The sequence below is a fragment of the Staurois parvus genome, unplaced genomic scaffold, assembly GCF_062004578.1.
Source record: "Staurois parvus isolate SC_StPar_1 unplaced genomic scaffold, SC_StPar_1.0 ptg000018l, whole genome shotgun sequence".
NCBI lineage: Eukaryota > Metazoa > Chordata > Amphibia > Anura > Ranidae > Staurois > Staurois parvus.
Genome location: NW_028317814.1, coordinates 13,136,671 through 13,208,759, shown reverse-complemented (window position 1 = coordinate 13,208,759; position 72,089 = coordinate 13,136,671). Strand labels below are relative to the sequence as shown.

At 42.1% G+C, this 72,089-nt stretch overlaps 2 protein-coding genes across 2 annotated transcripts; one reads left to right on the top strand and one right to left on the bottom strand.

The window, feature by feature from the left end:
• Nucleotides 1-29,362: 29,362 nt before the first annotated feature.
• On the bottom strand, nucleotides 29,363-38,597 carry LOC149473092 (small ribosomal subunit protein mS34-like). The gene is made up of 4 exons (XM_089683828.1): nucleotides 38,481-38,597; nucleotides 38,079-38,171; nucleotides 34,344-34,386; nucleotides 29,363-29,655 (listed from the first exon to the last, which is right to left on the bottom strand). The coding sequence occupies exons 1-4, from the start codon at nucleotides 38,595-38,597 to the stop codon at nucleotides 29,363-29,365; spliced, it is 546 nt and encodes a 181-aa protein (XP_089539954.1).
• Nucleotides 38,598-47,152: 8,555 nt separating this feature from the next.
• Nucleotides 47,153-56,784, top strand: LOC149473091 (structure-specific endonuclease subunit EME2-like). Its single transcript, XM_089683819.1, has 5 exons — nucleotides 47,153-47,334; nucleotides 50,706-50,808; nucleotides 52,575-52,690; nucleotides 54,294-54,483; nucleotides 56,554-56,784. The coding sequence occupies exons 1-5, from the start codon at nucleotides 47,153-47,155 to the stop codon at nucleotides 56,782-56,784; spliced, it is 822 nt and encodes a 273-aa protein (XP_089539945.1).
• The last annotated feature ends 15,305 nt before the right edge of the window (nucleotides 56,785-72,089 follow it).

Here is a 72,089-nt window from a genome sequence, read left to right as displayed (position 1 = left end):
TTCAGTTTTGGTCAAAGCTGCTTTTTCTTATCTGCAGACATCCCTTATCTGTATAGGCTTTTTTTTCATAAAGGTGAACTGTTCCTTTAAATATGAGCTGCATCTTCTTCTTCAAAATTTAGAAAATCTGTACACGTTTATGCTCGCACAACTCTTTAATTCCCTCCAATATTTACACAATTTTGAACCCTTTTTTTATGAAATCCAATTTAAAAAACATTTATAAATAGATCCCATAGTGTCAATACGGTAAAAATATTGATTATTTGAAATTATATTAGGTGATTTTGCGATATTTGAGGTTTTCCAAAAAAATGTGATGCCTGTCAGTTTTCCAGGTTTTGTTAGTAAAAAAAGTTATTTGGTAATTGTAGTGATTTATTGTTTTTTCATGATATGCTGTGCTGTTTTTGAGGTTTTTATTTCTTTTGTTTGTTCTTTAGTTATGTTCATGGGGCCTTTCATTAGTGAAGGGTGCTCAAAGTGGAGTCTACACTTGTAATTGAACATTTGCTCTTGAAGATAACAAATTATTATTGAACAAATAACATACACATATATGGTATCGCTGCGATCGTCAAGAGCTGGAAAAGTTATTTTGGGTTGTTTTTTGGTGGTAGGTTATGGTAGTAACAAGAAACACACAGCTAAAAAATATTTTTACTATTTTGGGCCAGTTTACCTTTGATAACAAAAAAAAAATCAGGAGATATCCATTATCATTTACCACCAAATGAAAGCCCAATTTGTCCTGAAAAAAATGTGGCATAATTCACCTGGATGTACAAAGTAGCTGTGATGATATGTACGGTTTTACTAACACATGTCAATGTTGCAAAATTGTGCTTAGGCATTTAGATTTGTTTTACCCTTAAGCGAGAAGGGGTTAAAACAGTTGTAAAGGTTTGCTTTTTTTTATTAACATACATGTTAGAGTTACCTGCTGTGTGCAGTGGATTTGCATAGAACAGCCCTGCACCCCCCCTTCTGGGGTCCCCCACTAGCACTGTAGGCTCCTCCTCCCTTCTGAGTGCCCCCATAGGAAACTGCTTCCTATGAGGGCACAAATGCATGCGTGATCCAAAACTTGGCTGTGCATGTTTATTGAACAGCGCAAAGCATACTCGTCCCCACCCACCCACTTCTGCATCTTAGGTCTTTGGTGAGAGAGAGCAGCACTGCTCTTATAGTACACAGTCCTGGTTCGAAGTCTGGCTCAGGTAAGTATCAAAGATAAAAAAAAACCTTTAAACGTTACAACCCCTTTAATACTTATAATAATGCCCCAGCCCTTGTCTTTGGGTCTAGCCTTGCTATTTCTAATATTCCTGCTACTTGTCAATTTTACACTTCTGTGGCATCTGATGTACATAATTCTTGTTATAGAAAGCATGCCTGTGTTTTTTTTAGTACATTTTGGCCGATTTGCACTCTATTAAAAATATTCTGCTCCTGGCCAATTTTAATCTGATCATCTGCAGTCTCTTATTTCCTTATGAAACTTGATGGAACATTGTCCTGTCGTTGGCCAATTTCTATCAGCTAGAACAGGGACAGCCACAGAGAACTACTGGCCAATTCTATCTGCCGGTCCAAGTGGGCCTTATTGCCGTTTGATGTAAAAGCATGTATCACTGTAAAGCTACTTAAAGTTTTTTTTTTAACTTAAAGGTAAACTTCAGCAATTTAGTCACTTTTTAAAATGTGCTAGCTTATATGGGATAAGGCCAACAAAGTGCATGACACTTCACAGACTTTCCTTTAATTCTGCTGCTCCAATGCTGCACCTTCAGTTCCTGCAGATTCAGATTCATATGCAGCCTCTCTGTCAACCCCTTCGCTCTGCTGGAGCGCTATGTATTATGTGAACCCATTCAGAAAATACAAAGCCTTTTGTGAATGGACAGAAGAGCAGAGGGATGAGCAGAGAGCTATATGAGAAAGCAGGATTACTCCTGGATCTGTTAGACCCCTGATGCATTCTGTGCTTGCAGTGCCTGTAGATGGAGGGGACAAAGTCCCTGAATTGAAGTTTGCCAAGCTGCTGCCTCTGGGATTCTGAGGCCCTGAGCCCAAAAGTGCTCAGAGCTAAGCGCTTCCAGGTTTCAATCTAAGCGGAAGAGATTAGCCAGCACTCTTTCCATGTGGAACTCACCTGCAGGGATGCCAGGCACACAAAAAAGCATCATGACTACATGTCGGTAGGAGTGATCAGGTAGCTTTATATCTACATGTAAAGATATAAAAATCATCTGTATTTTCTATGTTTAGCCAATCAGATTCTGTTGGCTGTAAAGCCACAAAATCACTTCAATCTGCTGGCCCATATTTACACTGCACTTGTGTGCACTTGGGATGAGTTTTAGCAACAGTGGAGATGTTTGGAAGTGGGGCTGTGTACATATGGCATTGATCACAAGACAGTTAAACAGTAAAACAAATATAAAAAAAGAAAACAAATCAAGTAATATGCATTTTTATAACTTTATTGAGATGTTATGCTCTTGAAACAATCTGATTAATTTGTGCTCCATCAGCTTTAAAAGAAGGTAAGTGAGATGTGTCCCATTAGAAAGAAAGAATAAAAATATTTCTATCTTCTATTGGATGATTTTCCCTATAAGATATGAATAAAGTTTTAGTAAAAGTAAAACAACTTCAAAATATAAAGTTTCATCTAAGCTAAATATCTCCCCTAAAAATGTTTGAGCCTATGCTGCCCCCAAATACACACAGTAATGTCATTGCACCCATTAGGGGCACCTATGTATGAAAACTAAAAATTCTGAATGAACCCTCTACACACTGCTAAACACCCTTTCTAGCAAACGTTGCATAAAAATAGGGATTTTTAGTTCACATAGATTGCAATACATGTTTAGGCTGGTCCACTGCATCACCATAACCCCTCTCTGGCCAGTCTCTTCTCTACTCAAAATGCAAAATACTTGCTTATAGAAAACTTTAGTTGATATTGTGCCAATATGGGGCAAATAGACACAAGATGTAGAAGAGCTATAGGTTGAAGTCTGGTCACTGACCTGCACTATGCAATATAAATTAAATATACCTGTGCTCAAATCCCAACAGCTATACATTTACATGCAGCGGGCAAAATAACTATTGAACACGTCACCATTTTTTTAGGTAAATGTATTTCTAAAGTTGCAATTGACATGAACTTTTCACCACATGTCGATAAAAACCCATGCAATCAATACATACAAAGAGACCAAAACAAATATGTTCAGGAGATAAGGTATGTGTAATAAAATGGAATGACACAGGGAAGAAGTATTGAACACATGGAGAAGGGGAGATGCACAAAGGCATGGAAAGTCAAGACACCAACTGACATCTTTCAGTAATTAGAAAGCAATCCTGTCCATTGTCAGTGCAAATGAATATCAGCTGGTTCAGTCTCAACTGATGGCCTATAAAAAGGTGTCTCATTACCAAGGTGTCACACAAGAAACATCTCATGATGAGTAAAATCAATGAGCTCTCTCAAGACCTTTGCAACTTTACAGTTGCAAAACATACTAATGGCAGTGGTTACAGAAGGATTTTTAAACTTCTGAATGTTTCTGTGAGCACTGTTGGGGCCATAATCCAGAAGTAGAACATCATTTCACCATAAACCAGCCACAACCAGGTGGTGCTCACAAGATTTCTGATAGAAGAGTGAAAAGTATTTTCAAAAAGGTTGTCCAAGAGCCAAAGACCACTTGTGGAGAGCTTCAGACAGAAAGAGACATTTAAAGTTTGCTGCACAACATTTAGACAAGCCTGTGAAATACTGGGAGAATATAGTCTGGTCAGATGAGACCAAATTTGAACTCTTTGGATGCCATAATACACACCATGTTTGGAGGTCAAATGGCACTGCACGTCACTCCAAAAACACTATACCGACAGTGAAATTTGGAGGCGGGAACATCATGGTGTGGGGCTGTTTTTCAGCATACGGTACTGGCAAACTTCATGTCATTGAAGGAAGGATGAATGGAAAAATGTATCAAGACATTCCTGATAAGAATCTGCTGCCGTCTACCAGGATCATGAAGATGAAACGAGGGTGGACATTTCAGCAAGACATTGTTCCCAAACACAAAGCCAAGGAAACTCTCATTTGGTTTCAAAGAAAGAAGATAAAGCTGCTAGAATGGCCCAGTCAATCACCTGACTTGAATCCAATAGAAAATCTATGGAAAGAACTAAAGACCAGATTTCCTAGAAGGGGCCCACGGAACCTTCAAGGTATGAAGACTGTGTGGAAGAGTGGGCCAAAATCACATCTGAGGAGTACATGTGACTAGTTTCTTCATACAAGAGGTGTCTTGAAGCTGTCATTACAAAGTAAGGATTTTGAACAAAGTATTAAACTTCAGTTAATGTGTTCAATACTTTTTCCCTGTGTCATTTCATTTTATTACACATAACTTAATCTCTGAGAGAGAGAGATACACACACACACACACACACACACACACACACACACACACACACACACACACACACACACATTAGGTGTCTAAGGACTATATGTTACCAGTAAAAATACTAAATGAACCCTCTGCATGGTGCTATAGCCCCCTTCTAGTAATCTTTGCATGAACACAGCAATTTTTAGTTCACATGCATTGCAATACATGTTTAAGCTGGCCAACTGCGTCAAAGTAATCCCTCTCTGGCCAGCCCTACTCTACTCTAACTCTAGTCTACTCTAACTCTAGTCTACTCAAACTAATTTTTTTTTTTTTTTTTTTATATATATATGTATATGTATTTTATATATATATATTTGTTTATATTTGTATATGTTTTATAGTTTTTAATTTTATTACCATACTCCTAATCTTCTCTACCGTAGTTTACTCTAGTTTACATTAGTAGTAGTGGTAGTAGTAGTAGTTTACATTATTGTACTCCAACTCTACTCCACCTCTTCTCTAATTCCTGCTACTCTTCTCCTACTCTAGTCCTCTCCTGCTCCTTCTCTACTCCTCCTCCACTTTTTACATTTTTACTAGTTTACATTAGTAGTAGTAGTAGTAGTTTACATTAGTGTACTCCAACTCTACTTCACCTCTTCTCTAATTCCTGCTACTCTTCTCCTACTCTACTCCTCTCCTGCTCCTTCTCTACTCCTCCTCCACTTTTTATATTTTTACTAGTTTACATTAGTAGTAGTAGTAGTTTACATTTGTGTACTCCAACTCTACTCCAATTCCTGCTACTCTTCTACTCTACTCCTCTCCTGCTCCTTCTCTACTCCTCCTCCACTTTACTCCTCCCATATCCTGCTTCTACTCTACTCCTCTTCCTATGCTACTCCTCTCCTTCTCCTCCTCTTTCTCTACTGTACTGTATCTCTAGCCTGCTGCTGTACTCAATACTTACCTCCTCATATTTGGTATATGATTTGTTGCATAGTGAATATGAAAAATCAGTTGTTAGAAATTGGATGGTCCAACCAAAATTATGCCTATGTGGGTTTGGGTGGTTTTGGTGGTGGACGCTTGCGTTTCCTGGGAAATCGGGTAAATTTTTGATTTTCCAGGCATTGAATAAAATGTGGTCTTAGGAGCTTTATATTGTACTTACACTCTGGATTACCTCCAGGAGTCAAAAGCTCAACCATATTTGCAGCTGAATACATGACACAACTGGGATCATTTGCTGGCTGCTGCTGCACTTTTAATAATGTAATGTGTTTTAGTCGGTCTTTCAGAAGAACTCTATAGCATTGTTCAGTCTGTTTAAAGGCAGCTGATGTATAATCGATCACCAGTTGACTGTCGGCCATCACCACCCGATTACCATTATAGGCCGTTACAAAAACATGTCCTGGCAGTAGGTGTAACTGAATGGTTGGTTTTAACACTGGTATTACAATTGAGCCAACCATTCTTATGTGCATGTTCTGTGTGTGTTGAAATTGATTTTTCATTATTTTGACTACAGCCTGGACAACAGCAGAGCTGACAGACTGATCATTTTCAATGTCAGCCTTGTCCTGCATGCGGAGTCCCAATTGTGGGATCCAGGCTGCAGTAGGGTCAAGTTTTAAAACCTTCGCCTGTGGCTCGCTGTCTTTACATGGTGGCCTCTTTCTTTTCCTCTTTCCACGATCCTGCTGGCGTTCCAACGTAGGTGGGTCCTCTGTAGAGCGGCTTGTTGAAGCTGAAGAAGATAAATCATCTAACATATTATTATATGCCGTGCTACTTTGCTATATATTTATATACAGTATATATATGTGTTTTTGCGTTTTTTGCACACGTTTAAAAAATCATTTAGGGCCTAAAGATGACACAAAACTCCAAAACATTATATATATTTTCTGAAATCAGAGACCTTAGAGCAGGGGTCCTCAAACTTTTTAAACAGGTGGCCAGTTCACTGACCTTCACACTGTTGGGGGGTCAGACTATAGTTTGAAAAAATATGAACAAATTCCTTTGCACACCGCACATATCTTATTTGTAGTGCAAAAAAAACAGGAAAAAACAATACAATATTAAAAATGCACTGCACGCGGTAACGCACTGGACACCGCAATGCACTGTAACTCACTGGACACCAAAATGCACTGTACACTGTAATTCACTGGACACCAAAATGCACTGCACACTGTAATGCACTGTACACTGTAATTCACTGTACACCACAATACACTGTACACTGTAACGCACTAGACACCAACATGCACTGTACACTGTAACGCACTGGACACCAACATGCACTGTACACTGTAACGCACTGGACACCAACATGCACTGTACACTGTAACCCACTTGACACCGCATTGCACTGTACACTGTAATGCACTGGACCTGGTGCATTGTATGCTCTCCTCCTCCTCTCCTGTTGCTCCTCTGGCTGCAGAGAAATCAGCCTTAAGTCAGGGGGTGATTCTTCACCAGGCTGCCGCATGCTTGGTCCTCACAGCCGAGAACCCAGCAAGCAGCCTAGCTATTTGCTGGCGCCATATTTTTTTTTTTTTTTTTGGGTCAGGTAGATTACTTTGGCGAGCCGTATCTGGCCCACAGGCCATAGTTTGAGGACCCATTGCCCTAGAGAATAAAATAGTGGTAGTTCCAGTTTTTTTTATGTCACACGATATTATCGCAAAGGTCTATGAAATGCAAAATTTCAGTAAAAAATACACTTAAGTTAATTTTAGGGCACAAAAAGCAAAAAATTATCTATTTTTTTAGTAAAATATAAAAGACGAGGTTGCATCGAGTAAATAGATATCCAACATGTCGAACCTTAAATTTGCGCACACTTGTGTAATGGTAACAAACTTTAGTAACCCTATATTTTCTATAGGTGACACTTTTAAAGCCCCTTATAGGTCATCAGTTTAGCGTTACAGAGGATATCTCGTGCTAGAATTATTGCTCTCATTCTGGCGTGTGTTGCGATATGTAACGTGTATCGCAATCATCGCTTTCATGCGTAGACGCCCCTGCGCACGCTTTTATGTTTGTACGTGCGTACATATGTGGGGGTGGGGAGTCCTTGAAAAATTTGTTGGGGTTATATATTTGGATGTAACTTTTAATTTTTTAAAAATTAAACTTTTTTTTTTTTTTTACTTAACTTTTTTTTTCATCACACATGGGACAAAAAGTGATGATTTTTGGTGACAGATTCTCTTTTTTTAAAAACATACAGGGTCTAAAAGACCCTGCATGTCCCTCCTGTTCTCCACTGAATTTAATGCTGTGCATATCGCAACGCATTACATTTTATTCCAGCCTTGATGTCCGGTAATCTGCCGACGGGGACCCGGAAGTGACGTCACATCACTTCCAGGTCAGGACAAGAAGGGGAAGGGAACAGATGTGTTCGCTCTCCTCCCTCTGCTATACACGTTGGCAGTCACTGAAATGGTCCTGAGCCCGCAGATGGGCAAGCGGAGCCGGGGCAGAGGCTGGCAACATAGTAGGCTGTGTGGAAGCAATCGGGCGGCAGCGTTGCCACCTGAATGCTTCCACCTGACAGGTGAGCCCTGCTGCTTGCCCGCAGCAGGGCTACAGGTAACAAAAAACTACCTGACCGACGCCCGGAACTACATGTCCTCGGCGTCGGCCCATATGAATTGCACATCCCTGAGAGAGATATACAGTCATATATATAAAAGCAAAGTGAAAACCATAGATATATGTAAACCTTAACTTATAGCAGATATTCAAAGCCCAGTTCTATCCACATAAAAACACTTGTGATTGGTGCTGCTTCTCCTTTAAAATGCTCACTCATCAGACTGTATGGACCCCTTAATAATAATCAGGTCTGAATGCATGTTGGATGTAATCTCCACACTCTCCTGCTGTTATACTCCACCTTGCTCTTCTCCAACCTTGGAAGGTAAAAATATCTGTACCGCCAGTTAGCTCCTTTCCTTTAACCATCAGACTCCCAGAGTCGGTCACCAAACTGTCACTTCATAAAGCTCATGTGATGACACAGACCAGAAAGAACCCTCATCATTTTCCATCTGTATTATTTTTAACACACATATAAAAACATAAGCATATGTATTGACGTTGCCCTGTGCCTGATCCTGCACCCGGAATGACAAGCCTGCATAAGCTGTAAGGGAACCCCGCTGCTCCACTACTCACCTGGAGCCAGAGTGTGTCACAACTTAAGCAGAGGTGAGGTCACCAACTGAAGTCACAACCAGGGGCGGACTGACCCTTTGGAAACTCGGGCACTGCCCAAGGGCCCGGGGTCAGTAGGGGGCCCCATGAGATGCCCCTGGTACCTTTTTCATAGACTTTTCTGAGTTTGGGCAAGGACACAGGGGCCCCATGATCTCCTATTGCCCGGGGGACCCATGAGTTGTCAGTCCGCCCCTGGTCACAACCTACACATTTTGCAACATCCGAACGTCATCAAGCAGAGGTACGGCTGCGACATCCTCCACTCGCTAAGAACTATTTTACAATGAACCATCTGCATGTAAGTTAGCCAGCTGGGCCATGATATATTATTATAAGCAATTATTTTTTTACAAATATCATGTGGAAGAGCAGGATTACAATTAAGAACCAATAAGATCAACCAATTTGTACCCAGTAATAATAAAAATCCATAAACCGTTATCTAAGAAAATTGCCATTTAGTGATGTTGTAATACATAACCATCATCATCAAAAATGCATATACAATCTAATGTCATCTAGTGGCCATTTATGAAAAATAGTAAAATGAAAATAAAAATGAAAAAATGTGTGCTCCCCATTTATAAAATCGCTATCAACACCTATCTAGCTTAGTTTGAATGATAAAATCTCAGAAGTATGAAATATCTCCTCCTTGATACTGGAGATAAAACAATTGAGATCTTTCTCTATCTTCAAATCCTGTGGGCTCAGGGCTTCCAATTTGTAAATCCCCTGGGTTTTCTTTCTAGAATTATTCCCCAGTTGTGTTTTCTTCACTATTTTTGTTTGCATATTAGGGTCACCTACACACACACATATATATATATATATATATATACTGTATATGGCTTGTTCTTTATTCTAGGAAACTATATTCTAAAGTTGAGTGATAATTCACAGACTTATAGGTAGAGCTGCCTAGCGGGTACATCTGAAAGCAGCGGCTGGGTTCATTTGCTAGTAGCACACTAAAAAAATTAGAGCTTTCAAAAATAGACGTGTTAATAGTTTATGTAATTTCCATTTTGCTCATAAAAATAAACAGCAGAGAATCCCAAATCAAATCAATATTTGGTGTGACCACCCTGTGCCTTCAAAACAGCATGAATTCTTTAAATCTTCTAGGTACACTTGCACACAGTTTTGAAGGCACTTGACAGGTAAGTTGTTCCTAAACATCTTGGAAATAACAACAGATCTTTAGATGTAGGCTGCCTCAAATCCTTCTTTCTCCTTATGTAATCACATACAGACTGGATGATGTTGAAATCAGGGCTCTGTGGGGGCCAAGCCATTATTTTCTGGACTCCTTTTTCTTGTGTACACTGAAGATAGTTCTTAATGACATTGGCTGCATGTTTGAGTGTCGTTGTTCTGCTGCGGAATAAATTAGGGGCCAATCACACACCACAATGATGGTATGGCATGATGGATAAGTATCTGCCTGTATTTCTCAGCTTTGAGAACATCATTGATCCTGACCAAATCTCCAACTCCAAATCTTCAGCTCCATTTGCAGAAATACAGCCCCAAACTTGCAAGGAACCTCCACCATGCTTCTGTTACCTGCAGACACTCATTATTGTACTGCTCCCAAGCCCTTTGCAAACAAACTGCCTTCTACTACAACCAAATAGTTCAAATTTTGACTCATCGGCCCAGAACACCTGCTGCCATTTTTCTGCACCCCGGTTCCTATGTTTTCATGCATAAGATATGGAAACAAGGCCTAGGCGACTCAACTATGCATGAAAACTGGCGTGCAAAAAAATGACAGCAGATGCTGTGGTCCAATGAGTCAAAATATGAAATATTTGGCTGTGGCAAAAGGCAGGTAGTTTGCCAAAGGGCTGGAGTGTGGTACAATAATGAGTGTCTGCAGGCAATAATGAAGCATAGTGGAGATTCCATGCAAGTTTGGGGCTGCATTTCTGGAAGTGGAGTTGGAGATTTGCTTAAGATCAATGGAGTCCTCAATGCTGAGAGATACAGGCAGATAATTATCCATCATGCCATACCATCAGAGAGGCGTGTGATTGGCCCAAATGTATTCCTCAGCAGGAGAATGACCCCAAACATACAGCCAATGTCATTAAGAACTATCTCCAGTGTAAACAAGAACGAGAGTCTTGGTAGTGATGGTTTGGCCCCCATAGAGCCCTGATCTCAACATTATCATGTCTGTCTGTGACTACATGAAAAAACAGAAAGAGTTGCGGCAGCCTACAGCCATAGAAGATCTTTGGTTAGTTCTCCAAGATGTTTGGAACAACCTACTTGCCGGGTTCCTTCAGAAACTGTATGCAGGTGTACCTGGAAGAATTTATGCTGTTTTGAAGGCAGAGGGTGGTCACACCAAATATTGATTTGATTTGGATTCCTCTTCTGTTCAATTACTTTCCATTTTGTTCATTAATAAAAATAAATGATTAACACTTCTATTTCTGAAAGCATTCCTTATTGACAGCAATATATATATAAAATCTGTCTAAAGTTCCTCAAAGTATAGGTGGAAGAACTACTCACCCCCCTGCCTCTAGGTCAGGCTGTTCTCCACCTCCTACCCACTCCTAGCACAACCCCTTGTCTGAGCCGCCCCCTCCTTCTAGCATTGCTCTACATCTGCCTGAGCTACATGCAAACAGCCTATAGAAGTAGATGCATGTCACAATCTGGATCATCTGCACGGCCCTGTGTGCACACAATCTGCATTTGGGGCTGCGCAGCTATCACATTTTGACATGTGGCTGTGTCATTGCAGCTGCTGCATCTGCATCCGCTTCTGTAGTTTGTTTCTGCATCCACCCTGAGCTGCATGCAGGCAAAGGCAGCCTGCACACAGGACGGGGTCCAATGCCCATCTGAATGAGGCTTTAATTGCGATATTTGGCATGGATGCGCTTCATATTGTTGCGCTCTACTACTCCGTGCCTGGTGGGTGACAGAGAAGTTGAGGGCTCATGCACATAGGCCCTCTGAGCCATATAGTGTAATACCAGGCATATCTTTGCCATAGGTCTTATGTATAGTTGGCTGCCAACAGCCTGTAGAAATCAATACCAGAATGATATACGCAGCAGCTGTATTCATATTTACACATCCCAGCAGTAATTCCATACAGGGACAAATACCTACAGGGATGCAGAGCATATGTCCCTATACACATCAATCACAAAACTCCAGTACCACGGGGGATGGGCATTAATAAATGGGAACTGCTGCTGTGTGTTGCACCTTGGCATTGATTTCTACTAGCTGAATGCAAGACCTGTTATTTGCTAGCACAGGAACATGCCCAGTTTTTATACAGTACAGCTCTCAGTTCCCATGTGCATGAGCCATTAGAACACATCTTTGCATGAACGATAACCCCCACTGACTACGGGAATTATAGGCCCCTTCTAGCAACAATAGTTACCCCAGCAGGAAGAATATATACCCCAATAACAACAGTAGATGTATGAGCAACAATAAATAGCAAGAATAGTTACCCCAGCAGGAAGAATATATACCCCAACAACAACAGTAGATGTATGAGCAACAATAGATAGCAAGAATAGTTACCCCAGCAGCAAGAATATATACCCCAACAACAACAGTAGATGTATGAGCAACAATAGATAGCAAGAATAGTTACCCCAGCAGCAAGAATATATACCCCAACAACAACAGTAGATGTATGAGCAACAATAGATAGCAAGAATAGTTACCCCAGCAGCAAGAATATATACCCCAACAACAACAGTAGATGTATGAGCAACAATAGATAGCAATAATAGTTACCCCAGCAGCAAGAATTTATACCCCAACAACAACAGTAGATGTATGAGCAACAATAGATAGCAATAATAGTTACCCCAGCAGCAAGAATATATACCCCAACAACAACAGTAGGTGTATGAGCAACAATAGATAGCAAGAATAGTTACCCCAGCAGCAACAATAATTAGCCAAGCATCAAGAAAAGATAGCCCAGCAGTAACAATAGATACCCCAGCAGCAATAATGTGCCTCTTAGCAGCAACAATAGATGCCCATACTGTTCCTCAGCAGCAACAATAGATCCACATTCTCTATGTAACATGAACAATTAGTTATGGGGAAACTGTGCACTCAGCCAGGAGGAGCGAGGACACTAGGAGTGGGCACAGGCAGCAAACCTACAGGCAGCAGATCTCTCTCAGTCCCTGCAGCCTGTTCCTGGCTCCCCTGTCAAGGCATATCCCCTACCCTATACAGGGAGAGGGCAGCTTCACATAGATCTCTGCTGGAGACTGTCAGAACTGCTGCAGCCGCCGGCCAGCACTATAGAGGCAGCGTTGGCAAATGCATCCGCCTGCTTACTCTGTGGCCGGCACAGCTGCAGAGAGCTGAGAAAGTCCCACTCGTTCCCCGCGTACATCAGTGGGGGTGTCAGACCCTAGTTCAGCCAGAAGGAAAGCCCTGTGTATATATATATATCTATCTATCTCACACATGGACATGTTTTCTGTTCAGCATTAGGGAATCAAGCCTCCACATCACAAGGCCCCAATGATGAAGAGAACTGAATGACATGTCACTTGGGACACTTCAATAACATTCTAGCAAAATGTAAACAACCCCATCCACCAAAATGTGATCTAGTGAATGAATTCTACAAATTCTACATAATTAGGGGATTAAAAATGCATTGTATGACAAGTGTATTATAAGGAAAAATCTATTGTTGCTATTAGCAACCAGTCAGAATTCATTTCACAGCCTGGTGCAGCACTGACAGCTAGAGGCTGACTGGTTGCTAGGGGCAACAAGAGATTTCTGTCACAGCACACTTCTCCTACATCATCCCCAGACAGGGCTTTCAGTGATTGCTGCATAGGGATGATGGCAGGCTGTGCATAACACACAGCCCTGATACCCAAAGGGATGCTGGGACTTGTAGTCTGCACAGACTCCAGCCTCAGGCTCATCACTACATCCTATATCATGGCATATGGGAGGGGCCTGGAAACCACAGGGCAGGCCTACCACACCAAACCCCACCCACAGGGAGAATAACTAGTCCTCTAGAGGAGGGGTAGGCCTTGTAGGTGGGGCTAGCACTGTAATTGGGATTACTGGTGGGCCATTCAGATTCCTAGGGACACTGCTGGGGACAGGCCCATCAAAACAGAGAAACGGTAACCATAGCAACGGTTTAAAAAATTTATTTAATAACACTCACTTATTGTCTCTGGGCGTTCAGACGTCATCTCCGGTCTTCTCTGAAACGAAATCACTGTAAAATCGCTGTGGATGTGACTAGAAATTACCAAAGTCTCCCTGCTTCCCTCCTCTCCAATCTCTCAAAGCAGAGTGAGCTGTTAGTGTCAGAAGTGACAGGTGGAGGTCACCTGACCCTGACCGACCAATCACTGGAGACTTTCTTCATTTTCTTGCACTCCGGCTAAACTGCACGATTTGTGGCTCACAATGACTTTATATTCCTAATAAATTATATATTTTCCGAAAGCAGAGACTCTGGAGAACACATTGATGCTAGTTTCAAATTTTTATCTTACAGCATACTAGCACAGCGGTTTAATAAACCCCCTATTGTTAGTAAAAAAATGTATATAAGTTAGTTTTGATGTATACAAACACTAAAAAATTCTCATTGTTTGATGAAATATAAAAGATAAGGTTGAGCCAAGTACAAACCCAACATGTCAAGCCATAAAATTGAAATGGCAACAAACTTTGATACCCCAAATTATCCATAGGTGATGCTTTAAAGGGCTCTTTGCAGGTCATCAGTTTTGTCTTTTTAGATCTGTCCTAATAAAGAAATGGTTTTATCGGATGGCAGTCATTCCTCCATCCTTAGATCTAAGCTAGACTAGCACTTGATAGTCCTGGCAGACAAGGGTGGACCAGCCTGGAGCAGTAGTTTTGGTGTTCTTCAGTTCACAGTTAACCATGAATGATGGCCCTAGAATTGTTCTCTCATTCATATTTAATATGTGTGATACAATCAGTTTTTCTTTGGCACACTCTACATACGTGTTTACATTTGTATGTGCATGCACTTATGTAGACGGTGGGGGGCATTACCCCTTGGTGACCAAAGGTAAAACAAATGTTAATGCCTGAACACCATTTTGCAACTTTGGCAAGTGTTAGTACAACTGTACATATCGGTGCGACTACTTATTGTATCCAGGTCCATTATACCATGGTGTATTTCAGGACAAATGGGGCTTTCTTATAGTGGTAAATGGTAATGGATAGCTCCTGATTTTTATTTTTATTATCAAAGGGAAACTGATTCAAATTATTTAAAAAGAAAAGCAAAAACTTATTTTTAAAAATTTAGCTTTTGTATTTTTTGCTATTACCATGCTTTACCACCAAGAAACAACCCAAAATAATATCTCCTACTCCTGATGATCGCAGCGATACCACATATGTGTACATTATTTGTTTGTACCTGTAGTACAGCCCATAGACAACAGTGTGTATTTTGCTTTTTTTATCCTACCTAAACAGTACTAATTAATAATTTTAAAAAAAAATTTATTTTTTAAATCCTACTTAAAATATACTGTCCTTGACCTTTTACCTTTACCTTAACCCTAATGCTGACCCTGGCATTGATTTAGATCGTACCATGGTATAGCTAATTTTTTCTTTGTTTTCATTTTTTCTAATATATTTTCTTTACACACATTTGTTTATTTACTTCTTACTCTCGTGCAAGAAGAGAAAGATACAATGTATCCTCCTCCCACCTAGAGTAGGAAACACATGATCCACAATAATATAAAAATCCTGGGCACATGCTACATACGTGTTTACTTTTAAATATGCGTGGGGGTGGCGGCTTAAAACAATTTTTTTAATTCATTTTTTTCACAGGAACAGGTCTCTCCACTACGCCATTTCATTTCACTTCTTGCTCTAGTGGAAATGCTAACATTCTGCATTTTGTCGCACTTTCTGTCCCAGTGGCAGTGGTCTGCAGGATGCATAGAGAGGGTGAAGGGTGAATCTCCCCAGATGGGGACACCAATAGAAAAAAAGAAAAAGACAAAAATCGAACCCTTCCCCCAGACTATTTCAGTTTCATTCAGTAACAATGGTTGCTAAAACCAATGAAATGCAAAAAAAAAAAAAAATCCTTGCCCAGAGTAGTACAATATTACTATGGTAACATTGTATTGCTTTGGGCACCATGTGTTGAAAATGGTAATAAAATAAAAAAGTAATAAAAAAACTGAAAAAAATAATTAAATTATTATTTATTTTTACATACTGTCACCAGGTCAGTGTCCCTAATCACCACCACACCACTTATATGATAATACTGGACTGGACTGGTGACAATATGTTAAAAAAAAATATATATATATATATATATATATTTATTTACAACTTCAAAAAACTTGCCGTGCCTCTTACTAAATAACTTTGGCTGTCTATTTTCCAAAAATGGGTCATTTGGGGTTATTGGTACTGTCCTGGCATTTTTGGGCCTCAAGAATTGAGATTGGCCATCAGTACATTAGAATTGATTGATTGGTAGATATACAGTGGGGATCAAAAGTTTGGGCACCCCAGCTAAAAATTTGTATTAATGTGCATAAAGAAGCCAAGGAAAGATGGAAAAATCTCCAAAAGGCATCAAATTACAGATTAGACATTATTATAATATGTCAACAAAAGTTAGATTTTATTTCCATCATTTACACTTTCAAAATAACAGAAAACAAAAAAATGGCATCTGCAAAAGTTTGGGCACCCTGCAGAATTTATAGCATGCACTGCCCCCTTTGCAAATCTGAGACCTGCCATTGTCATGGATTGTTCTCAATCATCGTCTGGGAAGACCAGGTGATGTCAAGCTCAAAGGTTTTAAATGCCCAGACTCATCTGACCTTGCCCCAACAATCAGCACCATGGGTTCTTCTAAGCAGTTGTCTAGAAAACTGAAACTGAAAATCGTTGACGCTCACAAAGCTGGAGAAAGCTATAAGAAGATAGCAAAGCATTTTCAGATGTCAATATCCTCTGTTCGAAATGTAATTAAGAAATGGCAATCATCAGGAACAGTGGAAGTTAAAGCAACATCTGGAAGACCAAGAAAAATATCAGACAGAACACCTCACAGGATTGTGAGAAAAACAATTCAAAACCCACGTTTGACTGCACAATCCCTCCAGAAAGATCTGGCAGACACTGGAGCTGTGGTACACTATTCCACTATAAAGAGATACTTGTACAAATATGGTCTTCATGGAAGAGTCATCAGAAGAAAACCTCTTCTACGTCCTCACCACAAAAATCATCGTTTGAACTTTGCAAATGAACATATAGACAAGCCTGATGCATTTTGGAAACAAGTTCTGTGGACCGATGAGGTTAAAATTGAACTTTTTGGCCGGAATGAGCAAAGGTACGTTTGGAGAAGAAGGGGCACAGAATTTAATGAAAAGAACCTCTGTCCAACTGTTAAGCATGGGGTTGGATCAATCATGCTTTGGGGTTGTGTTGCAGCCAGTGGCACAGGGAACATCTCACGAGTAGAAGGAAAAATGGATTCAATAAAATTTCAGCAAATTTTGGATGGTAACTTGATGCCATCTGTGAAAAAGCTGAAGTTAAAGAGAGGATGGCTTCTACAAATGGATAATGATCCTAAACACACCTCAAAATCCATGGGGGATTACATCAAGAGGCGTAAACGGAAGGTTTTGCCATGGCCTTCACAATCTCCTGACCTCAACATAATTGAAAATCTATGGATAGACCTTAAAAGAGCAGTGCGTGACAGACAGCCCAGAAATCTCAAAGAACTGGAAGACTTTTGTAAGGAAGAATGGGCAAAGATACCTCAAACAAGAATTGAAAGACTCTTGGCTGGCTACTGAAGGAATCAGCCTTTCAGCATTACCATACCGCCATTTTGTCTCTTAGCCTAAGCTCTGCCATTTTAAGATAAGTATCCATTTTAAAACTTAGTACTTAAAGATGAATTTGTGTTTTAAGACTGTTTTTTACTTTCGATAAGAGCCTAAGGTTCCTCTTTTCCCTTCAGGTATAACTTCCCTTTTTCTTTTAGCTAGCACAAGACTGAAAGTCTGCGGTTGGATATATCCTGTTGCAAGATTATTAATAATTATAGCCAATGTTAAATAGGGAAATTGTCTACTTTCTATACTGAACAAAAGGTCATGTTTGACGCACTTAATAATAATTTACATAAATGCCAAATGATTGGGCATGACTGACGTATGTAATATTCTGATTGGTTTATGCATATCTGACAATTGATTGGTTCTTCTATTTCCATGCATTGTTTTAAGTTTCATATATAAGTTTAAACACGGAAGAATAAATTCAGTTCCTTCTGAGATACCACCTTGTGTCTGTGTGCATTTCCTGTGTCTCAGAGGGGGCTCCAGGCCTGAGGACAGACACTGATCAAGGCCAGGGACTGACGGGGGTCAGTGGCTCGAGAGGAACGACAGTCAATTCCTTTCAATTGGGGGCTCGTGTCCGGGATGAGATAATCACCCTTCGGTAAGTAAGATTTTTTGTCATTCTGCCAAATAAGTCTCTTGCCGTTAAGGCTCTGATAAAAATTTCATGCCCTATTGTAGCACTGGACCTCACGTCATAAGACGCCAGTGGCCAGGCGCAGAGTGCTGTGGGAAGCACTCTGGAAAGACCGGAGCAGTTTTGGGAACTGCAAGTCTCTTAAGAGAAGGGACTGAAAAGAGTTTCTTTGAGAAGAAACCAGAAAAAGTCCGGGGTTGATCAGTTCTGTCCTGCAACTCTTTGCTTTTCTTCCTATCGCATAGAAGTATAAGATAATTTGTTTGTGTGACACAAGTGTCCAGGTGGTAAGTGTATGGACCAGCGGTTACTGAAGGTATTGTCAATTTCAGTGTGACATGCCCCACCCCTTCAGCTAAACCTTATTGGTTGATGATCTGGATGGGGTGATTGCGTGGCAACACTGAGTTGGGTGCCTATGTAAATGTCTTGTTCAAATTGTGTTGTAGGCTTATTGTTAGAAAAAGTGGGAGGTAGTCAGAGTCAGGATATTATTAGAAGTATTGTATATCCAGGTTATAATCTCCACTTTTGGTCAACCACTAGAGAAAGACCCAATCAATATCTTAAGTCCAGACATTTTTATAAAGTAAATTGTCATTTGGAAGTTGACCCCTGTCTTTTGGGACAGCCTATAGGACAGATTTGTAACACAGACCTTTGTAAGTGTAAAAAATGGGAAGTGGTCGAAGTAAGGATAAACTCCCCCCCCCAAATGTTGGTGAGATATGTAAAGATTATGTAGCCCGTATCTGTGGGACAGATTACTATCTAGTTAACCCCTGGGTGGATAAATTAGCAGACTGGAGTGAATTCATGGGAAGTGTTGACCCGTTTCCCCGTGATGGGAGTAATGATACTTTTCATATGGATATGATTAGGGGTCTCTGTCTGGGGGATAAACAGGCTTTTCCATGGTATGAGGGAGATCCTGCGTGGGATCAGAAATATATGGCCAGAGGAGGACAAAATTGGTTAGAATTTGCCCCTCTCTGGTTTCATAGACAAACTGGGAAACAAAATAAAGCCAAAGCTAGAAATGTAGATGCCACTAAAAGACATGCATTAGAGTCAGAAATAGACAGACCCACACACCCTCTCATGCCATTCCCTCCCCCATATGTCCCACCTGTCCCACAGCCCACAAAACTTTATCCATCTCTAAGAAGATATTGATTTTTTAGCCAGACATTATGCAGTCCAGCACCCCACTGCACCTCCAGCACCAACACTTCCACAGACCCCTCAAATACCTAGTGCTGTTTACATTTGTACCACACAGCCTAGTACAGTTCAAACTCCCGCGCACTCCCAGGGTGTGGTTCAAATTCCTACCACACAGGGAGTGACAGGGGGAATAGCTGTTTCTTCAACTACTGAAGCAGATGACTCACTTGTTGATGATTCCGCTAGTTCAGGCTCTCTGCTGTTCAGAGCAGCTAATAGTCTAGGTATAGTGGACATGCTAAGTCCATCACACACACGCCATAATACCCAATATGGTATTGATTCCAATACACAACAGATGCCCTTCATGACAATAGGAGACAATCTATTAAAGATCCATTGAGATAGAAGACATAAATAGGATTGTCAAACATTGTCCAAGACCCACTGTTTCTTCAACGGCTACTGTGAGCTATTTGAAGAAAGCATGTAAAGGTAGAAATTACACACAAGAGGATATGCGCCTTATCCTCGATGGAATATTGGGACAAACATCCCCTTGGAATTGGGGTAATGTTGGGACCATATCCATCTTAGAAGCAGGCAACATTACTGCCACAAATTATAAATTAAACACAGAAGATGATAGGGACAATATGTGGAGAGAGGTCTCAGAAGAAATGGAATGAGCTTTCCAATCTAGATCCTCCCTCCCTACCGCAGTAGCCTGCAAGCAAAAGTCAGGAGAAACTGTGTTAGATTTTTGGAAAAGATTTAATGAGACATGGACACAAGAGGCAGGATTGACATTGCAAGACACCATGCATAGTCTACTGATTCAGACTTTCCTGTCCAATCTAAAACCCAGTGTCATGTTAACTGTAAAACAGATGATTTCTGAATGGCCCACTTGTACCAGAGAACAATTTCAATTAAAATTGACTGAGAAAGATGCTGCCGGATGTCTAGAGATACCCAAGGCGGTGGCCACTCATTTTCAGGAAGATCCTTTTCCCCACACAAACCCGCCGTACAAGAGAAGGGGGGGTTTCAATAACCGAGGCAGAGGCCGGTTTAGGGGAAGAGGGAGGAATAATAGGGGACGGGACACGGGTTGTTTCAACTGTGGGGCTGAGGATCATTGGAGAAATCAATGTCCATATGAAACTCAGGACCATGCCCAGCATAGCCCCTCCCCAGGCCAACCACAAAGGGACCTCCCACAGCAGAATGTGAGGTTTCCTATCTCTTGGCAGACACAATCACAAAATAAATGAAGGTGCCCAGAAGGTGGTATCCCAGCATTCCCGCTTGCCTCTCATTCTTATAAGGAACAACCCCTTGTATCCTTACATATACAGGGCAAATTAATCCCATTTTTGTTGGACTCCGGGGCCACTCGTTCGAGTCTGAGTGAGGATTATTATAAGGGAGAGGTAATGAATGCTGAACCTTCCATGGGAATAAATGGGATACTGACCAAGACTTATAAAACACCGCCTCTTCCAATTTTTGACCCCATACAGGGAATCACTCTGCTAGATCACTCATTCAGAATCATACCCAATTGTACAGTTAATTTGTTAGGGAGAGACCTCCTGGGAGAGTTGAACATCAACTTGAAATCCACAAAGAGAGGTGGTATTGTGGCTCACTCTGCCAAAATGCCAATCATCCCTGCCATGACAATGATTACTAAAGAAGACCCCTCATTTCCTGCTGGAATAATTAATGACAAAGTTTGGGCAAAAAGTGCCTTGGATGTGGGATCCATTTCCTGCACTCCATATAAGGCCACACTGAAACCATGGGCTCAACCTGTGTTTCACAAACAATACCCTTTGTCAAAAGAAAAGGAGGAAGGAATAACGCCCATGGTGGAACACTTTCTCAAGGAAGGAGTTCTTGAAGAGGTGATTTCACCATACAACAGCCCAATAAATCCAGTTAAGAAGCCGGACGGCTCTTACAGATTTGTGCAGGACCTGAGGGCCATTAATGATCTTGTGATTCCCATTGCCCCAATAGTGCCTGATGTACCAACACTCATTTCCTCCATCCCAGCTGATGCTGAGTTTTTCACAGTGATTGATCTGACAAATGCATTTTTTTCAATCCCTGTTGCCAAGGAGACACGCCCAATTTTTGCGTTTCATTACAGGAGAAAGACCCTTGCTTGGTGTAAGTTACCGCAAGGGTATGTAGATTTGCCTGTGGTCTACTCTGTCGTCCTCCAGGCTACCTTAAAGCCATGGACTCCTCGCCATGGTTCAGTTTTGGTTCAATACGCAGATGATTTGCTTCTCTGTAGTGTTAATCGGGCAGCCAGCCAGGGGGATAGTGTAGATCTCATGAACTGGTTATATGAATGTGGTCATAAAGTGTCTAAGAAAAAGCTACAATGGTGTCAGAAAACTGTTGAATACCTTGGTTTTGTTCTCACAAAAGGTGAAAGGAAAGTCAGCCACAAAAGAGCTGCGGCTCTTATGGGTCTGCCCCGCCCATTGACCAAGAAAGACATGCTCACCTTTCTTGGTATGATTGGTTACTGCCGCCAATGGATACCTGACTGTTCCTACTATGACAACATTTTGAGACAAGCCACAGGTTCAGAAATGTCAGATCTTGTGAAATGGTCAGATGATATGTGCAATGCTTTTGTGTATCTGAAAAATGCTATGGTAATAGCCCCTGGTCTTGGTCTGCCCGCATATGATCAAATGTTTCATCTGTATGCTAGGGAAAATTGTAAAACTATGGCAGGGATCCTGGCCCAGGAGCATGGAGGAAAACTCCGCCCTGTTGCTTTTTTCTCAAAAATGGTTCCAGTACAGGTCCAAGGCATGCCTGCGTGTCTCAGAGCACTAGCATCATGCGCTATGGTGGTCCAAATGGCTACGTCACTCACTCTGGGACATGAGACCACCTTACATACCACCCACAATGTGTCTATTCTACTCAAGAATATACATACCCAACACATGTCAGCCCAGAGACTTAGTGGATATGAGGTTATACTGTTGTCAAACCCTAAGTTGAGAATAAAATATACCTCTCCCACTTCAGGTCCAGCTCCAATTTTGAATGCCTTATTAGGCTTAAAGGGAGAGCAGGATGAAGTTGTTCCACAGCATGATTGCCTGGAATTGATTCATCAGGACACCTCCCCAAGACAGGATATGTCTTCTGTGGCTCTTCCAGAGGCACAGAATGTTTTTGTAGATGGCTCTTGCTCGAGACCCACTGATACTGTTTACCATGCAGGATATGCGGTGGTGCAGTTGCCAGATAAAGTACTTGAAGCAAAACCCATCCCATACCAGTCAGCTCAGGCCGCTGAGCTGATAGCCCTTACAAGAGCATGTCAGCTTTTTGAGGGACAGGATGTAAATATTTACACAGATTCCAGATATGCGTTTGGCGTGTGCCACGATTTTGGAATAATTTGGGAAAAGAGAGGAAAATCCATCTCACATTCATCTCTGGTGAAGGCTTTACTCAAAGCCATACAACTGCCAAGATCCCTTGCTATCCTACACTGTAGGGCACACACAAATGAACAAACTGATATTGCAAAGGGAAATGCTCTAGCTGACAAAGTAGCAAAAGAGGCGGCCCTTACCCAGCCTGCCATGATCCAGATGCCAATGCTCACCCCTGAAATGCCACTGTTGGATCAAACATTGCAGGATTTACAGACATATGCTACCTCAGAAGATATTAAGCAGTGGAATGCAGCTGGTGTGACCAAAGATCCATAAACTGGACTTTGTGTCACAGAGGGGAGACCATGCATTCCAAAGGCTAGTGCACCTCTGTTCATCTCACAGTATCATGGAGTAGGTCACAGGGGATGGCAGGTTACATGTGAACTGCTGGATAATGATTTTTTCATTCCTGGCCTTCCCTCTTTGGTAAAATCTTATGTGTCTAGATGCATTACATGCATAAGGAATAACCCAAACAATCCTCACAAGTCACAAGGCAAGACATGAACACCTGACATACCCATCAACACCTTTTACCCACCTACAAGTAGACTTTACACACATGCCAAAGGTAGCAAAAAAGACAAGAATATCTTTTGGTAATTGTGGACATGTTTAGCCGCTGGGTAGAAAACTTTGTAACCACAAAAGAAGATGCCCAAACTGTAGTGAGGATCCTCACACGGGAAATTATTCCCAGGTGGGGATGTCCACTCCAGATTAATTCTGACAACGGTCCAGCATTTGTGGCCAAGGTATGTCAGGAATGTCCCACTCCCTGGGCCAGACAGCCACTCATGGTAGAAAGAGGGGATTTGGAATTGATTCAGGAGGAATATGTGAGAAAACGTATTGAAACTTTGGACAAGGTTGAAAGAAATGTTGCTCGCACCTTTCCTCTTTCTTCACAGGAACCAACTCACTCTTTCCAAGTCGGGGACCGTGTGGTGATACAAGCCCTCCATAGGAATCGGAAGCAAGAGTATCCCTTTGGGCCCCCTACTTCTGTGATCGCTGTCACCAGGACCGCTGTCCTGACTGAGGATTCCAAGGCCTGGATCCATGCCAGTCGTGTAAAAAGGGTGAACCAAGCCCCTAAGAAGCAAGACAAAGACACAGATACAGAAGAAGAAAAAGGAAGTGAAGCCGGTGTAAAAGTCTTTGAAGAAGATGACCTTTCTGATGCTCTCACAGAACTCTGGGCAGACATTTTGCTTCCTCATACTAGCAACCCTGACTGTGTTCCTCCCAGTATGGACAATAACTAACTGTATTTATCACCCAGATGATTATGGAGTGATTAAGAGTATATGTAATACCCCCATCCAAGCTAATGACCCAGATAATGCAGAACCAGTGCACACACAAAACCATAGTACACAACATTCTAGTGTCAGAAAGAAACGAGGTCTAACCCGCACTAAGAGAAGGATGAGAAGAATGTCAATACAAGATAAGGGATGGGGGTTACAGGAAACACCAGTCTTGACTACTGAGGATGTAAATCAGACCATAGTGTTTACTCTGACTAAAAACCAGGTGTTTGACCCGACTAAAGTTACTTATGATATTGGACCTTATAATGTGTACATGTGTGGGAGGAATAAGCCCTGTGGTTACTGGGAGAATATATGGTGGACAACAGACCCTCATAAATGGGAGACCCAATCAGCTAGAATTCCCCTAGAGGACATAGGCACCTATCAAAGAATCTCTATAGCAAAAGGCCAAGGGAATATCATTTTCACAATAAGGAACCCACAGGTCAGAGATAGTGGGGAATATAGGTTGGGAATAACTGTGTCAGGAACAGACCCCTGGGCCAACCTCATATTACAGGTAAAACCCTCCCCAAGAGTCCATGTCAATACCATAGACAATTCATTCCCCAAAGTTAGGGATCGACTGGATAATGAGGTGACAGGAGTAGTGATGCAATCAGAAGACAGATTAAGCATTGAAACTGGTTACTCTGACAAAAATGAATGGATTGAATGGGTGAGATGGACCACTAAGAGCAAGGGACAGGGAGACTGTGTTTCATGTGCCAATCCCCGCCCCCTACTTGCCACAGTTCCTTTGTTAGAAGAAGAAACTAATATGTCCTGCCTAATTAGAATGTATAAAGATAACATCACTGAGAAGGAATGTTCTGATTTTGTTAAGAAGTTCCCTGTTACCGGATTACGAAATTTACCTTTGGCCTCTAAACCGGTACCAGGAAATTTCACCTGCTTTGAACATGATGATGCTAAGGGTAAAGATTTAGGTACATTTCCACCTAATTACTGTATTAAGACCAACCGCACCTCCGCAGAAGGCTACCGGAAGGAATGGTTTCAGGACCACCGGCAGCAACTGTCAGATGTGTGGTGGCTGTGTGGAGATATGAGACTCAGAGCCAGACTCCCCAGCAGATGGAAGGGAAGCTGCGCTCTGACCCATCTTCTCATGCCTTTCTTTATGATCAAAGTAGAAGATGGGATAAGAAGCTTGCCCATCTTGGAAAAATCCAGATCTAGAAGGTATAAAAGAAATGCACCCAGTGGTTCCTTTGACAATAGAGTTTACATAGATGCTATAGGTGTACCAAGAGGAGTCCCTGATGAATTTAAAGCTCAGGACCAGATTGCTGCAGGGTTTGCCTCTATTGCTATATGGGTACAGCCTAACAAAAATGTGGATTGGATTATTTACATTTATTATAATCAACAAAGGTTTGTTAACTATACTAGAGATGCCCTAAAGGGGGTCTCTGCCCAACTTGATGCAACATCCCTTACTGCTTGGCAAAACCGCATTGCTCTTGATATGTTATTAGCTGAGAAAGGAGGGGTATGTAAAATGTTTGGTTCCTACTGCTGTACTTTTATCCCCAATAACACCGCTCCTGATGGAAGCATTACTAGAGCCCTTCAAGGCCTCCAAATGTTGTCTGAAGAATTGGCTGAAAACTCAGGAGTAGAAAATCCACTAGCTGGTTTATTTGAAAATTGGTTTGGTAAATGGGGAACCCTGATGAAAACTATGCTGATTTCCATAGTAATGGCTGCTGCAGTATTAACTCTGTGTGGTTGCTATTGTATCCCCTGCATCCGAGGTTTAATGCAGAAACTTATTGACGCCACCATTACTAGAACCATGTGGAATCAGTATCTTGATAAAGGACCTACTAAGGGCCCCAGGTACCAACCTGTAAAAAAGGTGTAAGGTCACGTGCGTGACCTAAGAGGGGGTTTGAAGGAATCAGCCTCTCAGCATTACCATACCGCCATTTTGTCTCTTAGCCTAAGCTCTGCCATTTTAAGATAAGTATCCATTTTAAAACTTAGTCAGTACTTAAAGATGAATTTGTGTTTTAAGACTGTTTTTTACTTTCGATAAGAGCCTAAGGTTCCTCTTTTCCCTTCAGGTGTAACTTCCCTTTTTCTTTTAGCTAGCACAAGACTGAAAGTCTGCGGTTGGATATATCCTGTTGCAAGATTATTAATAATTATAGCCAATGTTAAATAGGGAAATTGTCTACTTTCTATACTGAGCAAAATTTCATGTTTGACGCACTTAATAATAATTTACATAAATGCCAAATGATTGGGCATGACTGACGTATGTAATATTCTGATTGGTTTATGCATATCTGACAATTGATTGGTTCTTCTATTTCCATGCATTGTTTTAAGTTTCATATATAAGTTTAAACACGGAAGAATAAATTCAGTTCCTTCTGAGATACCACCTTGTGTCTGTGTGCATTTCCTGTGTCTCAGAGGGGGCTCCGGGCCTGAGGACAGACACTGATCAAGGCCAGGGACTGACGGGGGTCAGTGGCTCGAGAGGAACGAGAGTCAATTCCTTTCAGCTACAAAAAGCGTTTACAAGCTGTGATACTTGCCAAAGGGGGCAGTACAAGATATTAACTCTGCAGGGTGCCCAAACTTTTGCAGATGCCATTTTTTTGTTTTCTGTTATTTTGAAAGTGTAAATGATGGAAATAAAATCTAACTTTTGTTGACATATTATAAGAATGTCTAATCTGTAATTTGATGCCTTTTGGAGATTTTTCCATCTTTCCTTGGCTTCTTTATGCACATTAATACAAATATTTAGCTGGGGTGCCCAAACTTTCGATCCCCACTGTATATACCATGGTTTGTGGACTCTATAACTTTCCTACAGACTAATAATATACAATAATTTGGGTTATTTTCACTAAAGAAATGTAGCAGAATACATTTTGACCTGAATTTGTGAAAAAAGGTTATTTATTTAAAACATTTTATAACAGAAACAAAGAAAAATGCGTGGTTTTTTTTTCAAAAGTTTGTGTTTTTTTGTTTATTTAGCAAAAAAAAACTCAGTGGTGAATAAATACCACCATAAAAAGCACCTTACAGCATCTGTCTCCATCCTGGGGATAATGGGATCCTGCCGACATTGGGGATCCCTGTAGACCTGCTCCGCTGCCTGGAGCGGGGAATCGGGTTCTGTTTGACCCCCATCCGTAGAGCTGGAGGTTCACGGCCTACGTGGCTTCCGAGAGGGGCCACACTATATGCCACGGCTCATATATCCCCTCCCCTCGATGTGCTAGTGTCCTGCGATACCATGGGCAGAGTTGCTTCCCTCTGATGTGGGTTCAGTTTCCACCTAGTTTAAACTTATTCAGTAATATTCAAGAAAATATTTTTCCTAACAAATTCATTCAAGACCATATTGCAAAAATGAATACACCTCAATGAAAGTCTTAGACGCAAAGCTAAGTTTTAGACAATAAAATCCTAATTAACAAGAATTCAACTACAGGTGAGTCTAAATATTCATTAAACAGGTGTACAGCAGTTGATTATAAAAGGGCATTACTTAACAAAGAAAACCCCTCCCATTTCATGCTGTCAGCAATGGCACCACATGGAAGAGAAATGTCACAAGGCCTGAGAAAGAAAATAATTTCTTTACACAAGAAAGGTGAAGGCTACAAGAAGATCAGCAACACTTTACTTATCAGTCAGAATTCTGTATCAAAAGTGATACAAAAATTTAAAAAATATGGAACTGCAACCATCTCACAGAGACTTCCAGGCTGTCCACGGAAGTTGACACCTCGACAAGAGCGTCTTCTGATGAGAGGGGTTAAAGAAAATCTCCATGCAAGTTCATTGCAGTTGTCTAAAATAGAAAGCAAAAACTGGGGCAATTGTTTCCTATGACGCAATATGGCGTATACTGCAATGGCATGCATAGGAATGGCATGCATGGGTGTCATCCACATAGGAAACCTCTCCCATGCACAAAAAATCCTGCCTAGAATTTGCCAGGGAGCATACTCAAAAAGAAGACTACTGGGACTCTGTACTCTGGAGTGATGAGACCAAGATAAATGTTTTTGGAACTGATGGCTTCAAAACTGTACGGTGTTGCAAAGGTGAGGAGTACAAAGAAAAATGCATGGTGCCTACAGTGAAACATAGTGGTGGCAATGTCCTTCTGTGCTGCCGCATGAGTGCTGCTGGTGTCGGGGAGCTGAATTTAATTCATGGTATCATGAATTCACTGATGTACTGCTCTGTATTGAAAGAGAAGTTGTGCACTTTTCCAACATGACAATGATCCAAAACACACATCTAAGGCCACTGTTGCATTTCTGAAGAACAAGGTGAAAGTGATTCAGTGGCCAAGTATGTCTCCTGATCTGAACCCAATCGAACACCTATGGGGAAATCTTAAAAGACAAGTTGAGCATCACTTTCCATCCAGCATCCAGGCTCTAAGAGGTTGTTCTCGAAGAATGGAAAAATGTAGATGTTGCAATGTTGCCAACTTGTTCATTCCAAGCTTAGAAGACTTGGTGCTGTCCTTACAAATCATGGAGGTCATACAAAATACTAGATATAGTAGTTTTTGTTGTGGGGTGTATTCATTTTTGCATCAACTAATTGGAGTAAAACTGAAGATTTTGTAATCTACGTTATACTATTAACCTTACTTTCATGTAATGAGCAAAACAAATGTTACATAAAACTCAGTTTTGCCAACATTTTGGAAATTGTTCTTGTGTTGAGATGTTGAATAAAATCTTACTTTTCAAAAGGGGTGTACTCATTTATGCTGAGCACTGCATATATGGAATGCCTTTAAATTCTCAGTAGCACATAATGGTGTGATTTTATATAAAGTTTTATTACAGCCCAGTAAACATCAAATAGGAAAGTCCAACAGTTACTTATGGTGTCATTGAGTAAAAATGACAATTTTCAATTACGGAAGGTGTTGTGTAGTCTTTACTCAGTATGGTCTATAACTGAAAACAACCCTCAACAAAGAGCAGAGCCCACAACCCCAATTACCATGGCACTTTGTTGCCATTTTGGTTTGAAGGTCACGCTGCTGACAATAAACTGTACATGAATCCATGTTTCTAGGAAGTAGCAGAAGTCCATGGCCTTATCACACTGGTGTCCCTGTTTTGGCTCTCCTCACTTTAAGCTCCTTTTGGAGCTCATGATCAGATTCCCGTAATCTCCCAATGTCCAGCATGGGCTCTGTTAAAGGCTTTCCTTCTTTCTGCAACTGAGCCAGAGCAATAGCCCTCAGTAGTGGTGGGTATGGCACATAGCGGACAGGTTCTGGCTCCGGCAGAGGGATAAATTGCTTGAAGTTCTCTTCTTCATGCCGTGGTATAAGACGCCAGTCATGGTACATGACTTTGCTGATCTCCTGCTCTTCAGGCACGGTTTTACCTGGGTGAATGAAGAAGATGACCATCAATATAAGATCATCAAGTCACTCTACCTAAGATAGGCTCTGCTTATGATCCTGGATGAGAAATACGCTATATGGCCAAAGCTACAAGGACCCCACTCCAAATAATTGAGTGAATGTGTTTTAGTGAAGGGTACTGTTCATTCTACAATTCTCTAGCATACAAAGACATTTAGATTTGGATGTCAAGCCTACTACACACGGGCCAAATGTCGAGCGGTATTTTGGCATCTTCCAATTTTTATTGGATATTTGGCCCGATGTGGTAGCCGGTCTGTCAGAAGCCAGACGTTCGGTCGGCTTCTGTCAAAGAGGCATGATTGAAGAAGGTCTGCTGATCAGCTCCTGATCAGTGCTCTCAGCCAATGGCTGACAGTGTTGACCGAAGTGTTCTGTCCGGGATGGGGGGCATCCCTGTCAGAACCCAATAGCACAGCAGGGGAGCTCGCTGTACCAATATCGGATCATTAGTATACTATGACATACAAAGCCATCCACAACACTGCCCCAATTTACATATCTGATCTTATCTCTATCACCCAAACCGTACTCTTTGCTCCTCGCAAGACCTCCTACTCTCTAGCTCCCTTATCTCCTCCTCCCATGCTCATCTCCAAGACTTCTCCAAGGCATCACCCATTCTCTGGAACTCCCTACCCAAATCTATCAGACTATCACCTACTCTACTTACCTTTAGGCGATCATTAAAATCTCTCTCTTCAGGGAAGCCTATCCCGCCCTCTGCTAATACTGGAATCCTCTATGCTTCCAACCACTCCATCCCCCACAGTTTTACCTATTGTACCACTCACCCCTCCCTCCTAGATTGTAAGCTCCAAGGATCAGGGCCCTCAATTCCCTCTTGTATTGAACTGTATTGTTACTGTATTGTCTCCCACTATAATGTAAAGCGCTGAGCAAACCATTGGCGCTATAAAAATCCTATATAACAATAATAATTAGTACAGTGGCTCCTCCTGAGCTGTCCGTTTTTTTTCTCATTCAGTGTGTACCAGGCTTTAGTGCAAATAAAAAAAGTATCATGGACAATACTCGATTGTTCCAAAAGACATTCAGACAATTACAATCTGGTGGCAATTGTTCAATACGAATACCCTTAATTAACCTGAGATGTCCAACAAACTCATATGGGTTTGATGGTCAATAAATGTCCGCAAATCGTTAACCATATAGTGTACTTCACTCTCTTTCTTAACTACCTGCCGACTGCAGATAGCCGAATGACGGCTTCACTGCGGCCGGCCAGTTCTGAGTGGACGTCATATGACGTCCCCCCAGAACGCGCTCTCCTGCGCGCCCCAGGGGGCGCGCACCCGGCGATCTCCGTGATCGCTGTGTCCTACAGACACAGCTGATCACGTGATGTGGTAAAAGGCCAATCACAGCGCCTTTTACCACCTGATCAGCGGTGTCCAATGACACGCTGATCAGAGGGAAATGCAAGTGCCGGTTCTCGGCTGCACTTTCCTCACGCTGTCAGATCGTGAGGAAAGTACTGCCGAGAACCTGCAGTTGTCAGAGCGGGGATCGGCACCGATCATCAGGGCACTGATGATCAGTGCCCTGATGATCGGTGCCCAGCAGTGCCACCCGCAAGTTCCGCCCACCTGTGCCCAGCAGTGCGCCCACTAGCTCCGCCCACCTGTGCCCAGCAGATCACCCACCTGTGCCCAGCAGTGCATCCACCTGTGCCACTCTGCAGTGCCACCTACCTGTGCCCAGAAGTGCCACCTACATGTGCCCAACAGTGCCACCCACCTGTGCCCACCCACCTGTGCCCACCAGTGCCACCCACCTGTGCCCACCCACCAGTGCCACCCACCAGTGCAGCCCAGCAGTGCTGCCAGTCAGTGCCACCAGTCAGTGCCCAGGGGTTGTGCCAGTCAGTGCTGCCAGTCAGTGCCCAGCAGTGATGCCAGTCAGTGCCGTCTATCAGTACCCATCATCAGTGTCACCTATCAGTGCCACCTATCAGTGCTGCATATTAGTGCCGCCTATCCGTGACACCTCATTAGTGCTGTCTATCAGTGCCGCCTATCCGTGCCACCTCATTAGTACTGCCTATCAGTGCCCTTTAGTGCTGCCTATCAGTGCCCATCAGGGCCGCCTATCAGTGCCCATCAGTGCTGCCTCATTAACGCACATCAGTGAAGGAGAAAAAAATGCCTGTTTGAAAAATGTTATAATAGAAACAAAGAAACTTTTTTTTTTTTCAAATTTTTTGCACTTTTTTATTTATAGCGCAAAAAGTAAAGCGCCCAGTGGCGATTAAATACCACCAAAAGAAAGCTCTATTTGTGAGAAAAAAATTATCAAAATTTCATATGGGTACAATGTTGCATGACTGTGCAATTGTCAATCAAAGTGCGGCAGCGCTGAAAGCTGAAAATTGGCCTGGTAAATAAGGGGGTATAAGTGCCTGGTAGGCAAGTGGTTAAACAGCTTAGTTCATCAATTACTTTTCTACACTGTTTACCAAACTATTCACTGCAAACTCTACAAAGAATTAAAAGGAAACAATAGGGGTTATCTACTTAAACTGGAGGGTGCAAAAGCTGGTGCAGCTCTGCATAGAAACCAATCAGCTTCCAGGTTTTGTCAAAGCTTAATTGAACAAGCTGAAGTTAGAAGCTGATTGGCTACCATGCACAGCTGCACCAGATCCTGAACGCTCCAGTTTTAGTAAATCTATTCCTATGTATATGTGTAAGAATGTATACTAGAATTTGGAAAATTAATATAATGAGTTAGTTTGGCCAATTATTTTTTTTTTTCACATTTCATAACCCCTCATTTGCTGTGGCTTCAGTTTGTGTTGCTTGCCTATGAGTAAAAGGTCGGATGTTGCAATCAAATTTTATGGCATACTCCCTTTCAGATGCTATCATTTGAAGGCTGCACTGGGTTCTAAGCAGTCCTGCCAGAAAGACTTGCTTTTTTTTTTTTTCTTCAATAAAGTCATCTGCAGACAACAGGATCTATGAAAACAGAATTATATAACAAAATGCATCCCCAAGATTCCTCTACATTGATATGTTCCCTCAAGACTAGCTGGACGGGATCATCAGAGAGCATGTACGCACGGTTTTAAGCAAACTCCCACACCCCTTCCTTTATAGAAAACAGTATTTTAGATGTCATCCAGACATTTTTACCACCAACCTTAATTATTAAACTAATTGTAAAGGATTGCTTTTTATTTTTTTTTAACCACTTCCTGTCCAGCTGTTGTATATAAACGGCCAGACGGTGGCAGTACAGGGTCGGGTAAACATTTATAAACAGCCTCCCCGCCCCCTGCTTGTGCGCACTCCCTGGGAGCACTGTGATCTAGTGCCCGCTGTGTCCTCCGGACACAGTGGAACACCGATCGTCGTATGGGACCTCTGTGCAAGGTACCGATCATGTAATCACTGATTGGCCAATCAGTGATCACATGCAGAGTATTAAGCAAGATGTTACTTCTGACATCATTGCTTACTACGTGTGAAATCTGTGAATGATCACAGAGGTCACATGGTACAAAGCTATTCACAACAGCCTTGTACCATGTGACAAGCTGTGACCAATCACAGCTCACACAGTAGTTCTCAATGGCTACAAGAATGCAGCCAGAGAGAAGGAGCAATGATTGCTTTTATAGCCTTTATGGGTGTAAAAGCAATCAGTGTAAAAAAAAAAAAAAAAAAAAAAATCTTCATCACCCCCCACAAGTAGTAGTGTCACCATGGTGACACTGTACTGCTAGGGCGACAGTATGTTAAAATAATAATAATAATAATAATAAAAAAATTAAATAAAAATGTACAAACAAATGTTTAAAAATTATAATTTTGGTTATAAACTAATTTGGGTTATTTATTTATTTTTTTTACTAAAAAGATAAACGGAATAAATTTTGGCCAAGATTTACGATGAAATATTATTTGCAAACTTTTGTAAGAAAAACACTTTTTTTCAAAATTTTGGGACTTTTTCATTTACATAGCAAAAAAAAATCTCAGTGGTGAATAAATACCACCAAAATAAAGCTTTATCTGTTTAAAAAAAATGCTAAAAAATTCATATGGGTACAGTGATGCATGACCGCGCAATTGTCATTCAAAGTGTGATAGCACTGAAAGCTGAAAATTGGCCTGGACAGGAAGGGGATAAAAGTGTCCGGACTTGAAGTGGTTAAATAACAAACATGTTATACTTAACTGCTGTGTGCAATGGTTTTGCACAGAGCAGCCCCAATTCTCCTCTCCGTGAGTTCCCCTGCTGGCACTCCTGGCTCTTTGCCCCCACCGAGTGCCCTCATAGCAAGCATGCTTGCTTCCGAGCTGGCTCTGTGTGTCCATAGACGCACAGAGCGCGGCTCCTCCCTGGCTCTGATTGACAGCAGTGGGAACCAATGAGGAGGGAGAGAGCCAAGAGAACGGCTGCTCCTGTGCACACTGCTGGATTGAGATTGGGCTCAGGTGAGTACAAGGGGAAGCTACATGCAGAAGGTTTTTTTTACCTTAATACACATTAACTTTCCCTTAATAATTTCGTTGAACTAAAATATTAACATGGATTTCTATTAAACTTTTTACAGTATGTTTTTGGTCTGTTGCTTTTTTTTTAAATTTGTAATGACATTTAATGTACCAGGACCTACCGCGATATGTTAAATAACCCCAGGCTTGCCCATGGTCCATGTTCTGGAAGACACAAACACAAGTTAAAATATGTAAATTAAGATTAAAGAATGAGCACACTGTTAACAAAACCTAGCTAGTTTCATATATTATTTAGGAAAATCAAGCAAGTTGGCAAACATAACCTTTCAAATTTATCCATCCTTCTTCGGTCACCTTAGGTCTTCAGAGTTCTTCAGTGGTATTCTAGAATCCTGCAGCTATCTTCACTGGAGTACATCAAAGAAAACACCCCTTAAACCTGTTTATGTGTGCGTGCTCTTAGCTGACAGTCTTTCAATAACAACTCTAAATTATAATCTGTCCCTATCATAAGTATACACTGGAGGTTTAACTAAAGTTCTGCAAGATGTAGCTGGTACATCTATCATGAAATCAACAGCTCTCAGTTTGTGCTATCTAAACATACACTATATTGCCAAAAGTATTGGGACACCTGCCTTTACACACACATGAACTTTAATAGCATCTCAGTCTTAGTCCGTAGGGTTCAATATTGAGTTGGCCCCGCCCTTTGCAGCTATAACAGCTTCAACTCTTCTGGGAAGGCCGTCCACAAGGTTTAGGAGGGTGTCTATGGGAAGGTTTGATCATTCTTCCAGAAGCACATTTGTCAGGTCAGGCACGAATGTTGGATGAGAAGGCCTGGCTCACAGTCTCCGCTCTAGTTCATCCCAAAGGTGTTCTATGGGGTTGAGGTCAGGACTCTGTGCAGGCCAGTCAAGTTCCTCCACCCCAAACTCAATCATCCATGTCTTTATGGACCTTCTTTTGTGCACTGGTGCACAATCATGTTGGAACAAGAAGGGAACATACCCAAACTGTTCCCACAAAGTTGGGAGCATGAAATTGTCCAAAATATCTTGGTATGCTGATGCCTTAAGAGTTCCCTTCACTGGAACTAAGGAGCCAAGCCCAACCCCTGAAAAACAACCCCACACCGTAATCCCCCCTCCACCAAACTTTACACTTGGCACAATGCAGTCAGGCAAGTACCGTTTTACTGGCAACCGCCAAACCCAGACACGTCCACTGGATTACCAGACAGAGAAACATCTCCACTGCTCTAGAGTCCAGTGGTGGCATGCTTTACACTACTGCATTCAATGCTTTGGATTGTACTTGGTGATGTAATGCCCGGATGCAGCTGCTTGGCCATGGAAACCCATTCCATGAAGCTCTCTACACACTGTTGTTGTGCTAATCTAAAGGCCACACAAAGTATGGAGGCCTTTAGCTACTTACTCTGCAGACAGTTGGCGACATCTGTACACTGTGCGATTCAGCATTCGCTGACCCCACTCTGTCATTTTACGTGGCCTACCACTTTGTGGCTGAGTTGCTGTTCTTCCCAGTTTGTTATAATACCACTAACAGTTGACCATGGAATATTTCGTAGTAAGGAAATGTCACGGATGGACTTACTGCACAGGTGGCAACCTATCACAGGACCACACTTCAATACACTGAGCTCCTGAGAGTGACCCATTCTTTCACAAATGTTTGTAGAAGGAGTCTGCATGCCTAGGTGATGATTTTATACACCTGTGGCCATGAAAATGATTGGAACCCCTGAATCCAATGATTTAGAGGGGTGTCCCAATACTTTTGGCAATATAGTGTATATACTGGAGCAGGGTGGATAAAAATCAATGATTTTTTAAAAAAAAATCTGATTTGTTTTTATTTAAATCTGATTTTTTTTATTTAAAATCGGATTTTTTTGAATAAAATGCTTTTTGAGAAAAATATATTACCATCCAAAGGTTATTCCATCATGAAATAAAGATTAGTTTTTTAATTATGTAGAATAAGGCTGTATATGTTTAATTTTTTTTGGTAAATAAATTCCATGACTACATTCACAATGTCATGCTCTTCCAGAGGTTTTTGTAAGATTATTGGGCAGTTTCTCTGCCTACAAGATATTATCACAGATGCTTGGTTTACTTTTGCAGTTCTCAAAACTGAATTTTACTCAGCGGAGATCACATGCCTCTTCTTCACAGCAAAAATGTTATAACATGAACAGAGTTAAGAAAAAGACCTTAATCCTAACTTCTACAAACCTATGAATACAGAATCAACCCCTTCACTGCTAAGTTTCAAGAAGTTCAGTGAATAGAATAGAAACAATATTTTTCTGATTGTTTGGAGTGGAATAGATCTGCACAAGAAGAAAGTGAAACTAAGTGTGAGGAGGAAGGGGCTGACAGTCTAAGTTTCTTAAAATATATATATTTTGTTTAGCCAAATTAGTTACCAAACATGGATGTTTGTTTAAGGAAATCACATATGCTGGAATGTTATTGTTTCAGTTGAATAAATCTATTTAAATTGTTATTATTAAGGTAATGATTATTTTTCTCCTTCCTAAGTACAACAGAAAAGTTGTCCAAATATGAATGATTAACCTATTAAACTGGGGATAAAAAAACTAATATGAAAAGTTGTTATTCTAAAAATCTTCATCTACTTGCATATTAAAGATATACCAGCAAGAATCAGTCTTTATGTAGAAAACTAGGATTTAAATCAAGCCTTACTGACTAGTGATTTAAATTGTGATTTAACTCAGTTTGATTTAAATCAAATCCACCCTGTACTGGAGTATTTGTTACATCTGAACCTATGTCACCATACAATAAATAATTTACTATAAGAATAGTGATATGTAGAACTGTAGGGAAAATTATGGCAATAGATCTAGGAAGGTTCTATGTATTATTAAAAGAGCAACCTCAATGACCCTTTACCATCCCTGTGTTCTATTTTTGTTCCCCTCCTATCTTGTTAGCAGGGTTACCTTCAAAATACATACTTACACATCCAGCTGATATAGTGTTGTCCTGGGTCAAACCACCGATCCACTGCAGCATTCCAGGTCTTGCTCCACCATCTCATTTACTTACAACATCAGGGGGGAACTATCTATTTTGGGTTCTTGTAGCTGGCCTCATGATGGCATGCATGTTTCACTTCATCAGGGGGCTGGCTGCAAGAACCAGAGCCTCAGCAAGCCCCCTGATGACGTGGCATTGTAAAGTACCCCAAGGCCTCCCTCCCTTGATGCACCAGGAGGGAAAAAAAAAATGAAATGAGGTTCCCATGGCATCACCACAGCCCCATATTACACATGACCCCACCTTGGCTTCTAGCCCACAAAAATGAACACAACATGCAGAAGACGTAAGGCAGGCAAGCAAGTGTGCTGTCTTGTCTACCATGTCCATGTGTGCAGTATCCTTAAGGGCTGATTCACACTAGAATGCTGCGCGGGTTTCGTGCACCGCATTCTGAATGCGCTGCCCTTGCGACCTGCAGTGGGTGTCAGTGCAATATTACTGACACAGTAAACAGAGTGCATTGGCCCACACCACATTGCATGGTACAAAAGTACCATGCAATCCAGTTGTAGTGCGTTTACAAAAGTAGTGCATGCACTAATTTAGGTGCAGTGCAGTACAATTTCAGCCCATTTAAAATGAATAGGCTGAAATCGTACTGCACATAACTGCATATGAATCGTACAGGAACGTGCAGCGCATACCGGTGCGATTCCTAGTGTGAATCAGTCCTTAGAGTCTGATGAGCTTAAATACCATGGTGTGTATTCTGGCTAAGATTGTCAGCGCCACTTTCTACCCTCTCAATTTTGCAGGACGGCGGTCATGATCTTCTGAACTCTCCCTCACCTCAGCTCTGTAATCCACTTTGACCTTAGTAATATTCCAGTAGCAAGGCTCATCGAATTGCTCCAGCCAGGACTTCTTGGTCACCTCTATGTTCTTACATGCAGGGTTTACAAACAAATGGGGCACATTGAGAACTGGCTATATATATCTATATATATATATATATATATATATATATAGTCTTTTGGCGCAAGCTACCATTTCAGATTAGTGTTTGGCAGCTTTTTTGGAGGACCAGAAGAGGGTATCTGCAAGGTTAGGCCTTGTGTTCTTACATGTAGAGTTTACAAGCAAATTTGACTCATTGAGAGTTGGCACTATATAAATTGTCTTTTGGTGCTTGCTAACATTACAGATCAACTATTTGCATCATTGCAAATCACACATATATGTCTACATTGCGTTGTTGATTGATCTCTTATTGCGCAGGTCTTCTCCAAGATGCAGGGTCAGAAGGTATGCTGGAAGCTCTGAGTTCAGCTGGGTATACTTACTCCTTAGAGCCACACTCTGTGCCATGGAGCATTACCTGGAGAAGAGAGATGCCTGCTGACTGGACATGTGTAGTAAGTTGTGATTGGAACAGACAACACGTTTTTGTATTAGAGCCGCTTATATTTAAAGTGGAAGGATCAGTCAACTCCAAACTGATATTTTAGTTCTTTGTAGGTGCTGCTGAGATAAAATGCCTGTTAGTTCTTTATATCTCCTGGGGATTCTCTTATTGAGATCTTTGTTGAGCATCACAGGTTTTCACAACTGATGTGGCCATTATGAGATGTCCCATTCTCTCTATTGGGTTTTCATATTTATTCTAGACTGCGGAAAACATAGCCAGAGCAAAGGTGGCCAGGAACAGTCATGGATTATAGCAGGAAGATCTCCCTGTAAGAGCAATCAAGATCTAAGAAAGAAACCTGGGGCAGTCTCAGTCTGCCAGACGTCACCTGCAATAAAATATCCATCTGAGAGGGTTAGTCCTATTTGAGGAAATCTGTACTATTATTATTATGCAGGATTTATATAGCGCCAGCAGTTTGCACAAAGGATGACAGTACAGTTACAATACAAATTAATACAGGAGGGATCAGAGGGCCCTGCTCAGTAGAGCTTACAATCTAAGAGGGAGGGTCAATTGATACAAAAAGTAATAACTGCGGGGGATGGGCTGATAGAGAAAAATACATGTACCGTTGCTAGGAGGGGGCAGGATAAGCCTCTCTTAAGAGATGAGGTTTTTAGGGATTGTCTAAAAGTGGACAGGGTAGGAGATAGTCGGACACATTGGGGAAGGGAGTTTCAGAGGATGGGAGTACCTTTGGAAAAGTACTGAAGGCAAGAATAAGAGGAGGTAACAAAGGAGCTGGAGAGCAGGAGGTCTTGGGAGGAAGGAAAAGAACTGGAAGACTGGAATTTTGAGACTAGGTTAGTGATGTAGCTGGGGGCTGAGTTGTGGATGGCTTTAGAAGTTGTTGTAAGTACCTTGAATTTAATTAGTTGAGTAAGCGGAAGCCAGTGGAGGTATTGTCAGAGAGGGGTGGAGGACACTGAATGGAAGCCAGTAGAGGGATTGTCAGAGAGGGGTGGAGGACACTGAATGGAAGCCAGTGGAGGGATTGGCAGAGAGGGGTGGAGGACACTGAATGGAAGCCAGTGGAGGGATTGGCAGAGAGGGGTGGAGGACACTGAATGGGGGCCAGTGGAGGGATTGGCAGAGAGCGGTGGAGGACACTGAATGGAAGTCAGTGGAGGGATTGGCAGAGAGGGGTGGAGGACACTGAATGGAAGCCAGTGGAGGGATTGGCAGAGAGGGGTGGAGAACACTGAATGGAAGCCAGTGGAGGGATTGGCAGAGAGGGATGGAGAACACTGAATGGATGCCAGTGGAGGGATTGGCAGAGAGGGGTGGAGGACACTGAATGGAAGCCAGTGGAGGGATTGGCAGAGAGGGGTGGAGGACACTGAATGGAAGCCAGTGGAGGGATTGGCAGAGAGGGGTGGAGGACACTGAATGGAGGCCAGTGGAGGGATTGGCAGAGAGGGGTGGCAGACACTGAACAATTGGTAAGAGCAAATAGGAGCTGTCAGTACTAAAGTCTCTTTTGGAAATTCTAGTTGCTGGACTATTATGCTAATCCAAAGGCTTTCAGTACTTTGAGTCAATAACTCAGATTAGATGAGCCGTTCTGATTTTTCTCTGGGTTCATTAGCTAAATTCTTGCCCTAGGTTGGAAGTAGAGATGAGCGAATCGAACCAGGCGAAGTGGAATTCGTTTCGAATTTCAGGAAAAATTCGATTCGTGCCGAATCCGAATATTAGCCAACTTCGGATGCACGAATCGAATTTTTCCCGATCAGCCGGCAAAAAGTGTCCCTGCAGAGAGCTCCACTATTTCTGACAGTTCTCTGACAGTTCCTTCACATTTACAGCGGTTGAAACATTGTATCTATTTGTTTCCATTTAGGATACAGATGTTTTTATTCGGAAACAGATACAATGTTTCAACCGCTGTAAATGTGAAGGAACTGTCAGAGAACTGTCAGAAATAGCGGAGCTCTCTGCAGATACACTTTTTGCTGTACTGGAATACTTCTTCTTTTCATTCTTCTTTTCATTCTTCTCATTCTTCTTTTCATTCTTCTTTTCATTCTTCTTCTCATTCTTCTTTTCATTCTTCTTCTTTTCATTCTTCTTTTCATTCTTCTCATTCTTCTTTTCATTCTTCTTCTTCTTCTTCTTTTCATTCTTCTTCTTTTCATTCTTCTTCTTCTTCTTTTCATTCTTCTCATTCTTCTTTTCATTCTTCTTTTCATTCTTCTTCTTCTTCTTTTCATTCTTCTTCTTCTTCTTTTCATTCTTCTTCTTCTTCTTTTCATTCTTCTTCTTCTTCTTTTCATTCTTCTTTTCATTCTTCTTCTTCTTCTTTTCATTCTTCTTCTTCTTCTTTTCATTCTTCTTTTCATTCTTCTTCTTCTTCTTTTCATTCTTCTTTTCATTCTTCTTCTTCTTCTTTTCATTCTTCTCATTCTTCTTTTCATTCTTCTTTTCATTCTTCTTCTTCTTCTTTTCATTCTTCTTCTTTTCATTCTTCTTCTTCTTCTTCTTCGTTGTGCCCCGTGACTGCCCAAATGAGTGAAGTGTGCGGTGATTCTAAGATCGACGGCACTCATCTGCATGTCATACTGACTGACAGTATTATTTCTCTTCCCCAGCAGACTCCAAGGGCATTTAAATTAAAGGTACAGTGTTCTGCACTAATATAAAGGCTCTCTGAAGCCTAGAAACCCTTTTAATAAGTTAAATTCGCAGCGAATAAATTCGCATTGAATCAAATTTCTCCCGCAAATTCGGCGAATCAGCCGAATTGAATTTTTGAATAATTCGCTCATCTCTAGTTGGAAGCTCTGAATTTATTGATGCCAAAAATAGCCAAACAACAAACATTTTCAGGGGAAGGTCAGTAATGAAGGCATCCAGGCTGTGTCAGTACTGGTTTCCTTTATGTTATTATGTTAAAAAGAGAATAATACATTCTAATAATTCATATTTTATGAGAAAAGGTTTCCATTGTATTCTTTTTATGGCACCACCTTTGTGCACAAACAGCAAGCCACTGCACACAATGTAATTCTCACACACTGTTTTCTGTAATTCCTTTTACCTATATGCAGAATACATTTTTTAAACCTGAATGCCAAATGCTAAGCATGTATATAATGTCATCATGTAATCTGGTAAGTATTCAGTAAACTATAATCAATGTATCATAAAACTAGCATACAGTGTTAAAGTGGAATTTCACACAAAAGAGGGAGTTCTTTTTTTTTGCCGCCAACTCACCCCCCAACATGTTTGGTCATACGTTGTTACGTTACGGTCATACTGGGGGGGGGGGTCGAGCGGGTATCTAGTTTTGACAGGTATCTGCTCCCACTTCCACTTGGATCGCTTAGGCAATCCGAGTGAAACTTCGCCCAGGCGATCCAAGAGAAACTTCACCCCCACCCCCCTCTTAACCCGCAACATTTTGGGACACATCACAAGTCCCAGAAAGCTGCAAGACCATTCACAAAGTGCAGCTCAACTTGTGCATGCGCAGTAGGTAGCTGGCTGTGAAGCTGTTAGGGCTCACTGCGCACTTCAATTAATAAACATGCTTGCACCGGGCTGCCAAAGACCAGTGAGTAACCAGCCCAGGTGAGGGCGGCACTTGATCCATGGATATCTAAATATCCTTATAATGAAAGTCAGTAGCTACAGTATTTGTAGCTGCTGACTTTTAATTTTTTGGGGGGACTTTGAAAATCCTCTGACTTGATATCAGCCTGCACAGGGGGCACTAAGACTGAGAGAGGTATTCTGAGCTTATCATGGCTAACACTGGGAGCAGCCTCCAAGGGTGGGAATCAGAGGGATGAGATCATCAGTATTGGGCAGGGTGGATAAAAATCAATGCTTTTTTTAAAAAATCTGATTTTTTTATTTAAATCGGATTTTTTTTTAATAAAATGCTTTTTGAGGAAAATATATTACCATCCAAAGGTTATTCCATCATGAAATAAAGATTAGTTTTTTAATTATGTAGAATAAGGCTGTATATGTTTAATTTTTTGGGTAAATAAATTCCATGAATCCATTCACAATGTCTTGCTCTTCCAGAGGTTTTTGTAAGATTATTGGGCAGTTTCTCTGCCTACAAGATATTATCACAGATGCTTGGTTTACTTTTGCAGTTCTCAAAACTGAATTTGACTCAGCGGAGATCACAAGCCTCTTCTTCACAGCAAAAATGTTTTAACATGAACAGAGTTAAGAAAAAGACCTTCATCCTAACTTCTACAAACCTATGAATACAGAATCAACCCCTTCACTGCTAAGTTTCAAGAAGTTCAGTGAATAGAATAGAAACAATATTTTTCTGATTGTTTGGAGTGGAATAGATCTGCACAAGAAAAAAGTGAAACTAAGTGTGAGGAGGAAGGGGCTGACAGTCTAAGTTTCTTAAAATATATATATTTTGTTTAGCCAAATTAGTAAATAAACATGGATGTTTGTTTAAGCAAATAACATATGCTGGAATGTTATTGTTTCAGTTGAATAAATCTATTTAAATTGTTATTATTAAGGTAATGATTATTTTTCTCCTTCCTAAGTACAACAGAAAAGTTGTCCAAATATGAATGATTAACCTATTAAACTGGGGATAAAAAAACTAATATGAAAAGTTGTTATTCTAAAAATCTTCATCTACTTGCATATTAAAGATATACCAGCAAGAATTAGTCTTTATGTAGAAAACTCTGATTTAAATCAAGCCTTACTGACTAGTGATTTAAATCGTAATTTAAATCAGTTTGATTTAAATCAAATCCACCCTGGTATTGGGGGATTAAGTAAGAAAATTGTTACTCTACCGGGACCAAAGAAGAGAATTTTTACCAAAACAACAGCAAAATTATACAACAAGAACACAAACAGTAACACTAGCACTGTAATAATAATATGTTATGAGGCAAAAAGAAGTATGTGTGTGTGTGTGTGTGTGGGGGGGGGGGGGGGGGGATAAGGAGTGCACATAAGACCTACTACAAATATTTACTCAGAATGGTGATATAATGCCAGCTATTGAGAGCTGCTATCTTGGGGTGTCCTCTCTTCCTCTTAGATTTGGTTCACACCTGCAGATGCAACCAAATGCAGGTGCATTTCCATGTGTGGCATGAATGGCAGCCTGTTCATTTCCATGGACTGCTCTACACACGAGAAACACAGAAATTAAGTTCCGAACTCTTTTCATTCAGCTAACACAAAAATATTTATGGATTTTCCAATCGCTGTTTTTATATTCCAGGATGGTCTGGATCTATGTAAAGGGAAAGAAGAGCAAATGCTGATTCTGGTGGAGCCTAGAGAATTTCTCAAGAGTGTCTTCTATTACATTCAGGTAAAATTTGGAAAGGTGAAGAACATGCAGATTTATATATATTCTGTATCTGCCACCCCTCTCTGCCAATCCCTCCACTGGCTTCCCATTGCCCAACGGATAAAATTCAAAACATTAACAATAACATATAAAGCCATTTATAACTCTGCCCCAAATTACATCACCAATCTTGTCTCCAAATATCATCCAAACCGTACTCTCCGCTCCTTGCACGACCTTCTACTCTCTAGCTCCCTTGTCTCCTCCTCCCATGCTCATCTCCAGGACTTCTCCAGAGCTTCCCCCATGCTCTGGAACTCTCTACCCCAATTTATCAGAATATCGCCTACTCTGCTCACTTTTAGGTGATCTCTGAAAACCTATCTCTTCAGGAAAGCCTATCCTGCCCTCAGCTAATAATGGAATCTTCTACTCCTCCTACCAGTCCATCCCCCACAGTTACTAACTTTTGAACCACTAGCCCCTCCCTCTTAGATTGTAAGCTCCAAGGAGCAAGGCCCTCCTATCCCTCTTGTATTGTTGCTGTATTGTCTCCCGTTATATTGTAAAACGCTGAGCAAACTGTTGGCGCTATATAAATCCTGTATAATAATATACTAATAATAATATAGGGACCCATGGGGCATATAGCTCAATATCCATGTGCCATATGTACAATAATTGCATTTGCTGAGGTCAATTATAATAGATGTAAAAAAAGGTTTACAGTATGTGTCCTAGATTTTTTATTTTTTTGTGCTTAAAGTGTTACTAAACCCACAACAGTAAAATCAGTCTGTATATGCAGTAAATCATGCTTGTTATACTCACTGTGGAACCTAAGGGGTTAATCCTCTGCACTGTGTAAAAATTATGTTTGATCCAGACTTCTCTGATCCTCCCCTTCTACTGCTGTCCCCAATCCATCTGCTGATAGAACAGAGCCTTGGAGACAAGCTGCACATGCACAGTTTGGTGTGTATTGCTAGAGACCTTTTTTTATTTTCTTGGGAGAGTGCATATATCCAGCACAGGGTCAATAAGCACTGTCCAGACAGAGGTTTAGGGGTCATGCAGCCTCATAAGTCAGTCGGGAGAATGAAAACTCCTCCTACCATCTTTATCCAGTACTCTGCTGGACATTGATAGAAGTCTCAAGACTGCTCTACCCGCTGATAAAATAAAAGGTACTTAGCAGTTTATATTTACTAAAATAATTATATTTCCATGTTCTATGTACTGTGGGAGGCCAGATATAGTTAATGCAGGGTCCAGGGTTTAGTAACACTTTAAAGTGGAGTTCTACTCACTTGTCAAAAAATAACTCATTAGCTACAAAAACTGCTGACTTTTAAAAAACAGCCATTTACCTGTCCCTCGGTCCTGTGGTGTGTCTCCCGCAGCCCGTTTCACTGGCCGTCCTGGATTCCAGGAGGCCAGCAGGCCGTCATGTATTCCAGGAGGCCGGCATCTTCAGTGTGGGCACCCAGCTGTGATAGCTTGCGGCTTCACAGCCGGGTACCCACTGCACATGCGCGAGTAGTGCTGCACTTCCTGTAGTCTTCTGGGACCTGTCACGTGTCCCAAAAGACTACAGAGAGGGAGGGAGGACAACTTCTGTTTCCAATCGCCTAGGCAATCAGACCGGAAATGGGAGCAGGTACCTGTCAAATTTGGGCACCCAAAGGTGCCAGTCCTTAATGGGGAGCGGGGGAGCAGTCCTTAAAGCGGAACTTCACCTTTTGGGAGGAGCTCCGCCTTAAGGCTCAGTTTACATCTGTGCGTTTAGCTGCGTTTTTATCAAGTTCCTGTGAGTTATGTGTGGATCAGTTTATTAATTTCAGTGGGCTTCCCTACATGTAGGAATCATGGTAAAGAAGCCCCTGACCCCTGTTAAAAATTATGCCGCATCAAAACGTACCCTGCATTTCAGTATGTGTGAAAACAGACGCATGGGAGTGCCATTAGGAGTTGATAAATACTACTACTACTAATAATAATAATTAATTAATTCAGAAATATTGGCACTGCCACGTGTCTGCCAAAGGACAGCCCTTTTGTTACCATTTAGTAACTTATATAAAGAGAAGTACAGACTCCTGTAGTGTTGGCTCTGAAAGAAGAGGTTGTGTCCTCGAAACGCGTTAGCCAGTTGGTCATCCAGGGTTCCATCGTATGGACTCAGATGTTGTTTGGATCATACACCTTGTTCAGTTTGACATACCTGTGTTATTATGTCCATTGTGAGTATGATACCTATTTTTGTTTCTTTAATACATTATTTTAAACGATAATGCACTAGGTCGGTGCGCCCTTTTTCTGTTTCTCCATTTGTATCCAGTGTATTCGGACCACCCCGGTCTGTTGAGGGCAGCAAGCAGTGCATATTCCAGAAAATTCCAGAACATTCTTATTAGGTCTACTGAGTCCTTTCCTAGCGCAGGAGTAAAGTGTTTGTTGTACAGGATGTTTTGCGTCAGGAAAGCGCACAATTTTGTTCACAACCAACAGTAGTGTGAATCTTACCTTAGAGAGACTTGAAGTAGTAAAATGTTGCTAAATGTCTATGTATATTTCAGTTGTTTTCATTTTGGGAGATTATACGTGGAAGTAGTTTAATTACAAAGGAATATGTAAGAAAAGGCATGTACTGTAGATGGATATAGAAAAGATATGAAGTATACAGATAGAACAAAGGGGAAAACAAGGGAGTGATGCGAACTGAACCCACATTTTCTTCCACTCAGGCTTTAGATCACCTGAGCAGCCATTTTTTTTAATAACAACAAAAAGGTACTTTTTTTACTCAAAAGAATGTCATGGTAAAATGTTCCCATATTGATTCATGTGCTTTCTAATTTGTAATGATAGATCCGCTTTCATTGGTATTAAAAGCATGGCATGATCGGGGTGGAGGTTGTGTTTAATCCTTTCACTGGAAAAAACAAGCAAAGGCCTGCATCTGGCCCCCGGGACACAGTTTGGAGACCACTGCCTTAGTCTATAAGCTAATAGCCACTACGCTGATCATGAACTTATGGCAGAGTGGTACCTGAGACTCTCCTAATTCATGAAGGGCCACAATCAGCAGCTGCCGATCATAACCAGTGAAAACATTGCCAAAGTGGTCTGGGTATGTGAGGTGAAAAAATGGACATCGGGCCCAGCAGTGAAAAAGTTAATAACAGCCTTGTAAGATCTAAAGTAGCTGATCCCTCTCCATTCCTGGCTCCTGAAAACGCCATGACTCCGACCTCTGTGTTTGGAATAGATAGGAAGTGTTCTGGAAAGAAGATCAAGTTGGCTGTTTTGGGGCTACATGATTATAGAAGGTAAGTTGGATTACAGACTGCAACTTTCATTAACCACTTGCCTACCGGGCACTTATACCCCCTTCCTTACCAGGCCAATTTTCAGCTTTCAGCGCTGCCGCACTTTGATTGACAATTGCGCGGTCATGCAACATTGTACCCATATGAAATTTTGATCATTTTTTTCTCACAAATAGAGCTTTCTTTTGGTGGTATTTAATCGCCACTGGGCGCTTTACTTTTTGCGCTATAAATTAAAAAAAGTGCAAAAAATTTGAAAAAAAAAAAAAAGTTTATTTGTTTCTTTTATAAAATTTTTCAAACAGGTATTTTTTCTCCTTCACTGATTTGCGTTGATGAGGCGGCACTGATGGGCACTGATAGGCGGCACTGATGGGCACTGATAGGCAGCACTAAAGGGCACTGATAGGCAGTACTAATGAGGTGGCATGGATAGGCGGCACTGATAGACAGCACTAATTAGGGGTCACGGATAGGCGGCACTGATATGCAGCACTGATAGGCGGCACTGATAGGTGACACTGATGATGGGTACTGATAGACGGCACTGACTGGCATCACTTCTGGGCACTGACTGGCGGCACTGACTGGCACAACTCCTGGGCACTGACTGGTGGCACTGACTGGCAGCACTGGTGGGTGGCACTGGTGGGTGGCACTGGTGGACAGCACTGGTGGGTGGGCACATGTGGGTGGCACTGGTGGGCACAGGTGGGTGGCACTGGTGGGCACAGGTGGGTGGGCACAGGTGGGTGGCACTTCTGGGCACATGTAGGTGGCACTTCTGGGCACAGGTAGGTGGCACTGCAGAGTGGCACAGGTGGGGGCACTGCTGGGCACAGGTGGGGGCACTGCTGGGCACAGGTGGGGGCACTGCTGGGAATGGGTGGGCGGGGCTAGTGGGCGCACTGCTGACCGGAAATGCGGGGGTCACTGCTGGGCACCGATCATCAGGGCACTGATCATCAGTGCCCTGATGATCGGTGCCGATCCCCGCTGTGACAACTGCCGGTTCTCGGCAGTACTTTCCTCACGATCTGACAGCGTGAGGAAAGTGCAGCCGAGAACCGGCACTTGCATTTTCCTGTGATCAGCGTGTCATTGGACACCGCTGATCACGTGGTAAAAGGCCGGTGGGCTCGGCCTTTCACCACATCTCCTGATCAGCTGTGTCCGTAGGACACAGCGATCACGGAGATCGCCGGGTGCGCGCCCCCTGGGGCGCGCAGGAGAGCGCGTTCTGGGAGGACGTCATATGACGTCCACTCAGAACTGGCCGGCCGCGGTGCAGCCGTCATTCAGCTATGCGCGGTCGGCTAGTGGTTAAAGAGGACCTTTCACTTTTGAAATAATACCATTAGTCTGATTCAAGTTAAACATTTTTATTTACATTTTTTTGTCCAAAAAACTTTCTGTTCAAAGCTACAGTGTTCAATAGTCAGTCTGATTTTAAGATGCAAGTCTGGTTTACAGATTGAAATTTAAAGCAGAACTCCATGTAAAATTTTACTTTCCCATGCAGTGGGGCTGTGCGCTGCATGGAAAAACTGCTCGTTTTGTCCAGGGGTTTAGTGGAAAAGCTATATATATCCCGTCCTCCGATCCTCCGGAAAACCACGCTCCCCCAAGTCCAGCGGTGGACTGTTCCTGCCATCCTCAGGCTCTGAGACGGTCTGTTGGCATGATGACGTCAGGAACAGTCCATTGACAAGACCGCTAGTATGCGGGGGGGGGGGGAAGCGGCAAGGACCAGTGTTGCGCTCTGAGGATCATCTGATTCGGTAAGTATATTTTCACTCTTATGACCCCTAGACAAAAACGAGCAGATGGCCCGTGCAGTATGGGCACAGCACCACTGAATGGTTCAAAAAACATTTTGCCCCGATTTCTGCTTAAAGGTTAAGTGTTGAAGGTGAGGTTGCACACACATTAATAAAATCAAAAATGTGCATTTATTAAAAGAGAAGTATGGGCTATACAAAGAGAAAATCTTCTACTCACCTAGGTTGATGCAGCATCAATCTGATGCTGCATCTGTCCCCCACCGGCTATCCACTGAGAATTAAGTGATCAGACACTGCTGATCGCTCAGTTCTCCCCTCCACTCTGAGAAGGGAGCAGTGATTGTCAGTGTCTGGCTCTCTGCTCTGCCCCTCCAGCACTCACTGGAGTGATAGGCGGGGGTGGGAGTGGCTGGCTCAGGATATCAGTGGATTGCTGAGAAGCTGAGTCAGTTGCCGGTCCAGGATTCTGGGTGGATTCCAACCATGTGGTTAGGATCTTTCGGAGCCTGGACTGGCTCTGTGAGGTCAGAAAATGGATCACAGGAGTGCAGAACAAGCTGCACACCTATGATCCATAGGAGACGATTGGCAATGCTTCTCTTTTAAATATATGCATTCAGTCCTGCAGAGCATTGCAAGTGTAATCAGTGCATAGTGGGTGTAGTTCACAGGCACCTGCATTATTTACCCCAAGTCCTCAGTTTTTTGCTAAAAACCGTGCACTAACAACACCAGACTTCTGGTTCCAAAAGCTAACGTAACAAAGAGGTGGGTTCTCTTTTTATAGTAAGTAAAGTGCAGCACTATAAATAAGTAAATAAATTATAATAATGTCCGTATAAATGAATATTCTTATGGTGACAATCCGTGTGTAGAGTACCCACTATGGCGGTACTTCAGTGCTTGTGCTTTTAAAAGTGGGGTAAGAATACGCACTCACCAGATGCGTAAATAAATTACGCATATAGATCAATGATCGGAGGTCCCCTTTAATGAAGTGGAGTCATTGATTTCCTAGAGCTCACCCCTGAATCAAGATCTACCTTATTACACAGAGGAGGGAGTTCCTGCTACACAGGTTGCTACACCCACTCATCCCTTAAAGGGGACCTCTGGTTTACTGGATCCATATACCACCCAGAAGTGCCTGACATACCACCCATACAGAGGGAGGATATCTCTATACATGGCTTAATCCGCTTCCTTAAAGGGGACCTCTGATGATTGATTTAAATGCGTAATTTCTTTACACATCTGGTGAGTGCGTATTCTTACCCCACTTTTAAAAACACAAGCACTGAAGTACCGCCATAGTGGGCACTCTACACACGGATTGTCACCATAAGAATATTCATTTTATACGGACATTATTATCATTTATTTAATTATTTATAGCGCTGCACTTTACTTACTGTTTTGACTGAAGTTTTATTTGGTTACCTTTAGTGCATAGCTGCTGACGTTGAAAGCACTCACTTTTTTATTTATTTATTTGGGGTTCTCTTTTTATGCTTGAAGACGGAAAACACTGAGATGGTATAAGTGAACTGACTGAGCTTTAATAGTAAATGTTTTTTTGACCACCAGATGTCAAAGACTATCGCGTAAGATGGAGAGACACTCTCTAGAGCCAAGCCTTTGCTATGATGAACAGCCAGAAAGCCAAGTGACCAGGCGACATATAGATGAGGTTGGTAGCTAATCTACATTTAAATACCAGTCCTCGGTTAAAGACTTCTCCATACATCATCTTCTTTAGTATCATCTTCTAGGATTAGTTTTGGAAACTAAATTTTGAATACAATTTTTTGTTTTAAGCAAGAGCCTAAAATGAATTTTGTTTTGCTACATAGTTCTTTTACTTTGCTGCATTGTGTCCTAAAGGGGGGGGGGGACTATGTGGCCCAGTGAGCTTATGCAATACATTTTTGTCTTAAAGTGGAGCTAAAGGCACACGTACTTACCTTAGTTCTAGTTCCAACAATCTGACACCCATAAAGTCCCTGCTCGGCGCTGTTCTCTTCTCCCTGGGTTCTTTTGGACCCTGGTTTTTGTTTGTTTTGATTGGCTGATGTGGGATGACATCACTCCCATACATGTGCAGGAGTGCAGTCATCCGGGCACGCTGGGAGTTTGCCAGTTTGTGCAGTTCAGTGTACATTCTACAGAGGACTGCAAATAGGCAGGAAAGTGTAACATTGCATTTTTTTTCTGCAATAAAAAGACTGCCTGTTCACAAATGTTTCTATTTTACATTTAGTTCCATTTTAAGTTTACATGTTCCAGACACCTCAGGTCCCATGCACACTAGACATTTAGCAACGAAGCATGAGATCCCAGCATCTTGATGCGGGCGGAAGGCAAAGGTTGCACCATCCAGCCTCACTGTCGGCAACTTGTAAAACTCTATGAGAGGCTGAAAGCTGCTGCGGCTGGACAGGCCTGGATGTTGCACTGAGTGTTCCTAATGTTTGTGGCAGTATCAGGGGTGGACTGACAACTCATGGGGCCCCCGGGCAATAGGGGATTATGGGGCCCCTGTGTCCTTGTCCAAACTCAAAAAAGCCTATGAAAAAGGTACCAGGGGCATCTCATGGGGCCCCCTACTGACCCCGGGCCCTCGGGCAGTGCCCGAGTTTCCAAATGGTCAGTCCGCCCCTGGGCAGTATGTGGCCAAGGATGAATGCTGGGAGTGCACACTGCATGTATTCTGGGTATTCGTTCCTGGGAACATACTGCCCTAAATGTTAGTACCACTCTGCGCACCATCCAGTCCCATCCATCCGCAGCAGCTTTCAGCCTCTCATAGATTTTTTCAGACTGTCAGCAGTGGGGCTGGATGGTGAACTTTTCATTTGCACCAAAATGCCAGAATTTCAGGCACGGGGGGCTAAACACCCAGTGAGCAATGAGGCTTTTATGTTGAAGCCATAATATATTTTTCAAACTAGCTTCTGGGGAGAATTTACTAAAGATTTGTCACTTTATTTAACCTTCCTGTGTAATTTACAGTAGAAACTGAGTTATTGTCAAAACTTTTTGCAAACTTACTGCCAAGTGGCAAGATCAGCCCTCTTTCTGATCAGTTTCAGAGCTGTAATAAGAATCTCAGACCTTCTCTGCATCAGTGGCCCCGGCTTAGGTGTTTTTTTTTCTTTTGTTTTTTTTTTTACTTTTTGTAGTCATGAATGTAAAATTATTTTGTAAGAAAAGGAGCGACCTTTGCATCTCTTTACAAGATCCTTTTAGATTGGGGCAGCACCTAAATATGGGCGTAACATGGTGCAAAAAGATGGAGTTGCCCTTTAACTCTGATTTTTCTCTAGTTTATTATCACTGTTAGGCATGCTGTCAAATCTAAATTTTAATGTGAAAGCATTATTATGTATATTCTAATAAAGTTTTCTCTGTGATGTCACCTTCTTTGATAACTGTTATCCTCCTCTGTGGAGGTAGGCACTTATCTTTCTACAGCTGTACCATGAGACCGAAGTCTTATTCTTGGATACATGGAGAGAACTGGGGCAACATGTGTGTGCTGTGACCAAGAGTATAGCTCAGCGCCCGTTCCGGTGAGTTCACAAAAAAGTGACTGGACAATGTAAATTCCTTGTGAGTGAAAGGTTATACAAGTGACATGAGCAGCCTTATAATCATTGCCCTGCTTTAATGGATTATTTAGATTTCTGTTTTTCAGCAAATCAGCATTTTCAGGTGGTATAAAGGAAAAAGAATTTACATTTAAAATGAATTGTCTATTTTGAATCCACTGAATGCCTACTAAATTATTTCCGTTTTAGGTGTACGCCAATAACCAAACTGCAACATCTTGAAATAACATACACTTAGAGCAGAGCTAAACCCTCTTGCCCTTTACAGCCAAGGAAGCTATTTTCTTAGCCTCTGTTTAATCATTTGACCTCTCGAAGGTTTTACCCCCTTCATGACCAGGGAATTTTTTTTATATTCACCACTGTGCTACTTTAACTGGCAATTGCTCAGTCATACAACACTGTACCCAAGTGAAATTTGAGTCTTCTTTTGGTGTTATTTTTTATTATATAAACAAAAAAAAACCCCAAAAAAGTTTGGGGAAATAAAACACAATATTTTCTACTTTCTGTTATAAAAAATAAAGAAATGTAAAAAATCTAATTTCTTCATAAATTTAGGCCAAAATGCTGCTACATGTCTTTGGTAAAGGAAAAATCCCACTAAGTGTATAATAATTGGTTTGTTTGAAAGTTATAGCATCTAAAAACTATGGTGTATATATACTGGAATTTACGCAGCTTTAACGCTGTGCTGGTGATCAGTGACTTACAGTTGGACTGTGATAGTGTGGTGGGCAATCTAGTGCTAACAGACCGTCACTGGGAGGTAAATTAAATGACACTGACATCACTAATACAGTGATCAGATATAATACTTTACACTGTCCCTGTACTAATTACACTGGCTTGGAAAGGGTTCACATCAAGGGGCAGTCAAGGGGTTAACTGTGTGCCTAACAAGTGTTGTATGTGTAATATGTGCTGCTTTTACTAAGGCCCCTTTCAGACGGGGTGGACCAGTCAGCGGATCAACTGTCTTCTATGAGCGGTCGAATGGAAAACAACCGCCTGTGTGTTTCCATCCAACTGCCATCCCATCCAATCCGGTGGACAGAAGGGGAATCCCCATCCATCTCTTTTCGACGGATCAAATCGGATTGGATGTCGTTGGGTGTAAACAGACACATGTCCATTTACACCCGCCGCTCCATAGAGGAGAATAGAGGTTTCAATGGGTCCACCTGAAAAACGGGCAGATGGACCCGATCAGAACGTCTATGTGAAAGGGGCCCAAGAGATCTGGCTGTTTTTTTTCCCTGCTTTTCAGGGAGAAGAAACAGACAGATCGCTGTTCTGTGTACAGAGTCCTGTGTGTTTGTAAACACAGGGCTGTGTGCTGTGAATGGATACAGCCAATCAGCAGGTGTCAGCCATAAATCATTGGATGAAACCTGCTGACAAAATTGCACAGTGTCCAGTCTCAGTGGGGGTCAGCAGTGGGCACACGCATGCATGCCCCAAATTTTTCTTTTCTTTGCAGCAAACATTGAGGTCAGATGACCTATAAGTGATGGTGCAGCAAGGTGGACCGTGGTAAACAACGTTCTCTCTCTGTCTGCAGGTTGCACTGGGAGGCTCAGAGCTACTCCTTCTGCACCTCAGCAGGCACCTGGCGAGGGTGGGGACCCAAAGGATCGCTCACTGGCTTACCATTGGCCTGGAAGAGACAGATTCAGCAGTTTAATAGAGTCAGTCCAGCAATGGCTGCAACTATAACAGAGGCCTATCCTTCTCCACAACTCCTTATGCAGGTCAGTGTCTTTGTGTAATGTGTTTTCTGCCCAGGATCCACATGCAATGGGGGAGATTTACTAAAGCTGGTGCAGCTGTGCATAGTAACCAATCAGCTTCAATCTTCAGCTTGTTCAGTTATCCTTTGACAATAAAACCTAGAAGCTGATTGGCTACCATGCACAACTGCACCAGATTCTGTGTGCACCAGTTTTAGCAAATCTCCCCCACTATTTTTCACACTAAAGGGAAAGCTTGAGCATCTGCAGATATTAGACAGAGGAGTGTATAGCCATAGGGATCATTGGTCACTCCTATCAAAACAATGGACCATCTTCTAAGGCAGGGTCTCCAAACTTTCCAAACAAAGGGCCAGTTTAACCTCTTGACACATGCAAATGTGCGGCCTCCCGGTGTCTGGGCCTAGACGCTGAGCGGCCGCACATTTGCGTTCTATTAAAAAAACATATGTGCTGAGAGCACACGCCTGCGCACTCCCAGCACACATGTCCAGTACTCATGGAAAGGTCCCAATCTCCTCTTTCGATCGCGACCTTTCCCGATCATGTGACAGTGTGTCACGGCGGTCACATGACGCTAAACCCTGCCCCGCCTCCCGACTTCTGAAACCCTTAAAGGGCCAGGAGGCGCCGGTGCCAAGGGGTAATGTCCTTTAGACTTTCTGGGGGCTGGATTAGGAGTAAAAAAAGTCCCTGATGTTAGTGGGGAAAAGTCATTGACGCCATCTTTGGTGTCATTGGGAGGAAATTTGCCTCATCATTGGTATCAGTGAGATAAATTCTGTCCCATCTTTGGTGTCATTGGGAGGAATTGTGCCTCATCGTTGGTGTCATTGAGATGAATTGTACCCCATCATTAATGTCATATGGCCCTATTGTTAGTGTCATTGGGAGAAATTGTGTCCCATCCTTGGTGTCATTGGCAGGAATAGTGCCCCATCATTGGTGTCAGTGAGGGTAATTATGCCCCATTGTTGGTATCATTGGATGAAATAGTTCCCCAAGGGCCAGATAAAAGCAAGTAAAGGGCCGCATCTGGTCCCCTGGCCACAGTTTGGAGACCACTGTTCTAAGGCATGCCGTAGAAAAGCACATATCTGAAATTGACTGGAAGTAAGACATTTACTTAGTTACATCAAGCTGATGTACAGTATATATAAAAATAGACCTTGTTTTTTAATTGCTTGTATAAGATGGTTTTGAAATTTTACAATCTTTCCCAAAGCCCCTCTCATCTACTATTCCCCACTGACAGGTAAGCTCAGTGGCCAATAGGGAGGCACAGGAGCCAGGAGAGGGGGAGGGGGTGTCAACCCTCACCATTACTCTTGTAAGGCAATATTTGCATATTCGAGCACCCCAGAATATGGGGATCTCTGGTGGATCTGGAAAATATTAAAAGGAAAGTGCTTCAAGTATTTCTTAGACTTTACCATACTAGTCTGGAAGGTATTAAAAGGTAAGTGCTTCAAGTATTTCTTAGACTTTACCATATTAGTCTGGAAGGTATTAAAAGGTAAGTGCTTCAAGTATTTCTTAGACTTTACCTTACTAGTTTAATAGAAACATACATTGATGCTGTTCTGTAATCATTATTACATCATATTAATGTATTTTTTTCAGTGTCAGCAGTGTAAGCACCATGTTTGGCTTGGTATCAGCCTGCATTCCCCTGTACAGCAGAGCTCAGAAAGGAGGAAGCACAATCAGCCAGGTGTTGCTGCAGTGCAAAAGGAGCATGCTGATAAAAGAGCAGTGATGAAGGGATGAGCGCAGTGTGCTGCTTCTCCTTTCATTGCCCTGACACAGGGTGGGGTGGAAAATAGATCTGTAAGTAAAAATGAATCCACAGCAGAGACAAATCAAGTCCCCTCCCCTTCCAGGCAGGGATGTGCTGTGAGGCAGAGCTGTGTAAATGGTAAGACCGGATGGACAGAAACACAAATCCTTTAGCAGGTAAATAAGCTCACATGTACGCATTTCATCTGTTCCGTATTAATTCTAGTAGTCGGTGTATAAAGCTGATGTTATTCAAAGAAAGTAAATTCTGTATCTTTTCTCTCTATCCAGGCATACGTGGCATGTAATACTGATAAAGAGAGACTATCTCTCCTCAGTAACCTGAGGGTACCACGTGCTGGAGGTGCCACAGACGATATGGAGTATCCAGATGAAGATGTCACACAGTCTAATGACCAAGACCAGACAAGAGAGAGGCGCATTGGTCCTGATTTGTCACGACGCATCTGGCTGTTCATGACCTCAACCAATCCAGAACTGGTATTGGACTTAAATTCCTAGTACATAATCACTGGTGCTTTTGTACTGTTATTTGGCAGTAAAGTATTTATAATAAAAATATGTTTCCAATCATTGCAGTAAGGAAAATGTGCCTGTGTGTTTTAATGACTGGCTCATTCGCACCCTATGGAAAGATCTATAGTCACTTTAGATCAGTGGTTGTCAACGTATGAGATAAAGGGGGCATCAAATGTGGCCCCTGACATCACCAAAGGACCGCACATACTGTTCAATATATATAATGCTTGAGTGGACTGTCGGAGACTTCAGACTTTAATAGATGAAAATGAGGGCTAGAGAGTGTAGACGTGCCACATTTTGGGCTGGGGGTGTGCTTTTGAAGACAATAGAAAACAGGGAACACGTTACATGAAACTAGTAAACATCAATTCTATTGCCCCAATCGATGTTTCCACTATAGACCACTAAGGTCTGAGGGCCACACATCATATATGAAAGGGCCACATGCCTACAGTCAATAAAGTGGTACTTTAGCTAAAATAATAAAAATGGGCAAACAGGCAGGAAGTTTAATGCAGAAAAGACATGCTTTGTCTCTTCTGCACTGAAGTTACTTACCTGCTGATGATTTTTAGGTGACAGGTTCTCAGTCTAAAAGATGTCTCCTCTGTACTTCACTGAGTGTACTGCAATGCAAATCGCACTGCAATACATTCCTTCCCGACTCTGCTAGCCAACGAAAGTGACAAGTGACCTGGAAAAGATGTCATACACATAGTTTTCTGGGTCACAGCAAGAAGGGGAGGAGAGTGGACGTGTGTCCACTCTCCTCCCTCCCCTCCACCACATAAAATACCCCTCAAAATAATTATGAGGCCACTCCCATATACACTATATTGTCAAAAGTATTGTTCGGCCTGCCTTTACACGCACATGAACTTTAATGGCATCCCAGTCTTAGTCCATAGGGTTCAATATTTAGTTGGCCCCGACCTTTACAGCTTCAACTCTTCTGCTGTCCACGAGATTTAGGAGGGTGTCTATGGGAATGTTTGACCATTCTTCCAGAAGCACATTTGTGAGATCAGGCACTGATGTCGAACGAGAAGGCCTGGCTCACAGTCTCCGCTCTAATTCATCCCAAAGGTCAAGACTCTGTGCAGGCCAGTCAATACCTTCCACCCCAAACTCACTCATCCATGTCTTTATGGACCTTGCTTTGTGCACTGGTGCGCAGTCATGTTGGAACAGGAAGGGGTCATCCACAAACTGTTCCCACAAAGTTGGGAGCAGGAAATTGTCCAAAATGTCTTGGTATGCTGACGCCTTAAGAGTTACCTTCACTGGAATTAAGGGGCCAAGCCAAACCCGTGAAAAACAACCTCACACCATAATCCCCCCTCCACCAAACTTTACACTTGGCACAATGCAGTTTGCCAAATACCAGTCTCATGGCAACCGCCAAACCCATCGGATTGCCAGACAGAGAAGCGTGATTGGTCACTCCAGAGAACACATCTTCACTTCTCTAGAGTTCAGTGGCGGCATGCTTTACACCACTGTATCCGATGCTTTGCATTGCGCTTAGTGATGTAAAGCTTGGATGCAGCTGCTCAGCCATGGAAACCCATTCCATGAAGCTCTCTACACACTGTTGTTGAACTAATATGAAGGCAGCCTTTAGCTATTGACTCTGCAGACAGTTGGTGACTTTGCGCACTGTGCGCTTCAGCATGCACTGACCCCGCTCTGTGATTTTACATGGCTTAATTGCTGTTGTTACCACTTTGTTACAATACCACTAACAGTTGACCGTGGAATATTTAGTAGCAAGGAAATGTCACGGATGGACTTATTGCACGGGTGGCAACCTATCACGGTACCACACTTCAATTCACTGAGTTCCTGAGAGCGACCCATTCTTTCACAAATGTTTGTAGAAGCAGTCTGCATGCCTAGGTGCTTGATTTTATACACCTATGGCCATGGAAATGATTGGAACAGCTAAATCCAATGATTTGGAGGGGTGTCTCAATACTTTTGGCAATATAGTGTGTATGGAGGGAGGGGTGTAGAGGTGAACAGAGGAAGGGAGTGGCTGCAGAGGTGAGCAATGGAGGTGATATGGGGGGTGCAGTGGTGACCAGTGGATGGAGGGTGGTACAGAAATGACCAATAGAGGAAGGATGCAGAGGTGACCAGTGGATAGAAGAGGGGGGGGGTTGCAGAGATGACCAACGTATGAAGGTAAGGGATGCAGAGATTGCTGGTGAATGGAGGTGGGGGTAGAGGTGACCAATGGATGGAAAAGGGGTGCAAAGGTAAGCAGAGAAGGAAGGAGGTACAGCAGTGACCAGCGGATGGAGAGGGTGCAGAGATGACCAGTGGATGGAGGGGGTGCAGAGGTGACCAGTAGATGATGGGAGGTGGGTAAAGAGGTGACCAGTGGATTAAGGAAAGAGGTGGAGAGGTAACCAGAGGATGGAGGTGGGGGAAGAATTGACCAGCAGGTGGAGGGGGTGCAGAGGTGATCAGTGGATGAAAGGAGGTCGGGGCAGTGTAGGATCGTCTTTAAATTTTAAGTCAATGTAGAACTCTCCATTTTTTTTCTGTGGTCAGCGTAATTGCTCCATTACATTGGTGGTTAATGTAAATGTTCCATTATATTGGTGGTCATTGTAATGCTCAGATTACATTGGTGGTCGGGGTAGAAAGCCCTCATACTGACCACCAATGTAAAGGGGGATCTGAAGATTTTACACTTTGAAAAAAAAACTAATTTGCTCATGTTCGCCAGGGCAATCTTCTTCCTACTGACCACCAAAGTCAGGGCATTCTTCTTCCACCAGACAATGATGCCAGATATTCAGTCTCCCACTAACCACAAGTATTTGTTTCTAACCACTGAAGCTAAGGCATTTTCCCCTACTGACCACTGCTGCTGAGGCTTCTTCCTTCCACTGATGCTGGGGTATTTGTTCTGCCATTGACCAGAAATGTAAGTACATTCTCCAGCACTGCTATGTACATTGCATAGTCCTGACCGCTATGCTCTATATACGGTTTAGAGCAGTGGTTCTCAACCTTCCTAATGCCGTGACCCTTTAATACAGTTCCTCATGTTGTGTTGACCCCCAACCATAAAATTATTTATCCAGTAATTATAATTCATGAGTGTCGTTTTACCTCCAATACTGCTGCTTTCAACACAGCAGCTGCTTTCTACACAGTAGCTGCTCTTTACACATCGGAAATATGTGTTTTCTGATGGTCTTAGGGGACCCCTGTGAAAGGGTCGTTTGACCCCCAAAGGGGGCGCGACCCACAGGTTGAGAACCACTGGTTTAGAGCGTCACATAGACCTGATATGCTATGTTATGTTTTACATACAGTAATTATGCATAAAGTGTTTATTTTCTCAAAAGTTGCTCATTGCTGTGTAGTTTGTAACTATTTTAAACCAATACTAAAGGATACTTTTTTTGCTTTAAAATAAAAAAAGATGTTATACTTCCCTGCTCTGTAGAAGGATATTCTGTGATAATGCACAGAGCGGCTCCTTAACTCCTCTTTTGGGGTCCCCTGCCAGTGCTGTCTGCTCCCCTTTCCTCTGGGTGCCCCTTCAGTAAGCCGTGTGCTAAGGGGGCACCCGTGCAGCATCGGTTCCGAGCAAGGCTGTATGCATCCATAGACACACACAGCACTGGTAAGCCACATCTGTGCTCCCTCCTCAGAAGTTTGATGACAGCAGTAGGAGCCTTTGAACCCAGGAAGTGGAGGGGCAGTGCTGCAGCCAAGACAGCACGGGATTGGTGAGATGAGCCAGCTAGATGTTTAGGGGCAGGGGGGCTAGGACAGGTATTGCAGTACTTTTTTAACTTTAATGGTAAAAAAGGTTTTGCGTTTAGAAGCACTTTAATGAAATTCTTCTTCAAGGTAGGCTCAGACAAAGTGTTAGCTATCTGTCTATATTCTGTTTCATTTCAGTAAAATATTCCTTTAAGTTAAAGTGGAACTACACTGCATTTGAGCACCACAAACCAAGATCGCTATTTAATTCATTTTTAATATGCAAAGCAAACTCCCCCATCAAGCCATGTCTCCATGGTTTATTGTCCTTTTATAAATCACTTTGAAAAACAACTCCCTAGCGTTTCTGGCTGCTGCCATCTTGAGTAAGGGCAGATGATTCATGTAACATTCACTTCCTGGAATTTATCTGCCCTTAGCTCAGGAATACAGGCAGGAAGGTGTGCTTAGCTGAGAAAACCCCTCCTCCCCTCCCGAAGACTCCTGCGATGTATGACCTCATTTGCTGGCAGCAAAAAAATTAAAATAATCAATGTTGAGAAAGTGGAGTTCCACTTTAAGCAAGGTGGGTGGGGTGAGGGAAAGTAAGTAAACATGTCGCTTTTCATAAATTACACTACATGGCCCCCATCCTTTATTTTCCATACATGAGCATCCATTACCTGTGATTGTGCAAACCGGGACATCCTGGTATATGTTGGGCAGCACAGTGGCTAAAATGTTAGCACTTCCACCTGGCAGTACAGGGTCGTTGGTTCAAATCCAAACCACAGCACCACCTGCCTGGAGTTTGCATGTTCTCCCTGTGCCTGCTTGGGTTTCCTCCGGGTACTCCGGTTTCCTCCCACACTCCAAAGACATGCTGGTAGGTTAATTGGCTCCTGACTAAATTGTCCCTAGTATGTGTATGTATGAATGTGAGTTAGGGACCTTAGATTGTACGCCCCTTGAGGGTTAGCGACTGATGTGAATGTACAATATATATGTAAAGCGCTGTGTAAATTGATGGCACTATATAAATACCTGGAATAAATAAATATGTGGAGATTATATTATTATTATTATACAGGATTTATATAGCGCCAACAGTTTGCTCAGCGCTTTACAATATAACGGGAGACAATACAGCAACAATAAATAAAGAAAAATAGTGAAGCGCTTACATTACATAAAAATTAATATAAAATAAAAAGTGCCTTCAAAAATTATAATAAATATAATAATATGTGACAACTCTATATAATATACGCTAATATCTCCCTCTAGTGGAGGAAGAAAAATGGTGCAACCAAACTTATTAAATTGGTGAATTAACACACACTGTGAAAGATACTATTTTGCAGGGCATATAATCAAAAGGACTCCACAAATCAAATTAAGAGTGAATATACAAGTGAATAAAAACTCATATAATATATCAATTAACCACTAAAATATCGTGCCTAATTTACACACATTATATATACATCATAGGTGATAAAATGTCCATGCATGTGACTCTGTGCTTTTAAAACCACTCGTGTTCTCCACTTCTAGGTGTAAAATGAATCCTCCAAATGGCAGCAATGCCTGCTCACCTCCCCTCCTTGACCCTCACAGGGCCGCAGAGCTGTTTCCACCTCAGTGGTATATCCCTCCTGGCAAACTCCTTATTCCTTCTCCTCTCTTAGTTCTCCACTCCAAACTCTTGCACAGGCTCTACAGTCCATTGGTCCGCCACTCATGCTGGTAGGTTAATTGGTTCCTGTCTAAATTGGCCCTAGTGTGTGTATGTATGAATGTGAGTTAGGGACCTTAGATTGTACGCCCCTTGAGGGTTAGCGACTGATGTGAATGTACAATATATATGTAAAGTGCTGTGTAAATTGATAGTGCTGTATAAGTACCTGAAATAAATAAATATGTGGAGATTATATTATTATTATTATATAGCCAACAGTTTGCTCAGCGCTTTACAATATAACGGGAGACAATACAGCAACAATACAGTTCAATACAAGAGGGTTAGGGGGGCCCTGCTCCTTGGAGCTTACATTCTAAGATATCGTCTGAATCAAGGAGCACTACAAGCCCCAGCAGAGCCAGAATTTCCCACTAAGTGCTTTAGAGTCCAAGTCTAAGAGTCCGCTGAAGTCGGTGAGTGAGTGGGATCATTGGTGGGGAGCACAGCATGTGAATTTGCCACTAATTGTATGGAGAACAGCACACTGGCACTGATATTAATGTACTTTTGATATGATGGACTTTTTATAGTGATATTTGTTTACACGTTGTGTTGCACTTATGCGTTTGAATATCCAATAAGGCAACGCTTATCTACCCGTATTTGTACAAGTTTACTGCTGGCTGAAGGTCAGAAGTAAAGAATCACCAACCCAAGACAAGAATGCGGATCAGGTGCTGTCATTTTTTCTACCTCTCTGCTTATTTCAGGCCAGTGGCTCAGTATTGACACCATCTGGAGTCCTTGAGAAGTCACCTATTCCTGAGATTTCTTTCACTTTCATTTTGCTCTGTTTAGTATGGCGTCTGCTGCTATGAGAAAAGAACTGACTTGTGGTATCTGTCTGGAAATTTACATGGATCCCGTATCATTGAGATGTGGTCACTACTTCTGCCATGACTGCATAGTGAAGGCACTAGACACCCAGGAAGGGGGTAGATCTTATACCTGTCCTGAATGCAGAGGAAAGTACCCAAAGAGGACTTGTCTGAAGAAGAACAGGAAGCTACGTAATATAGTGGAATACTTCAGATCAATGCAGAGAGAACAGGAGAAAACCGGGGTATCATGTATGTATTCTATTTCATTTTCTGTTCCCGTGTTTGTATCCTTAAGTCTGTTGGTATGAGATCACATGGAAGTCTTTATTGTCTTTTGTGCTCAGGGAGTGTTTCTCCAGCTTTAGCAACCCCACAACCACTTTAAGCAGGGCTCTCATTCTGAACCCTGGTCTCAGATAAGTAGATTCTAGTATTGGAATCTTAGTCTTGTGTTCCAGTATAGAGGCTCCGAGGCAGAGGATGATGTGAATATAATGCGGAGTAAGTAGTAGAGTTTAGACTAGGATCCAAACACACCAGAGTTCATCCCTATTTAGCACTACCTTGCTGTGCAATAAAATTGTTAAATGTCCCCCACAATGTATGAAGAGGACATGCCAGGCTGGTGATTTAGGAGCTCACTGGCCAATTTAAATAGCTTCTTGTTGTTTCTTAGATTGTATTTCTGGCATACCACACCTTGTTCGCAACTCACCTGCATCTATCCATGAATTCTCTGTTTCCTGTCCACAACTTGTTCATCTCTACACAACCCTTCTCCATACACCCTCTGCTCCCTGACCACACGTAATCTACCAATGCCCAACACCTCTCCATGAACCCCTGCTACCAATTCTGTTCTGTATATATTTGTCATAAGGGTATTCTGCCTGTGTTTCCATTTTTGCCCTCCACTCTCCTTCTGTAATCTCAATCAGTGCTCTGCTACCTGTCCCCACCTCGCTCACCTCTTCTCAACATCTCCCTATGAACCCTCTCCAACTTGTTCCCACCTCTCACCTCTCCCACCCGCTTTCTTCCTGCCCACACTTCATTCACCTCTCCCTGTTTCCTCTCCATGAACCCTCTGCCTGCCCACACCTTACTTACCTCTGCCTGACACCTCTTCATGAACCCTCTGCTTGCCATCTACACCTCACTCACATCTCTTTGTTTCCTTTCTATGAACCCTTTGCTGCTTGTCCACACCTCCCAATACTAGCTATTTTATGCCTTGTCCACATCTCACTTGCATTTCTCCATAAACCCTCTGCTGCCTGACCACAACTGACCCACTTCTCCCTAACACCTCTCCATGAACCCCTGCTGCCTGACTACACCTTATTAATTTCCTATATGTCCTATATTTTTTACTTTAAGAGCATTCTGCTCATGTTTCCATTTTTGCCATCCACTCTCCTTCTCTAATCTCAATCTATTGCTTGCCCACTTCTCGTTCACATTTCTCAGGAGCCCTCTTCCTACCTGCCCACACCTTGCTTACCTCAACCTGACACCTCTTCATGAACTCTTATTTTTGTGTCCACACATCACTCACCTCACTCATCTCTACCTGTCTGTTCTCTGTGAACATTCCGCTGCCTGCCTACAACTTACTCTCCTCTTCCCGACACCTCTTTGTGAACCCTCTGATTCGTGTCCCCACGTCACTCACCTCTCCGTTTCTATTCCAGGAATCCTTTGTTGCCCAACCACACCTTGCTTACCTCTGTCCTACACCTTTCCATGAACCCTTTACTACCTTACTACACATCACTCCTCTATTTCTGATACAGAACTTCTCCATGAAACCTGTGCTGGCTGTCCACACCTAAATCACATTGACCAACACCATTTCATGAACCCTTTGTTGCCTGACCACACCTCACTCACTATTTCCAGGTAACTCCTCATAAACCTTCAATGACCCCATATAACTCACCTTGTCATCTTTCCTACTTGTACAATATTCCTTTGGCCACCTAATCTTCACCTTTTGATCACTTTCGTCCCATGTAATTCTCAGAATATTTTTCATATTTCCCTTGTGTTTCCAGTTACCATTTCCAGTCTGATGAGTGAATTCGTTCAGTTGGCCATAGGGCTGCCTATCAGATTTGTCAGAGAGGCAGCCAAATGGACAACTAAGGCAACTTGCACAGCAGACTGACAATGCCACTGTCAATTGGAAGATAGTGGCTTAGCACTATCAGTCTGCAACCTTCAGGTTGCTAGGGCTTGGTTTGCTTTGATATGATTGAAGACTGTTTTGTATTTAAGTTAAATCAAGAGCCTTCCCCGACAGATTCAAGGCAATGCTTGGAGCATAAAGCTAACACTTTGTTGTAGGTTTTTTGTTTTTTCTGACTGCACTTATTAATTTTTGATTGAAGTGGGTAAGTTTTTGTCAGCTCTCTCTATGTCTGCCCCATGTCTTTATTGCTTATACACTTTATTGATTGAATAAAGTATGCTTTATTTTTAGCGTATGTACTTTACAGTGTTTGGATGTCTTCTTTCCATTCTCCAGTCCCCTTTACAGGCTTGGGTTCACCCGGTAGCCACAACTCCTACCACTGAAACCAGCACAGGTACACTTTCCTCAATGGGAACCAGAACCTTTACTGGCCTAGAACGTCGCAAGCTTATCCAGCAGCAGTTGGTGTTATTGCTACATGCACACAAGTGTCAACGACAGCAGAAAGGCAGTGGTGTCATGCATGTATGCAGTCTTCCCCATTGTCTTACCATGAAGAATGTTCTGAATCACATGCCACATTGTAAAGCTGGGAGAACCTGCCAGGGTAAGCTGTTATCAAATGTACCAAGTTGTTAAAATAACCTTTACTGCTGCTCCGTATTCACTGTACCATGTTCCCAACTAGAGATGAGCGAATTATTCAAAAATTCGATTCGGCTGATTCGGCGAATTTCAGGAAGAAATTCGATTCGATGCGAATTTATTCGCTACGAAGTTAACTTATAAAAAGGGTTTCTAGGCTTCAGAGAGCCTTTAAATTAGTGCAGAACACTGTACCTTTAATTTAAATGCCCTTGGAGATGAGGAAGGAGAAGGAGAAGGAGAAGGAGAAGGATGAGAAGAAGGAGAAGGAGAAGGATGAGAAGAAGGAGAAGGAGAAGGATGAGAAGAAGGAGAAGGATGAGAAGAAGGAGAAGGAGAAGGAGAAGGATGAGAAGAAGGAGAAGGAGAAGGATGAGAAGATGGAGAAGGAGAAGGATGAGAAGAAGGAGAAGGATGAGAAGAAGGAGAAGGATGAGATGAAGGAGAAGGATGAGAAGAAGGAGAAGGATGAGAAGAAGGAGAAGGATGAGAAGAAGGAGAAGGATGAGAAGAAGGATGAGAAGGAGAAGGATGAGAAGAAGGATGAGAAGAAGGAGAAGGATGAGAAGAAGGAGAAGGAGAAGGATGAGAAGAAGGAGAAGGATGAGAAGAAGGAGAAGGATGAGAAGAAGGATGAGAAGAAGGATGAGAAGAAGGAGAAGGATGAGAAGAAGGACAGTTCTGTGACAGTTTCTGTCTATTTCTAACAGTTCTGTGACATTCACTCCATACAGCGGTTTCAACCGCTGTATGGAGGGAATGTCACAGAACTGTCAGAAATAGCCTATTTCTGACAGTTCTGGGACATTCACTCCATACAGCGGTTGAAACATTGTATCTATTTGTTTCCATAAATGAATCCATTTATGGAAACAAATAGATACAATGTTTCAACCGCTGTATGGAGTGAATGTCCCAGAACTGTCAGAAATAGCCTATTTCTGACAGTTCTGGGACATTCACTCCATACAGCGGTTGAAACATTGTATCTATTTGTTTCCATAAATGACATTCTGCAGATACACTTAGAGGAGCTCTGCAGATACACTTTTTGCCGGCTTGGAATTATTCTTATTTTCATCCTACTTCTTCTTCTTCTTCTTCATCCTCATCCTCTTCTTCTTCTGAGGATGAGGATGAAGAAGAAGAAGAAGTAGGATGAAAATAAGATTAATTCCAAGCCGGCAAAAAGTGTATCTGCAGAGCTCCTCTAAGTGTATCTGCAGAATAGAGGAGCTCTGCAGATACACTTTTTGCCGGCTTGGAATTATTCTTATTTTCATCCTACTTCTTCTTCTTCTTCTTCATCCTCATCCTCATCCTCTTCTTCTTCTTCTTCTGAGGATGAGGATGAAGAAGAAGAAGAAGTAGGATGAAAATAAGAATAATTCCAAGCCGGCAAAAAGTGTATCTGCAGAGCTCCTCTAAGTGTATCTGCAGAATAGAGGAGCTCTGCAGATACACTTTTTGCCGGCTTGGAATTATTCTTATTTTCATCCTACTTCTTCTTCTTCTTCATCCTCATCCTCAGAAGAAGAAGAAGAGGATGAGGATGAGGATGAAGAGGAAGAAGAAGAAGTAGGATGAAAATAAGAAGAATTCCAAGCCGGCAAAAAGTGTATCTGCAGAGCTCCTCTATTCTGCAGATATACTTAGAAGAGCTCTGCAGATACACTTTTTGCCGGCTTGGAATTATTCTTATTTTCATCCTACTTCTTCTTCTTCTTCTTCATCCTCATCCTCATCCTCTTCTTCTTCTTCTGAGGATGAGGATGAAGAAGAAGAAGAAGAAGAAGTAGGATGAAAATAAGATTAATTCCAAGCCGGCAAAAACTGTATCTGCAGAGCTCCTCTAAGTGTATCTGCAGAATAGAGGAGCTCTGCAGATACACTTTTTGCCGGCTTGGAATTATTCTTATTTTCATCCTACTTCTTCTTCTTCTTCATCCTCATCCTCAGAAGAAGAAGAAGAGGATGAGGATGAAGAGGAAGAAGAAGAAGAAGAAGAAGTAGGATGAAAATAAGAATAATTCCAAGCCGGCAAAAAGTGTATCTGCAGAGCTCCTCTATTCTGCAGATACACTTAGAGGAGCTCTGCAGATACACTTTTTGCCGGCTTGGAATTATTCTTATTTTCATCCTACTTCTTCTTCTTCTTCTTCATCCTCATCCTCATCCTCTTCTTCTTCTTCTGAGGATGAGGATGAAGAAGAAGAAGAAGAAGAAGAAGAAGAAGAAGAAGAAGTAGGATGAAAATAAGAATTCCAAACCGGCAAAAAGTGTATCTGCAGAGTTCCTCTATTTCTGACAGTTCTCTGACAGCTCCTTCACATGTACAGCGGTTGAAACATCTGTTTCCAAATAAAAACATCTGTATCCTAAATGGAAACTAATAGATACAATGTTTCAACCGCTGTACATGTGAAGGAACTGTCAGAGAAATGTCAGAAATAGCGGAGCTCTCTGCAGGGACACTTTTGCCGGCTGATCGGGAAAAATCCGATTTGCGCACCCGAAGTAGGCAAATATTCGGATTCGCCGCGAATCGAATTTTTCCTGAAATTCGTATCGAATTCCGGTTCGCCTGGTTCGATTCGCTCATCTCTATTCCCAACCTTTGACTCCCTACTTTTAGATATTTTTTTCCATTGCCTTCAGTGCAAAAACTGTCAGGCTGCTCAGTCATTGTAGCTTCTGAATGTGACATCATAGTGCCTGTAAAATATGAAATTAAAAGAAAAAAGATGCAGAATGTGAATAGGATTCCAATATGTAAATCTTAGCGTTCAGGAGCCAGCTATTAAATCATTTTCGATGTCTTTACTGTATATTTCTTGGTTCCATAAAATTGCTGCTGGAAACCAAATTTGACTCTTCAATTCTACATTAAATAGCCCACCTTGCTTATGATTTGGTTGCCCGTTTGAGATGAAACAATTTTAAGCTTTTAGGTAGGCTAAAACTGAATGTTTTAAGAGTGTTTTATTTTATAACAGAGCTTTGTCTAAAGAATTGTAGGCTTCTTCTTCAACTTTTGAAATAAACCTGTGGGATTCACAAACGAAGATATAGGTCTAAGTGAATTCTCCCTATGAGGTAGACCGACGGTGCTCCAAAGGACAGTGTCTTCTTGGCACTTTAAATAGCATGAGAGTATAAGGTGAAGAGCCAGCAATCGCTCTCCAGATAAAACTACTTTATTAACCACTTCCAGTCCGCACACTTTTACCCCCTTCCTGTCCAGGCCAATTTTCAGCTTTCAGTGCTGTCACACTTTGAATAACAATTGCGCGGTCATGCAACACTTTACCCATATGAATTTTTTAGCATATTTTTGAGACAGATAAAGCTTTATTTTGGTGGTATTTATTCACCACTGGGATTTTTATTTTTTTTTGCTATGTAAATGAAAATGTCCAAAAATTTTGAAAAAAAGTGTTTTTCTTATAAAATTTTGCAAATAAATAGTATTTCATCATAAATCTTGGCCAAAATTTATTCCGTTATCTTTTTAGTAAAAAAATAAAAATAACCCAAATTAGTTTATAACCCAAAATTATAATTTTTAAACATTTTTTTTATTTTTTTATATTCTTTTTTATGGGTTTTTTTTACATACTGTCACCTTAGCAGTACAGTGTCACCATGGTGACATTGTACTACTTGTGGGGGGTGATGAAGATTTTTTTTTTTTTTACACTGATTGCTTTTACACCCATAAAGGCTGTAAAAGCAATAATTTCTCTGTCTCTGTAGCTGCATTCTTGCAGCCATTGAGAACTACTGTGTGAGCTGTGATTGGTCACAGCTGTTGTAAATAGCCTTGTACCATGTGACCTCTGTGATCATTCACAGATTTCACACGTAGTAAGCAGTGATGTCAGAAGTGACATCTTCCCTACTACTCTTGCCAATCAGTGATCACATGATCGGGACCTCGCACAGAGGTCCCTGTAACAGCGTATACCCAGAAATGGACGCAGTTCAACCATTTTGGCTTCAACCTCCATCTTGGCAAAGGGATTAACCATCCTGACAAATATATTTCTCCCTCATTCTTCCCCCCTCCCTTTCTGAGAGTCCCAGCGACATTTGGCCAGTGTGTATGTGTGTCACAGAAGGGTCATAGGAGCTATAAAGCCCCCCAAGGGAGCCGGGGCCTCCCTGTCCAAAGATCCTGAAAATTGTAACACCTCAGAAGAGATAAGGTAAGCTTTCCCAGGAGTTGAAAGAGATTCCGACCTAATAAACCTAACTCAGCGTATGTGACAGAATCATATAACCATTGTTAAAATCCATTTTCCCCCTATGTCTCATATCTTGGAATATGAGAGACTTACATAAAAACCTGACATATCGTCAGATTGGCTACAAAAAGGCGAACAGTTTGTTGGATTACTTGCCTTGTCTCGAATACACAGGAAAGCAGAAAAGTAGATCTCGTGAACCGTTCAGTATAGAATTACATATTTCACCTCTAATCAATCCTCAGACGTGTCTGCATAATAATCTACCTGCGGGTGGAATGTCACTTGTGCAGATGGAAAGTTAAGGGCCAAAATATGAGTAACGGGAGATTTTGGCTCTAGTTGAGGTATCCACCCATACCTCCACGCCCTACACGGGGTATTGGTCCTTGACTTCAGAGACACCCCCTGCTGGGGACTACAAAATAGGCTGTCAGGCCTAAGAGTGGGAGTTGAAGACGTCTCCCATTTTAACATCAATGCCACCTGGGGAGACCCGTGCCCTTTTGCTCTGAAACTTGGATCTGCTAACCCAGGATTTTGGCAAGTACCTTAACCCTTTCACCTCTCTCTGATATCTCTTTGCTGTGCTGTTGGTCTCTGTATGTTTATATATATATCTTAGTTACCTCTTTTCTGTAAATATTTTTATTGCACCCGTTTGACCTTTTAGTAATAAATCTTTCCTTCTGAAAGTGTTGAACTGTTTCTATAGCGCTTTTATTGCAATTTACGAATTCCTGCCTCTAAAGAAAATGCTGCTGTTTGTTTAATCCTCTGTATAACTGTGTTATGCAGACGATTACCTCAACCATTATAGTGTTATTGCTGAGATTTCCGAGGTTCCTCTTTCTCTGTACAAAAAGGAGGTAGTGGCAGTGTGAAGGGTTAATTGCGTAATTAACCTGACCCAGTAACAATCGCTCAGGCTGCCGGTACATCGATTGTGGTCCAATTAGCTGGAAAATCATTGTGCAGGGTGCAGTTGGGTGTGGCATTGTTACGCACGTGACATTGCGGTTTTAGATCAGCTAGTCCTTCGGTCACAAGTTTAATGAGAAGGCCTGGGGTCTGACGCCGCGATCGTGACAGTCCCATCTGACGATCGGTGTTCCACTGTGTCCGGAGGACACAGCGGGCTCCAGATCGTGGTGCTGCGTGCTCCCAGGGAGCGCGCACAAGCAGGGTGCGGGGAGGCCGTTTATAAACGGCCACTCCACCCTGCACTGCCACCGTCCAGCCGTTTATATACAACAGCAGGACGGGAAATGGTTAATAAAGGGTACAGTGTGCAAGTTACAGCAGCTTACACATTTTGGTAAAAAAACATTATTCATAGCCATGGCTATGAATAAAGACCTAATAAAGACTGGTCACTGCTAATCTCTCTCCCTGTGCAGGGTGACTAGTCTTGTATCTGCCCCTATTGTATTTTGCAGGCAGCGTGTAGTGGGTGGGCCACATTAAATGAAATAAAGTTTTTATTTATATCTTACCCTACAGTATGCACTTACAGAATATTGTGCCTTTTCATCCCTTAGTTCCCCACTGCGCTTCCTCCAGGCAGATAATCTCTCATTGGAAGAATTGCACACGACGTGACTGTCCTGTGTGCGCACCTGTAGGGAATGCCAGAAGCAACAGGAACCAGCTGTGTAAGTGTATTCATTGCCCATGTATTCTTTGGTGATATAGAACAATGTCCCACAAAAGGGCATAATTGTGAGCCATATCTGCCCTTACTGATGATAGAATATTGTGCATATGATATGTTGCAGAGCAAATGCAATTCCAAGCTTTAAAGTGACCCTGTTGTAATACCAGGATATAAACCCAAAGTACTCTGTAAAAGAAGGAGCTGAATACTTTCCTGTCCGGTGGGCAGAGAGTCCAGTATTTGT

Bases quoted from the DNA above. Each gene is read 5' to 3' on its own strand.
- LOC149473091 (XM_089683819.1), top strand. From the start codon at position 47,153: ATGGACATCGGGCCCAGCAGTGAAAAAGTTAATAACAGCCTTGTAAGA. The intron at 52,691-54,293 runs GTGAGTTCACAA...CTCTGTCTGCAG, and splicing joins ATAGCTCAGCGCCCGTTCCG to GTTGCACTGGGAGGCTCAGA. The intron at 54,484-56,553 runs GTCAGTGTCTTT...CTCTCTATCCAG, and splicing joins CTCCACAACTCCTTATGCAG to GCATACGTGGCATGTAATAC.
- LOC149473092 (XM_089683828.1), bottom strand. From the start codon at position 38,597: ATGGCACAGAGTGTGGCTCTAAGGAGTAAGTATACCCAGCTGAACTCA. The intron at 38,172-38,480 runs GCAATGTAGACA...CCTGCATGTAAG, and splicing joins ATAAGAGATCAATCAACAAC to AACATAGAGGTGACCAAGAA. The intron at 34,387-38,078 runs GTGAGGGAGAGT...TGTGTCTTCCAG, and splicing joins AAGTGGATTACAGAGCTGAG to AACATGGACCATGGGCAAGC.